The sequence below is a fragment of the Mirounga angustirostris genome, unplaced genomic scaffold, assembly GCF_029215605.1.
Source record: "Mirounga angustirostris isolate CCGP_5_RB_7025 unplaced genomic scaffold, mMirAng1.0.hap1 SCAF_14, whole genome shotgun sequence".
Taxonomy (NCBI): Eukaryota; Metazoa; Chordata; class Mammalia; order Carnivora; family Phocidae; genus Mirounga; species Mirounga angustirostris.
In genome coordinates, this window is record NW_026991722.1 from 43,686,323 (window position 1) to 43,758,411 (window position 72,089).

Consider the following 72,089-nt stretch of genomic DNA (forward strand, 5'->3'; position numbering starts at 1 on the left):
TTATATGGCAAAAGGGACGTTGGCAACTGTGATTAGGTTAAGGATCTTGAGATGAGAAAATTACCCTGAATTATCTGGGTAGGCCCTGTGTAATCACAGGGGTCCTTGTAATAGGGAGGCAGGCCATCAGAGGGATAGGCTACAGGACGATGAAAACAGATTTGAAGATGCCACACGGCTGACTTTGAAAATGGAGAAAGGGGCTGTGAGTCAAGGAATGCAGCTTTATGAGCAGGAAAAGGTGAAGAAAGTTTTTCCCCTTGTTAAAAACAAGACAACAGGCCCCAAATGATGTTGCTTAAGCCAAGTCCCTCAACACCAAACTGAGGCTCAACTTAATTACAATTTCAGTTCTCCCAGAAATGGAATCTTAAACCAGCCAATCAAGAATTGCCTGCTCAGCACTAGTTAGGTAACCGGATAGACCCCTGCCATTCCCTGAAAGGAAAGTAACCTTGAATAACCAGCCCGCTTTTCGCCTAGTGTTCCTGCTCCCTTCTGCCTGTAAAAGTCTTTCATTGTGAGCAGCTCCTTGGAGATCCTTTCTATCTGCTAGACTGGATGCTGCCTGGTTCATGAATCCTTAAATAAAGACAGTAAGATCTTTAAAATGTACTCACTTGAATTTTTTTTTTTAACACCCTAGAGTCTTCTAAGGGAGTGCAGCCCTGCCCACACTGTGGTTTCAGCCCAGTGAACTCCATTTCCGTTTCAGAGCTCTGAGATAATAAAGTTGTGTTGCTTTAAGTAACTAAGTTTGTGGTGATTTGTTTTAGCGGCAATAGGTAGCTAATACTTTGGCATCAACCTGAATACTTACAGCAATTAAAGCCCTTAGATAAGTAGAGGGAGTGAATGTTTCATTTGAAATAGAAAATACTAAGATTTAATATATTCAGGTAACTTAAGATACAAGATTTCTAGTCCTTTTAAGATGAAACCCGTTCTCTCACTTTGGAGCTCTGTTAGGTGATTTGGGATTCTGTTAACTTGAACATGGCTGGACCTGAAGCAGTGTGCCTTTGGAATACCCAAAGGGTGTGGAAAGGACCAAGATAAGGAATGTGCCTGTGTGATTATTCAGAAAATTATGAATAGGTGCTATATAATTAATGGCCTATCATTACTTATCATTCATCAAGTTAGCAATTTTAAATTGTTACTTAAGGTTCATGTTTCTTTAAGTCTTTAAAAAAAATTCCAATAGATCAATACACTAAATCCCTATTTGTTACCTTGTAAAACTAGAGGAGAAATTTCCCAAAAAGGCAGGAACCTGAAACATGAGTTTTGAAGTCAGCAAACACTCAGGTTCAAATCTCAGTTGCTACTATTTACTGACTCTGTGACCTTGGGGAAGAACCAGATTTCTCTGAGCCTTGGTTTTATCCTCTGTAAATTGGGAAGGACACCTTCCTGTAGGTTTATTGTGGAGATCAAATGAGATAAAGAGTGTGTGTAGAGATTGTCTAAAATTGCCAGTAATATGGCATCATCTTTAATATTGAAAAATTTCACATACCCCATCTCAGAAAGTCCTGACAATCCAGAAAGGCTCAGGATTTGACTTGAATCCCCAAACCTACACTAAAGTTTAGAGGAAGAAGACTGATCTGGCTGAGAAAATGTGTTCCTTCTCTGCTGTCGAGAAGTGAAGAATATGAAATCCAGGAATGGACAGCATGAAGGCCAGAAAATCTTTTTTCTCCTTGTGGCATGCATACCTGCTCTTCTTTCTTCTCCTTTTTCTTAATAACACAAGGCTATTGTTGCTATGGAAATCTTCTTGTCTGGAAAGGCGTGGTTTAAAATGATGACAGCTTTAGGAAGCTTGCAAAAGACTGGGATGTCAGACAAAAGAAAATCTCTATGCATCACCATTCCATCCGGAAGGTGGGTTAGAAAGCACAGTAAATCCTATCTGATTATTGTTCCTTGGCTCATTCACACATACCTCTAAATTAGAAAATAATTAGCTAATCATTCACTGATGCTTTTTCTCCTAATCATCAAGAACTAGGAACCAAAAAAGACTTGAATGTAGAATTAGTAGAATTTATCTACTAATTAATGGCATTTGGTTTTCATTGAGCTCATTTTCAGATTGGGTTGGGACAGGTCATTGTGAGAAGAACAACGAACCACAGATGAAGAATCCCAAAATGTAATCTTACTTTCTGCCATTTTATATACATAGAAACTCTGTGTATATAAATCTCTAAGTTTCTTCATTCATAAAATTAACGTAAAGTTACCCCCAATTCAAAATTGCATTTGCAAAAATGCCAAGCATACAATGTATTCACTTTTCAGAGCGTTTTCTTTACTTTTCCTTCTAGAGTGAAGAGTACAGACATTAGTCCACAAACCCAGATATGCAAGAAACATAATGTAGATTTATTAATTTTTCTTGCACTCAGTGTTGAACTACAGAATTTTGAGTTCCTGTTTCCTTAAGGTGGTAGAAATTGCCATGTGAGTCCATCCTTCAGAAGCAATGAAAACAGTTCTCCTGAGAACCAAACTGCCAGAGTTTTGATCCTGGTCCCACCAGCAATTATCTCTAAGACCTTGGGCAAGTTATTTTATTCTTTTGTGCCTTGGCATATTCATTTGTAAAGGGGTTATAACGGCAGTAACTGCATCATAGAGTTTTGTGGAGATCAAGTGAATTAAATCACAGAAAACACATAATGGGGCTGACACACAGCGAGTCCTTTAATAAATGCTAGCTAGTTTTATTTATCAATATTATGTGATTGTTCTAAGTTGGCTGAAAGTTGGGGTGGGGAGGGCATATGCAAGTCTGCGTCTCAGATGCTGAGTCTCCGTAAGGACCCAAATTCTGCTCCTGGATTTTATGAACTCCATCATTCCTCATATTAGGAGACCCACCTCACATCTGGGGTCTGCCTGCTTTCTGCACCTCTCAGACACACCCACACGTAGACCAGAGGGACTCCCTGGGGCTGCCTGGTACCTCGCGTGCCTTGACAAGTCATGCAGCCAGCCCTCCTGCAAGGGCTTCCTATACTTTTAGAGCTCTCTCCAGATTCAGCTAGTGATGTCTATCTTTCCAGATCACCCCAGAGCCAGAGGTCAGAAGGTATTTTCCTATGTTATCTTGAAGAAGCCTTATTATTTGTGCATTTAGACCCTCAGTCAATCTGAAATTGATTTTTGAGTGTACTATGAGGTGGAGGGTAGAGAATAATTTTTTTAAAATATGGATATTGAACTGACTCAGCATCATTTAGGAAAGAAGGCTATCTTCTCCTCACTGCAGTACAAGGTAGTTATTGTACTAACACCAGTAACCGTATACATGTGGGCTTTCTATTTTATTTCTCTTCTGTTAATCTATTTGTCTAAACTTAGACCAATGCCACACTATTTTAATTACTATAGTTGTATAGAAATTCTAATAATCTGGTAGTGTAAATCCTCTAGATTCCTCTTCGATATTCCTGGACCATTCTTAGGCCTTCCTATTTTTCACATATAGTTTAGAATAAACCTGCCAATTTACACTCACACACACACACACACACACACACACACTCACCCCACAAAACTAGTGGGAGTTTGATTAGGATTTTTTGACTCCATAAATTAACCTGAACTATGTCTTTACAATAATGAACCTAATCCATGAACATGATATATCCCTTCATTTACTTGGATCTTTAAAACCTCTGTATAACTTCTGTTGAGTTATAGTGTTTTCATTTGATTTGTTCCTACATACTGTATGTTTTTGGTGTTGTGTAAATGTTAAAATTTTATTTTCTATTGTTTTGCTGCTGGGATATGTAGAAATATAGTTTAATTTTGTATAATACCTTGTATGTAGTGGCTTTGCTAAACCCACTTGTTAATTCGAACAGTTGCCTGTAGATTGCTTTTGTGTTTTCTAGGTACACAATCATGTTATTTGCAATTAACGAGCATTGAATACCCTCCTTTCCAATCTTTGTGCCTTTTATTGCAATTTCTTGCCTTATTGCACTGATTAGGAATGCTAGTACAATGTTAGTAGAAGATATGTTTTGACATCGTCTTCTAGTTCATTAATCTTGTCTTTTGCTATGTCTGCTGCTGTGAAATCATCCAATTAGTTTTAGATTTTTTTTTTTTCAGGCCTGGAATTTCTGTGTGATTTTAAGATTTCAATCCTCTGGTGAAATTATCTTTTCATCTATTTTTCTATCTTTTCCTCTGTTTTCCTGAACATATCAATTATAGTTATTTAAAAATCTTTGTGTAGTAACTTTAATATCTAGGTACTTATGAGCCTCTATTTTTTTTCTTTTGATTATATGGTCCTGTCTTTGGTATTTCTAATATTTGTTTTTATGGAAGAATAGACATTTTATATAAAATAACTGCAGTGGCTACAAACGATATTACCTTTTTCCAAACAGGAATAAAAGATTCCCATTCTCAACAGGTGAGGTTAGGCTGCTAATCACCTTAACTGGTTTGTAGTTTTCATAATAATACATTTACATCTTGTTCAACATTCCTCATAGGTCACAGCCCCCCATAGCTTTCAAATAAGAACATTTCTCGAAGTCCTTCCCACTGACAAGTTCTGAACTCTCACCTTTGTATTGCAAAGACAAGAGTAAGAAAATTCTACTCTGCTTCTCAGAGGTCTGTGGCTTAGCTTTTTTCCCCCCTACACTGTGCACCTTCAGAATTCAGCAAATGACTTGAGGGGGAAACCTGTCAGGGAGTTGGAGGCCACTCAACTCTCCAATTTTCTCACTCCAGCCCCATAAGCTCTTTAAAAGCCCTCATGGCTTCTCTCTCCCCAGGAGGAGGTTTCTACCCAGATAGATCTTAGATCTGTCTCTATCCCACACTCAGAAATGCCAAGTGCCTCCCAAGCAAAACTAACTACAGATTGCAGTTCGCTTTATGAAATTGTAACTCCCCTTATCCTCCTTGCTTAGAGAACTGTCTGACACCTTTCAAAAGATGACTTTTGTATTTTAGATAGCTTTTCTAGTTGTTCTTAGTGTGTGCACTGGCCTGCCACAAACTATCCCATCTAACCAGGAGATAGAAACTTCTATGGATTTTGAGAACTGCTCCTTAGACCTATTTGAGAGAATAGTTCTTTTTCAAAAAAAAGAAGGCTTCGGGCAAGATACACCCTATGGAAGTGTGACAAAGGTGAAATAACCCCAGACTCGAAGAATAAAGAGGACTATCTAACACGAGGCTGGCCACTGTGAATGACTAGGTCTATATCCAGCTGATTTTTATGTGATTCATTTTTAGTGACATATTTCAATGCCTAGGTAAAAAGTCTCTGTGGGGATTAGGCCAAAATCTGCCCTGTTTTCTCCTTTCTCTACTGTCTATTAAGAAAGTGTGGACCTAAAGATGTGCTTCATTGCGATTTAAAATGGCTAATTATTATGGACTACAACCATTTCATCTGGGGCACAGGCCTCAAACTTAGAGAATGTACTAATTAAGATGATCTAATCCTGTTGATCCCACACACATTTTTTTCTAGAAGTCACTTATTATCACACATTTTATCCCATTTTATCACTTCTCCCCCAATTCTTGTCTGGACCAGATTTTGAAGGTCTCAGACAATATGAAGACATATTATGCTATCCTTCCCAATCACAGTCAGTTGAGATAATCTGTTTTTATGCATCAGCCTTTTCTTAACTTTGGCAAATTTTTATTATTATTTTTGTGTCTTCTATGTCCCACCTTTGAGTTATCAAATTCTGACTGGCAGGGACATTGAATGATGCTGACTATACACATAGGCTGGCTGTCCAAAGCAATTCCCATATAATTCTTCCCCATAGCATTATATCTTAGCATAGTGCTAGCAAGTAAAAAGTAGATTTATAATACCTATTAATGTCATTTGAGGAGAGAAGTCAGTGTCTATGCAAATGAGGGATTAATGTTGATCCCGAAATGAAGTGTTGGTGCAGCCAAATGCTGTGACAGCATTGCCTTGCAGCCGATTTAAAAGGCATTTGCATCATGATATGATAAATGGGCCCCACACTGGGCTATGCCACCTCTCTAAAACAGGAGAGGCCATCCATCCAAAAAGATATAGCCATTTGGGAACCCGAAAACATTTTGTTTGGCTTCTAAGAGAAAAATCTCCCCAATCTCGTGTGTATTTTATTTTTATTTATTTTTATTTTTTAAAGATTTTATTTATTTATTTATTTGACAGAGAGAGACACAGCGAGAGAGGGAACACAAGCAGGGGGAGCAGGAGAGGGAGAAGCAGGCTTCCCGCTGAGCAGGGAGCCCGATGCAGGGCTCGATCCCAGGACCCCAAGATCATGACCGGAGCCGAAGGCAGACACTTAACGACTGAGCCACCCAGGCGCCCCATCGTGTATATTTTAAAGGCAGGAGTTTGGCCTCCATCCGTAGCACTGAGATAAGTCAGTGTTTCGTTTCTCTGTGTGTAGGTGACTTTGACAGTGACATGGAATGATATGGAGGGACCATAGCTGTCATGTTCCATGTTGGACAGTAAAGCCTTTGCCACAAGCAGAGCCCCTTGACATTTTTGAAAACATGAAAACACATTGCAGCATACAGGAAATTCACTACTGCAATAAGTAGAGGTAAGCCTCTCTGGCCAGAACATTGTTTAGGAAGTATTGGATTTATATAAACAAGTAGGTCAATATGATTGGCCTCATCAAAGTAGCAAGCCTCATTTTGCATTCATTTTTGTGATAGGTTGTGGTAATTTAGAAGCAAAAAAAAAAATAATAGATTCGTTACTTCAAAGTATCAAATGTAATTATCACTTAGCGATTTTTCACTTTGAAGCGTCACAAAGAATACCTAGGACCTGGAATAATTTGTTCTCATCACAGTTGGCATTTTGCTTTGAGACTCTGCTATGTTTTTATGACTAAATAAAAGGTAACAAATTCATCTCTTCTTCCCGACATCCCACCCTTTGCCTCCTCCATGCTTGCCAAGGATACCTTGTGTAGTCTTTTCTGGTAATCCAAGGCAAATATAGATCTAAGATCCTGCCTCAATTGAGCCTCTAATTATGATGTTTTAGTAGCTCATCAGCTGTCTTTACAACACAAATGAGAAATACAAAGACTTTTCTACATGACCTATATTTAATCTACATTTTTTAATTTATGCATTTTACTTCCAATCTGTGAAGCAGTTATCTGCTATTATAATTTAAATATGAATTAATTCAACCAGAGACCCATACCCTCTCTTAGAAGGCATTGTAACTTAATGAGTAAATATGTATTAACACGTCTTAAAACTGCACATTATTGACCTGGGAGACAAGGGGGAGCTATAACGACTGATTATGTAAATCCTCGGTTGCGGATTGTCACCATACTCCATAATGTCATTAATTTACATTAATGTCACTCTTTCCTTCCCAGGCACCTATTAATTAGCTGTTCCTTGACACATATTCTAATGTAGACTTTTTGTGAGTCATTAAAGTCCTTTGTGTGGAGACCTCCTTGAAGACCTTCTAGTTTGTGTATAACTGGCAAATCAGATGACAGCTTTCGCTGTTGTTCATAGAACTAAAGCCAAGTCACTTGGGTGCTGGATTTATGTTTTGAAACCTTTCCTTTTAATGTTTTTGTAGAGAAAAAGTTTAAATGAAGGTACATTTTATTTATTAGATGGTCTAAAATATGCCCTTTTCTGCAAGGTCAAGTTCAGATGAGTTATCAAACCGAATGCACAATGCTTTTGGAGATTTTATAATCACAGAGCCTTCTCAGAAGCATCCACTACATATGAATTCTCTAAAAAAAAAAAAAAAATCTTATGTTTTAAGATGCTTTTCTAAACTAGCATTTAAAAGTATAGACTTTCATGGGTTTAACACATCATCTAACTGAATGCAGCCTTCTGAACATCCAGTGCCTGGCAACATTGACCCCCTGGAAAAAGGCAACATCATTTGGTTTCAAGGTAGTGCTTACAAACCAAGGGTACTCAGGTCTCAGATTGTCTCAGTTTTGTCTTTGCTCCATTTAAAGTAATTACCGTATTAGTAATCACTGTAATCCATTCATTAATTCCTTGATTCATTCAAAAATATGTGGTAAGCATGAAATCGACACCCAGAACTACTTAGACTGCAGTGAACAAAAGAGACCCCAAAAAAGTCTCTGCTGGCAAGCAGCTAACTTTCTAAGGGGGAAAAGAGCTAGATACTAAGCAAGAAAGTCACATAGAACTTTAGGAGATGATAAAGTAGGGAGTGGAGTAATGAAGAAGTATAGGAAGTGAAATAAAGGCAAGGAACAGGGTGGGATGAGGAGAAGTAATTTTAAATAAGGTGATTAAAGAAGGCATCCTTGAAAATGGGAGTATTGGACAAAGGTTTGAGTGAGAGGAGGGAGATTTGATCATTAAGTTGCTCTTTAAAGGGAGAGATAACTCCCCAGGATGAGTAAGTTGGGGGCCTTCAACTCTACTTTCATTTGTGTCTCTGAATCTATTACTCACAAGATGGTGTGGCTTGTAAAGTAATTTAAAAACATTCACTGAAAGAAAAATTGTGACAAAACAACATTTTTGTTCATTGCCTGTCCAGGATCTTTTCTCATCTTCTTCTCCCCTGACTCTGACTATTTTCTAGGGTGGCATTAGGCCTACCTGAATAACTCAGCTTCCCTACATACCCACCAAGGAACATATAACAGGTCTGTAGAAGTTCCTGGGTGGTACTTGTGGGAAAGCTTGTGAAAGGAGGAACATTCAAATAGCAGGTATCTTTCGGCATTTTGCCCTTTGCCTTTGTCTCCTACTCTTCTATTTGGAAGGGCAGATGCCTGGGGATGGAGCAGACAGCTTGCAACCTGAAAGCTGTTCATTGACGGTGGAGAAGCAGAGAGAGAGAAGGAGTCTGGTTCCTTATGGCATTGTAGACACACCATGCAATACTTGGGCTCTTTACTCTGGCCATCTCATGGTATGAGAAAAATAAACAGCTATTCAGTTAAGACACACCATTTGTGCTCTGTTACATGGAACCAGACAGAATCTTTTTTTTTTTTTTAAAGATTTCATTCATTTATTTGAGAGAGAGAGAGCACATGAGAGGGGGAGGGCCAGAGGGAGAAGCAGACTCCCCGCTGAGCAGGGAGCCCGATGTGGGACTCGATCCTGGGACTCCAGGATCATGACCTGAGCCGAAGGCAGCCGCTTAACCAACTGAGCCACCCAGGCGCCCACCAGACAGAATCTTAATTGTTATAATATTTGCTTCAGTGATATTTTTTTCCCCTCCCCAGCCCTCTACTTGTTATTTCTGTTTCTTTCATTTCCAAAGGTAGAAATCTTGGTCTGGCATTTCTGATGATTGCATTGAAAGTTGTTTTCTAAATCATGATCGTAGATTTTCTTGTCTGTCTTTATTAACCACAGAGGATCCCCTTGTGGATAATGTTAAGATGTCCCCTTGGATTTGAAATAAAAATCAAGGTGACTAGCTTACCTGAGGATTGTGTCCTACATGCTAATTGCATTAGCTCTGTCACTTGACTCTGTGAGATGACTGGCCTGAGATATACTTACTGCTACTTATTCCTTCTACAGTCTCCATATTTATATGAAAATTGTTTGCCATCTATTTGAAGTTGTAAAATGCTATCTAATATGATTTTGAGGGCCAGAATGCAGTTCCATTCAAGTATTTATACTTATAAAATAAAAAATGCATGATTTTTTTAAAAGATTTTTATTTATTTATTTGAGAGGGAAAGAGAGAGAGAGCACGAGCTGGGTAAGGGGCAGAGGGAGAAGCAGACTCCCTGCTGAGCAGGGAGCCCAATGCGGAGCTCCATCCTTGGACTCCGGGTTCATGACCTGAGCCAAAGGCAGACATTTAACCAACTGAGCCACCCAGGTGCCCCAAAAATGTATGATTTTCTAAGTAGATGATAAAAAACCTTTGAATTCATTTTTACTATTCTTGTTTTTATACTGAAAGACATATGTTAAGGAGAAGAAATGATTGAACCATGATGAACTGAACTAAGGTCAACCTCTAAATTTTCAAATTTGGAGAACACTTGGACTCAAACAGCCCTATCAATCCACTTTTGTCCCATGCCATCACCAGAGATTCCCTAGGAATTTGGGTGAGTTTGGAGTTTTTGAGCATTTTGATCCATCTGGGATATAAACTCCTTAGGGACACTATCCTAAAATCATTTTTATAGTCCAAGTGATGAAAAAGAGCTTAGCATCCTTTTTAAATATGTTATTAGTGAAGCACATAATTATTAGGTAATTATTATCAGTGGGCTAAACATCAATCTCTTTCGTGGGTTGTTCTCTGAAATATATGTCAGATTATGTTTCAAATCCTTTTTTGAAAGTATTTGATAATTGAATGCAGTGGGATTGTCCAATTATTAAGTGGAATATTGTGAAGATGAGCATTAGGATCTGTGCATATCACTTAATAATTCTTTTAATCATCTACAGATAATCAAGACTACCCAAAGATAGATTCATCTCTCCTCTTGTTTCCCCAGTGAATCCTCAGTGATTCATCTCTCCTCTTGTTTCCCCATGATCTCCTCTGAGATCATGACCTGAGCCAATATCAAGAATCAGATGCTTAACTGACTGAGCCACCCAGGTGCCCCTCTCATGCACTTATTGTTGATAAATAGTTATACCAACTTTTGTTTGAGAGGGAGGCATTTGTGCTGTCCCTGTATTTGTAGAGAGGTCTGATATGGTCTCTTTATTTAAGGGACTCACAGCTTCATTAAAAGGAGGGATGATTACAATGGTGGTATAGAATGCATGACAAATAAGTGGCACAAAGCCTATCTAGCAAGAAGACATTCTCCATATGGAATCTGAAGTCTAAGATAAGGTGGGACTGAGATGTGATTTGCAGGAAGGATATAAATACACTACTCATAGGTGCAATGGGACTTTAATCATAATGATGATAATGAGAGCTACCACTGATTATTTACCATGGGCCAGACATTATAGTAAGCATTTTTCAAAGATTATCCCATGAAATCTCTATCATGACACTATATTGGAGTAAATTTTAATCTTCACTACCATTTTAGAGAAGAGAATATTGAGGGGTAGAAAGGTATCGGCCCAGGATTACCTAGCTAAAAAATGTTGAAGATGGGATATAAATCCAAGGTAGTATGATCCCCAATCTGTTTCAGCTCTAAACAGGAGGACCTGAAAGACAAATTCTATCTACTTTTGATCCATTTTACCATAATTTAGAATTGTTAGCTCTTAAATTATGCTCAAATTAGTGAACCAATACCCCTGAATTTCAGTATGATGGCTTTAAAATCAAGGCACTCTGTGCTTGGGCTTATTTAATGGGCTGATAAACTGCCAGGACTGTGAATTCATTGTTAAACATTAGCCTGGGAGTGAAAGATAAGAATGCACATGGTTTGTCTACAGATGGAGCAAGTTGTCATTCAAAGCTGCAAAATTTAGCTAAGGAGTTTAAGAACTGAGGGGAACATAAGTTCAAGACCCAGGAGGAGAACATGAGACCAGACAATATGCCAATTAATGGAATTAAACTGAAATGATTTAAAATGAGGTCCCCTCAGGAGACAATGTAAAAGAAAAGGCAGTTAATTCAATAAGGACAAAAGGATAAGTGAGCTAACTATGAGAGGATCAGAATATTTAAAGTTGATAGTGTCTTAAGAATTAAAGAACACTGGCTTGTGATTGCTGTGAATTTATTATGCCCCAGTAGCTCGGTCTAATTTGGCCCCTTCATCCTCTGAACAAATATGCTCATCCTGAGATTCCAGGACAAAAGAAATAATCCTTTTTGTTGCAGTCAAGCTATAAAAGTGATTATGATCAGCAGCCATTCACAGAGGAATAAATAAAGGATCCATCCATCATGCTGGTAAAGTTTTCTGTCCTTCTGTCATGTTGCATTTCAAAGACTATTTCACCACATTTTAGTTGTTTTAAAAGGTGTACTTAAAAAATGCATTTTATACTTGGAAACTCCCCAGTACCCTGAGAGTTTAAATGTACGGAAGTAATTTCTCTTTTGCTAAGCAGGTTTTAGAGTGCCAAAGACATGGTAGGGGGTAGTTAATAGAGTGTAATAAAGTGAATCTGTATGTCTCTGTAGCAAATAACTGAAAATATGACTTTAAGAAATTCTGTTATAGGCCACATTCTCTAGAAAAGCAGTTGCTCAGTGTCATTATTCAATTGTGTATCAACAAATGTGCCTCTAAAGACCAAAGGGTCTAAAGACTACAGAAGGGAGTACGTTTAAAATGCTACACAAAATGCAGAGGCACCAAAATCCCTTAACCAAGCTTTGGCAGGTGCACACTTGGAGGAATGGCGTTGGGAGAATATGTGATTGGCGGAGGCAAATAACGTTATCTGAGATCAGAGGGATATAAACTAAGAAGAACCATTTATGGGGAAGAAAAATTTTTAATCAATGAATATCAATGAGGCTGAAACAGTGCAATTGTATTTAGAAGCTTCCCCATCTGATATTTATACCTGGAGACTATCAGTCTTTATAATTGTTCTGCAGCTGATAAATTGTACCCTTGTATTTTTTATGAAGCCTTGGTCTACACAGATTTCATCATCTGAAAAATTCAAGAGAAAGACCAATAAATTTGATGGTTTTTCTTTTTTTTTGGTGTGAATGATCTAGATTTTCTGGCAAATCAGCCATACACGTACATAATTTTCTTTTGCTCTACTTCACTAAGCCTATATGTACATATAACTAAAATTAGTTCCTTAAATGTGGCAAAAAATGTTGTTAGTTTGTAAAGAAATACAGTAGTGTCTTAAATTCTCTGCTCTAAAACATTTCTTTAAAATATTTAATTCAACTAGAGGTGGAGGATGGAGATTCTTCTTTATTAAACAAAAGTCCTTTCTTGCCTGGTTTTTTGTTCACCATAGAGTTTAAGGGACTCGCCACTCAGGGTATTGATAGAAGTGGGTTATGATAGAACTTCTGATACCCATTAGCTCCCATGAATCTTAGCATTTAACTAAGAATAAAAGGGGACACTCTTGGTTCTATTGGAATCCCTCAGAAGCTTCTGAAGAAGTCTTTTTCAGGACTGAGTCTGACATTACCATAGATCTACTTTCCTGGAATTTTTACTATACTTTTTTATAAGGATTTATAAACTTATCTCCAAAGGTCCAAGAGTAAGAACCTAGAGGTAAACTTGAATAAAATACACCTGAAAGTTGAATGTACACTTGAAACACAGTTCATGTTTGACATTGATCTCTACACTTCAAGGGCACAGCCCACAAGTGGATGCCAATGTTCACGTTACTCAGTAGTTGTTCTATTTCACTGGTGGCATCAGCTGAAGAAACGGGCCTTTGTACAATACTGATCTCTAGGGACATTCAGTTCAACACTTCTCTGTAATCCAGTAGCATAGAGGAACTGGAAGTGCTAGTAAGTGGATAATTAAAATACTCTGCCTATGAAGTGCATGGTACTGTGGTAAGTATAAGGGAAGAAAAAAGCTAAGAGAGAGGATTCTTAACCAGCTAGTATACACACATGTGACAACCTGAGCTCAGTGCCATAGGGTAATGAGGTAGGGAAGGAACTAACAATTTCACAAAGGTTTTTAACCTTAACCCAATGGTCTTTTCTTTTGGCAGGGGAGGGGGCGGCAAAGGGAGGGTAAGTGTTTAGTATGTTTTAGGTGCTGTATGGGAACTTTATGGATTTTAGGTAATTTAATTAATGCTACAAGTAATAGAAGTTCTAGATATTAGGGCTGAAAAGGTAGAGAGTTATTGTGGACTTGATTATCTTGAAAAGGCTTCATGGATAGCTGTAAGACAGGGTAGAGTGAATGGAAGTTGAAAAAATGAAGTTAGTGGTTGTGGAGGAGGAAGGCAATTGAGTCAGAGAATAGTCTAAGTAAGGTAAGGTGGGAGGAATTTGTGAAAAGAATATTTGGGGAATGAGGAATATGACAGTTTCACTGTGCTTATCTTTGTCATTCCAATGGTGCCTCACTGATCCAAAGGCTAGCAATAATTCATCTGACCTGTTTGCTTTGATAGCCACAGAAACAACTGAATGGAGACCTTTTTGTGATTTGAGATTCATGGCATGTAGCAAATGATCATTCAGTGGAGCCATGCCAACTCCTTGTTCTGCAGATTGCAAATGTTTCAGCTGAGTTGTTCCTCCATTGTCTTGGTCAGTGTTGAGAGGTCAATGTTCTCTTCATATACGTAGGGCAGCCAGAGCTGCTTTCGTCCCAGAGAGGGTGTCTGACTCATCTTGCACGGTGATTTGTTCAGTCAGCAAGAAATAATCTTCTAATATAATTGGAAGATTGCTGACTATGAAGTCTGTCCAACTTACATGAAGCCCCCGCTCTTCCGGACAAAGAAAACTCTGTGCCATGAGATCACCCCTTTGAGAAAGTTGCTCATGTCTGAGAATTATCTCCAAGATAATTTGATAAAAATAGAAATCAGAAAATTCAGACAAAGGGAACTGCATCTTTAAGCCACCTCTTTATTTTCTACTGCATTTGGAAATGAGGCTAACACAGCGCCGCATGACATTCCTCAAGGTGGAAGACCCAAACTTCCCAATGAAAATTCAGAATTTACAAACACAATCTAGGTTCCCCAGACACTTGGTCTTCTGGGTTATTTTTTCCTTTTAATATTTCCAAATAAAATCACTCCAGTCACCATTTTGCAGAATTGAACAAATCCCACTCCTTCTCTCTCCAAGAATCTTTAAGAATGCTGAGGGAGTGCTTCACGCAAACTAGGTGTAACTTGTCACCACTCTCTCCACGGTTCACCCGGGCATTTCCTCTCATCTTCTCCTTGCCATGCTCAAGTAGCTTCCTGTGCTGCATTCCTCCCTCTGGTCATACAAATCCCCACCTTTCATTCCCCTAAACACTATTGAACTAGGCTTTGGTGCTTAAAAGCTTCAGGAAAGACTTGAGGCTATCAGAAAGGAATTAGCAAAGGAGCAAAACTCAGAACTCGGCTGCCCTTTTCTTTTGCTCCTACAAGTCTCCTGGACATCCACCATCAAAGATGGAAAGATGCCTTGCCGGGTTCTCTCTCTGAGGATCCTAGCCCACTGGCACATTTTGCAGAGCCCCCCTTTGTCCCTAGAAACACAGCCTTTCTCTTTTGTTCTTTCCTCCGTCCTTGGGGCTACCAGAGAAAACACTGTATCTTTTCACACACCTTAAGAAATCTCTCTTCAGGGGTGCCTTGGTGGCTCAGTCGGTTGGGCGTCTGCCTTCAACTGGGGTCATGATCTCAGGGGTCCTGGGATTGAGCCCCGGGTCGGGCTCTCCGCTCACCGGGGAGTCTTCTTCTCCCTCTCCCTCTGTGTACTTGCTCTGTCTCAAATAAATAAATAAATAAATAAATCATTAAAAAAGAAGAAGAAGAAATCTCTCTACAAAAGTTCAACCCCTATCCTTACCATGAAAAAAAAAAAAACAAAAAAACTTCTGTATTATCTCTAGATATATTCCTTTTAATTATTTCAGTTTCTCTGTCCATACCAAAATCTGGAACCAAAATGGCCCTGAAAGTACATTACTTCTCCCAAAATGTTGCTTTCATGAGCTGAAGTGCAGTAATGGCTATTGGCAACTTTTAGGATATCAGTAATTTTTTTCACTCTGGGTTTCAAGGTAGAGCCAGGGAAGAGGCTAGAAATGAGTAGGAGGGATATAAGGACAGACTGGAACACTGCATCATTTAAATGGAAACCACTCTCAGATTTTAGGACCTTGTAAAGTTGGACCTAAAAGTCAAACATGACTGAGGCTTCTAAGGTCAGCCCAGAGCTCCCCTGAGCTCAAATGTGATAACCTGAGGCCATCTTGTCTGTGTTATAAAAGACATCTGCCAGGGAGGACAAAATCTGGTATGTTCTTAGAGAAACTCCCAAAACCCATCCTACAAATCCATTATCAGTGTTTTTCATCTGCAGATTTGTACCCCTTCTATTAAAATAAGAATCTATTCCTAGCTATTTCTTCAACTGATACCCAAGAAATTTACTAAAAGTCGTCTGCAAAAATAAAGGCCCTTTTAAAATAGGTTTCATTATATTCTATTTTTAAAAGTAGATACATGAGGAGGGCAATTAGGTATATAGAATGAGAAACATTCATCAAAGACATTCCTGCAAATTTCATAGGAATAGTGGGCCATTCATTTTCTGGAAAAATTATATTTTAAACACCTCTGTTATACATATTCAATGAAGTACTCTTTCTAAAAGCCGTTTTACCTTCTATTCTAAAGAGACCTAAAAACAAAGTAAAATATGTATTTAGAAAAGGGCAAAAAAACTTCAATTTTCTGTTTTATTAATACCCATACCATTGTTACTGATTCTTTTCTAAGTTTATTGTCTTCTAACTACATTTGTTACATTTAGTGGTGAACACCATAAAACTTCACACATGGGCATCAAGACAAGTAAATGATGTTATTTTGGTGATCTTGGGAGTAAGAAATCTTCTTTTTTCTCCCTTTTTTATAGCTGACCTTTTCAGAAAGGAATCCCTCCTGAGAAGTCCCACTTTAATTTGTTATATTTTTCAAACCAGACTGTCACATGCGCTTTAATGACCCAGTATTTCTTAACACCTAGAAATAAAGTGGTTTTTAACACTCACGTGGTCTTATACATTAAATCCAGTCTTCATTAGTAATCTAGTATTTTATACATGTTTTCCTTTTGAAGGGCTTATATGCATCAGGATGGATCTCTTGCTGAATAGAATTCAATAACAAGCACCTTGGGAAATGATATTAGATATTACTTGGGTGGAAAAGATCTCCTTGGTCAGGAGGGCTTAATGAGGTTCACAAAGGAGTTCTTTTGTGATTCTTAATGTAGAAGTCAGTGGAGTTAGACTTGTTACTTCATGGGTCACAAGAGAATTTAAGTTAGTGCTGAGCTGATGCATAGAAATAAAAATGTGGGAAGATATATTTTTTCATTTCTTTTGCTTTTGCTTTTTAAAATGGCAGCATCATTCCACACCTGGTAGTAGGGACATCTTGACCTAGTTTTTTTTCTGCCCCCAAACAACTGGCCATCATTAAATAGATCTCTTAATTGTTCTAGCCTTCAGTCTCCACAGTTATAAAAGATGCAGATTATGTTCAACAATGCTTAAAATCCTAATTGCAAATCATATATCTGATAAGAGACTTGTATCCAGAATATATACAGAACCCTTATAACTCAATAATAAATAAATAACCCAATTAAAAATGGGCAAAGGATCTGAATAGACATTTCTTCAAATAAACATATATGAATGATAAATAAGCATCGCTAATGATGCTCAACATTATTAGTCTTTAGGGAAATGCAAATCAAAATCGCAGTGAGCTACCACTTCATATCAACTAGGAAGACTATAACAAAAAAGCCAATAACAAGTGTTATGAGGATAAAGAGAAATTGGAACCCTCATACTTTGCTGGTAAGAATGTAAAATGGTACAGCCAGTTTGGAAATAGTTTTGCAATTTCTCAAAATGTTAAAAATGGAATTATCACATGACCCAGTAATTCAACTTCTAAGTATATACTCAAGGGAATTGAGAACATACCTCCACACAAATACTTGTATATGAATGTTCATAGTAGCATTATTCTCAGTAGCCAAAAGTGAAAACAATCCAATTATCCATCAATTGATGAATAAATGAAATGCAATATATCCATAAAATGAGATATTATTCATATCCAAAGTAATGAAGAGGTCATAACATGAACCTAGAAAATATTGTGCAAAGTGGAAGAAACCAGTTACAATAGACCACATATTACATGATTCCATTTACATGGGAGTCCAGAATAAACAAGTCTATTAGAACAGAAATTATAGTTGTTGCTTGGGTCTGGGGAGAAGAGTAGAAGGATGAGAAAGGGGATTTACTGCTAACAGGTATAGAATTTCTTTCTTGAGTGATGAATATGTTCTAAAATTGAGTGTGGTGATGGCTGGACCACTTTAAATATACTAAAAACCATTGAGTGGTATACTTTAAGTGGGTGAATTATATGATGTGTGAACTATATTGCAACAGAACTATTATAAAAAAATCCCATCTATCTCTAAAACATGATTTTATTATTATTATTAGATATTATTTATGTACTTGTCCTTATGAACTACTTTTATACCATTTTGCTTCCAGTAAAACTGACTCTCCAGGTAAATTGGATATATGCTCATTTTGAAGGTAATCAACATTTTTTTTAAATAAGGATTTTCATAAATTACTATACTGGTATCTCAACACCATTCTTGGTGTCTATATGACACCAGTAAAATTCTTCCTCGAGCAATAGATTTCTATAAACTATGATGCCTCAGAGAGTCTTAGCAATCTCAAAACAATTTTAATTCCTTGTCACAATTCCCATAAGAAAGAACATATCAAAAGTGATGAGTGCAGAAAGCATTCTAAATTTTGTTTTAGTGAAAAAATAATTAAGAAATGGTTTTTCATAGATGCATGGAGGCTGGATGAAAATGGGGAGGACAGCATGGGATGAGTATCAGGTATTAGTCACCATGGAGACTACAGTACGCTGTAGGTCTCAGCTAGGTGCCTTAGATCCAATAGTGATCACTTAGGTTCCAAAGAGGGACTCTGGGCAGAGGCTCAAGGAACTATCTAGAGGTTGCATCACAGCAGATATGCTCTGCTGCCCAGGTGATAAATGTGGCAGAATCAGAAAGAAGGCCATGATTTCATCATAATAAAATATATACTATATCCCTTTTGCACTTAGTTTTGTGTATTTATGGCATTGAACACACCATGTTTGTCAGAGATGTCAACAATCTAATGGAAGACATTAGCAATAATGAGGTGCTCTCCACCAGGGCCATCGAGTGCAGCAGACTTCAATCAGGGGAGCTGGAGAGAGGGAGAAAATAAAACAACTGTTAATGGACACACATGAGAGATCCTCTGGGAATTCTCAAAAACACTTGCTGGATGGGATAGGAAGCTGATAATAACCCACATTCTGCTTGCATAGATGAAATTTAGGAATTACTATTAATATGGAATCAAGAACTATGAAGAGTCTGAAATTTTACTAACCCACTATTCTGCCCATATCCCTATTTTTTTCTAAATTCCAAACTACTAAGAAGTGGAAGCACCTTCAGGATAGAGGTGAGTGTCTCAAATAACGAGGCTCATTACAGCTGAAGATGTAAGTTTTACAATAAATGAGTCAACCTACCAAGTCTTTTGTGTTAATGTGTCTCTGTGGTCAGTGTGGTAACAGCTGTTACAAGAACAATGTCTTGGAATGGTCTTGTCTGAAATTCAATGTTTTGTTTTGTTTTTACAGTCTGTTGACCTTAAGATTTCGCCAGCTTTCCATGCGTTTATATGTGTGTGTATGTAGGTAATTCTATGCAATTTCATCAGTGTCTAGATCTGGGTGCCCACCACCACAGCCAACAGAACATCACCTGGTTTCGGAACAGCACAACGATCCCTCATCCAACCCTTTCATAACCAGTCACCTCACTCCCTACCCCTTCCAAATCCCTGGCTACTCAGCTGTTCTTCATTTCTCTATTTTGTCATTTCAAGAATACTATATAATGGAATTATACAATATATAGCATTTTGAGATTGGCTTTTTATCCCCACTCCTTCAGATTTCCTTGAGATCCATCCAAGTTATGTTTGGATAGCTTGCACCTTTCTCTTGCTGAGTAGTGTTCCATGGTATGGATGCACCACGCTTTGTTTCACACTCACCTTGAAGGGCATTTGGGTTGTTTCCAGTTTGGAGCTATTACACAGAGAGCTGCTATGAATACTCAAGAATATGTGTTTGTGTGAACATAAGTTTCCATTTTTCTGGAATTAATGCCCAAGAATGCAATTGCTAGACTGTGATAAACATTTTAAGCATATGTAGAGCTTTGAAAAAAACTGCCAATTTTTTTCCACCAGAGTGGCCATACCATTTGACATTCCCACTAGCAATGTTTGAGGGAACCAGCTTCTCTGCAACCTCACCAGTATTTGGTGTTATTACTGTTTTCTTTTTTAACGTGAGCCATTCCAATAGCTGTGTATCTATATCTCATTTGGTTTTAATTTGTATTTCTCTGATGGCTAATGATGTTGAACATATTTTCATGGACTTATTTGCCATCTATATATCCTCTTTAGTGAAATGTTTGTGTATGTCTTTTGCCTAGTTTCTAACTATATTTTTTAACTACTGAGTTTTAACAATTATTTGTATATTCTAAATACAATTCTTTTGTCAAAATGGATGGTTTGCAATACTTCTTACCCAGTCTATGGCTTGTCTTTTTATCTGTTTAACAGGGGCTTTTGTAGAACAAAAGCTTTTAATTTTAATGAGATCCACTTTATCAACTTGTCCTTTTATGAATCATTCTTTTGGTGTCAAGTCTAAGAACTCTTTGGCTAGCCCTAATTAATGAAGAATTGCTCCCATGTTTTTTTCTAAAAGTTCTGTGGTTTTATGTTTTACACTTAAGTATGCGAGCCAGTTTGAGTTGATTTTTGTATGAGGCGTGAGGCTCACATGAAAGTTTACTTCTTCTGCTTCTTCATGTCTGACTGCTCCAGAACCATTTGTTGAAAGCGCTGTCCTTTTTCACTGAATTGCTTTTGCCTCGGTGTCAAAAACCGGTTGGGCATATTTGTTAGGGTCTATTTCTAGGTCCTTTATACTGATCCACCGATCCACGTTTCTATGGTTGATATTTGTTACTGTAGCTATACAATAGGCCTTTTCATCAGGTAAATAATATTTACCATTTTATTCTCCTTTTTCAAAATACCTCCAGGTGCCTTTACATATAAATTTTAGAGTAAGTTTGTTGACGTTTAAAAAAAAAAAAAAAAAGCTCTTTTTTTTTTTAATTTATTATGTTATGTTAGTCACCATACAATATGTCAATAGTTTTGATGTGGTGATCCACAATCCATTGTTTTCATATAACACCCAGTGCTCCATGCCCTCCTCAATACCCATCACCGGGCTAACCAATCCCCCCTCCCCCCTCCCCTCTAGAACCCTCAGTTTGTTTCTCAGAGTCCATAGTCTCTCACGGTTCATCTCTCCCTCCGATTTCCGCCCCCTTCATTTTTCCCTTCCTTCTCCTAATGTCCTGCATGCTATTCCTTATGTTCCACAAATAAGTGAAACCATATGATAATTGACTTTCTCTTCTTGACTTATTTCACTTAGCATAATCTCCTCCAGTCCCATCCATGTTGATGTAAAAGTTGGGTATTCATCTTTTTTGATGGCTGAGTAATATCCATTGTATATATGGACCACATCTTCTTTATCCATTCATCTGTTGAAGGGCATCTCGGCTCTTTCCACAGTTTGGCTATTGCGGACATTGGTGCTATGAACATTGGCGTGCATATGGCCCTTCTTTTCACTATATCTGTGTCTTTGGAGTAAATACCCAGGAGTGCAATTGCTGGGTCATAGGGTAGCTGTATTTTTAAATCTTTGAGGCACCTCCACACTGTTTTCCAAAGAGGCTGTACCAACTTTCATTCCCACCAACAGTGTAAGAGGGTTCCCCTTTCTCCACAACCTCTCCAACATTTGTTGTTTCTTTCCCTGTCCATTTTGGCCATTCTAACTGCTGTAAGGTGGTGTCTCAATGTGGTTTTGATTTGGATTTCCCTGATGGCTAATGATGATGAACTTTTTTCATGTGTCTGTTAGCCATTTGTATGTCTTCTTCAGAGAAGTGTCTTTTCATATCTTCTGCCCATTTTTTGACTTGATTATTTGTTTTTTGGGTGTTGAGTTTGAGAAGTTCTTTATAGCTCTTGGATACCAGCCCTTTATCTGTAGTGTCATTTGCAAATATCTTCTCCCATTCTGTGGGTTGCCTCTTTGTTTTGTTGACTGTTTCCTTTGCTGTGCAGAAGGTTTTTACCTTGATGAAGTCCCAAAAGTTCAGTTTTGCTTTTGTTTCACTAGCTTTTGGAGATGTATCTTGAAAGAAGTTGCTGTGGCCGATGTCAAAGAGGTTACTGCCTATGTTCTCCTCTAGGATTTTGATGGATTCCTGTCTCACATTGAGGTCTTTCATCCACTTTGAGTTTATCTTTGTGAATGGTGTTAGAGAATGGTCGAGTTTCATTCTTCTTCATGTGACCGTCCAATTTTCCCAGCACCATTTATTGAAGAGACTGTCTTTTTTCCATTGCATGTTTTTTCCTGCTTTATCGAAAATTATTTGACCATAGAGTTGAGGGTCCATATCTGGGTTCTCTAATCTGTTCCATTGGTCTATATGTCTGTTTTTGTGCCAGTACCATGCTGTCTTGGTGATCACAGCTTTGTAATAGGGCTTGAAATCGGGCAACGTGATGCCCCCAGCTTTGTTTTTCTTTTTCAACATTTCCTTGGCGATTCGGGGTCTTTTCTGATTCCATACAAATTTTAGGATTGTTTGTTCCAGCACTTTGAAAAATGTCCATTGGAATTTTGATCGGGATGACATTGAAGGTATAGATTGCTCTGGGTAGCATAGACATTTTAGCAATGTTTATTCTTCCGATCCATGAGCATGGAATATTTTTCCATCTTTTTGTGTCTTCTTCAATTTCTTTCATGAGTGTTCTGTAGTTCCTAGAGTATAGATCCTTTACCTCTTTGGTTAGGTTTATTCCGAGCTATCTTATGGTTTTTGGTGCTATTGTAAATGGAATCGTTTCTCTAATTTCTCTTTCTACAGTTGCGTTGTTAGTGTATAAGAAAGCAACTGATTTCTGTGCATTGATGTTGTATCCTGCCACATTACTGAATTGCTGTATGAGTTCTAGTAATTTGGGGATGGAGTCTTTTGGGTTTTCCACATAAAGTATCATGTAATCTGCGAAAAGAGAGAGTTTGACTTCTTCTTTGCCAATTTGAATACCTTTTATTTCTTTTTGTTGTCTGATTGCTGTTGCTAGAACTTCTAGTACTATGTTGAACTATAGTGGCGTGAGTGGGCATCCTTGACATGTTCCTGATCTTAAGGGAAAGGTTCTCAGCTTTTCCCCATTGAGGATGATATTCGCTGTGGGTTTTTCATAGATGGATTTTATGAACTTGAGGAATGTTCCCTCTATCCCTATGCTCTGAAGAGTTTTAATCAGGAAAGGATGTTGTATTTTGTCAAATGCTTTTTCTGCATCAATCGAGGGGACCATATGGTTCTTCTCCCTCCTCTTATTAATGTGATCTATCACATTGATTGATTTTCGAATGTTGAACCACCCTTGCATCCTGGGGATAAAACCCACTTGGTCATGGTGGATGATCCTTTTAATGTATTGTTGGATCCTATTAACTAGGATTTTGTTGAGGATTTGGAATCCATATTCATCAGGGATATCAGTCTGAAATTCTCCTCTTTGATGGGGTCTTTGCCTGGTTTGGGGATTAAGGTAATGCTGGCCTCATAGAATGAATTTGGAAGTTCTCCTTCTGTTTCTATTTTTTGAAACAGCTTCAGTAGAATAGGTATTATTTCTTCTTTGAATGTTTGGTAGAATTCTCCAGGGAATCCATCAGGCCCTGGACTCTTGTTTTTTGGGAGGTTTTCGATCACTGCTTCAATCTCGTTACTGGTTATTGGCCTATTCAAGTTGTCAATTTCTTCCTGTTTCAGTCTTGGCAGCTTATAGGTTTCCAGGAAGGCCTCCATTTCATCCAGATTGCTCAGTTTATTGGCATATAGTTGTTGATAATAATTTCTAATAATTGTTTCTATTTCCTTGATGTTAGTCGTGATCTCTCCCCTTTCATTCATAATTTTATTAATTTGTGTCCTTTCTCTTTTCTTTTGGATAAGTCTGGCCAGTGGCTTATCAATCTTATTAATTCTTTCAAAGAACCAACTTCTAGTTTCATTGACCTGATCTACTGTGTTTCTGGTTTCTAATTCATTGATCTCTGCTCGAATCTTAATTATTGCTCTTCTAATGCATGGCTTAGGCATCATTTGTTGCTTTTTCTCTAGTTCTTTAAGGTGTAGAGTTTGTTGGTGAATTCGGGATTTTTCTATTTTTTTGAGTGAGGTTTGGATGGCTATGTATTTCCCCCTTAGGACCGCCTTTGCAGTATCCTATAGGTTTTGGACCAATGTGTTTTTTTCTCATTGATTTCCATGAATTGTTTAAGTTCTTCTTTGATTTCCTGGTTGACCCAAACATTCCTGAGCAGAGTGGTCTTTAGCTTCCAAGTGTTTGAATTTCTGCCAAATTTTTTCTTGTGATTGAGTTCCAGTTTTAAAGCATTGTGGTCTGAGAATATGCAGAGAATAATCCCAATCTTTTGGTATCGGTTGAGACCTGATTTGTAACCCAGTATGTGGTCTATTCTGGAGAAAGTTCCATGTGCATTCAAAAAGAATGAGTATTCTGTTGTTTTAGGGTGGAATGTTCTGTATATGAGGTCCATCTGATCCAGTGTGTCATTCAGAGCTCTTGTTTCTTTGTTGATTTTCTGCTTAGATGATCTGTTTATTGATGAGAGTGGAGTATTGAGGTCTCCTACAATTAACGTATTGTTATTGATAGGAATCTTTATTTTGGTTAACAGTTGGCTTATGTACATGGCTGCTCCCAGGTTGGGGGCATAGATATTTACAATTGTTAGATCTTCTTGTTGGATAGACCCTTTAAGAATGATATAGTGTCCTTCTGTGTCTCTAACTACAGACTTTAGTTTAAAATCTAATTTGTCTGATATAAGAATTGCTACCCCAGCTTTCTTTTGAGGTCCGCTGGCATGGAAGGTGGATCTCCATGCTTTCACTTTCAGTCTGGATGTATCTTTAGGTTCAAAATGAGTCTCTTATAGACAGCATATGGATGGGTCCTGTCTTTTTATCCAATCTGCAACTCTGTGCCATTTTATGGGAGCATTTAGGCCATTCACGTTGGGAGTGATTATTGAAAGATATGAATTAATTGTCATCATGTTGCCTGTGAAGATGTTGTTTTTATAGATTGTCCCTGTAAATTTCTGTTGTAGATCACTCTTGGGGTCTTTCTCCTTTTATAGAACCCCCCTTAATATTTCTTGCAGGGCCGGCTTAGTGGTCACATATTCTTTCAGTTTCTGCCGGTCTTGGAAGCTCTGCATCTCTCCATCCCTTCTAAATGACAGCCTTGCCGGATAAAGTATTTTGGGCTGCATGTTCTTCTCCTTTAGTACCCTGAATATGTCTTGCCAGGCCTTTCGGGCTTGCCAGGTCTCTGTGGATAGGTCTGACATTATTCTGATGTCTCTCCCTCTGTACGTAAGGAATCTCTTCCCACTAACTGCCCTTAAGATGGTTTCCTTGGTTCTAAGATTTGCAAGTTTTACTATTACATGCCAGGGTGTTGGCCTGTTCTCCTTGATCTTGGGAGGAGTCCTCTCTGCCTCTAGGACATGAATGTTTGTTTCATTCCCCAGATTAGGGAAGTTCTCAGCTACGATTTGCTCAAATACGTCTTCTAGTCCTCTCTCTCTCTCCACTCTCTCCAGGATTCCAATTATTCTGACATTAGAATGCTTCATGGTGTCACTTATCTCTCTTATTCTATTTTCATGGATTCTGAGTTGTTTTTCCCTGACCTCCTCTTTTCCCTTTTTATCTATTAAATTGTCTTCCAGATCGCTTATTCGTTCTTCTGCCTCACTTACCTAGCTGTTAGATTATCTAGATTAGATTGGGTCTCCTTGATAGTATTTTTAAGTTCTGCCAATTCAGCTTTCATTTCTGCCCTTAGAGACTCTATATTGCCATTAATTGATTTCTCCATTCTAGCTATTGTCTTCACAATTGCTAGCCTGATTCCATCTCCAACATCTTGGTTATATCTGCATCCATTTGTAAATCTGCAGCATAAGTCATAATCTCTGAGTCTTTTCTATTTGGGGGGTTCCTCCTCCTAGTCATTCTGTTAATGGGTGGTTGATGGAATGTATAGAGTCCAAATTATTGACCAGAATCCAAGCAAGATGCACCTGTTTTCTTGGGACCTTAGGGTTGCTGGCATCTTGTTTTCCCAGCCTGTCTTCTGCGGGAGGGGCCTGCCGCACTGTTATTCAGGCAACCCTGTTTGGGCAGGGGATGGGCTCAGCAAGAATCAGTTTTTGGTGGTTTTCCCTGGTGGCTTTCTACGTCTCTTCTGCGAGTCAGAGCAGAAGAGACCATTTCCAACCCTCTGCCTCAGAGCAGAGAGACCACAGTCTGTTCTTCAGTGAGCTCTCCAGGCCACACTGTCTCCGTTTCCGTCCGTGCTGCTATGAACTGCAGCGTCCTGGGTTGTTGCCCCTCCGCAGCACTCCCAGTCCTGCTTCCAGGTCGGGGCATGTCTCTGCCCTTTGTGCTTCTAAAACTGCCAGCCACTCCCAGTTTGCCCGCGCGACCCCACCGCTCTGGGTTTCCGCCCCGGGGGCTGCCCTAAAGCCTTTTCCCCCGCAGCTACCGGTCTGTGAATCTGTGCCCCGGCCCCAGCACGCGAGGCTGTCGCTTACCGGCAGTGTAGGATCCCCATGGCCAGGCACCCTCCTGCTACCATTTATCCTCCGATATCTGCCCGCATAATCAGGGCTCCCCGCTTCATACCTCAAAACCAACCGCCTGCGATATTCTGTTTGTAGAGATCCAGATCTTCTTACATCTCAGGTTGGTCTCATGCGTGTGCTCAGACTGGTCTGGTAGATATCCAGCTCAATTCCTGGGACCAGTTGGAATAGGGTCCCCTACTCCTCCTCCATCTTTTCTTCTCACCTCAAAAAAAAAAAAGCTCTTGACTATGTTGCATCTTGCAATCCATGAATATTGTATTTGTCTTCATTTATTTTGGTCTTCTTTGATTTCTTTCATGAGTATTTTGTAATTTTTGGAAGTCAGATTTTGTATATGTGTCTTTAGATTTATACTGAAATATTTTATTTTGGGGGGCAATTATAAATCATATTGTGTTTTTAATTTCAGTTTCCAAATATTCATTGTTAGTTTATTGAAATGCTATTGAGGGTTTTTTTTTTTTTTTGTATGTTTATCTAGTATTCTTCACTTTTACTGAGCTCACATTCTAAAAGGTGCTCTGTAGATCATGTAGTCTATAAATAGCAATGGTTTTATTTCTTGCTTTTTTTTTTTTTTATTGGCTTTATTGTGCTGGCCAGAACTTCCAATATTATTTTGAATAAGAATAGTGAGACCAGACTTTCTTGCTTTCTTCCCAGTCTTAGATGGAAACCATTCGGTCTTTCACCATTAAGTTGTGATGTTAACTGTAGCTTTTTTGTATATGCTCTTTTTCCATTTGAGAGCATTCCCCTCTGTTCCTAGTTTTCTGAAAGTTCTGATCATGAATGTGTATTGGATTTTGTCAGCTGCATCTTCTGTATCAACTGATATGATTATATGATTTTTTTCCTTTATCCTGTTGATATGGTGGATTACAGTAATTGATTGTTGAATGTTGGATTAGCCTTGCATATCTGGAATAAATCCCACTTCGTTTTTCTTTTATATATTATGTATATAATATATATATATTTAATATATATATTCCTTTTATATATTGTTGGGCTTGATTTGCTAATACTTAATTGAGAGTTTTTGCCTCTAAATTCCTGAAGGATATTCATCTGTAGCTTTCTTTCTTTTCTTTCTTTTTTTTAAAAAAATATCTTTGTCTGGTTTTAGTATCAGCATAATACTAAAATAAGTTAGGAAGTGTTCCTCTTCTACTACTGGAAAAGATAGTGTGAAATTGGTGTTAATTCTTTAAATGTTTGGTAGAATTATCAAGTGATGCCATCTGGGACTGAAAAAATTTTTGTGGAGAGTTTTAATTTAAAATTTAATTTCTTTAATGATTATAAGACCATTTATGGCATTGATTTCATGTTTTGTTTTTTGTGTTTTGTAAGAAATCAAAAACCATTTTCACAGTGATCATGACATGCATACTTCGGTACTGTCTCTACTCTGCCTCTCAACAGAGGCCTTCTTACCCCTAGACCTAATACAGGATCCAGGATTTCTTTCTTTTTTTTTTTTTTTAAGATTTTACTTATTTATTTGACAGAGAGACACACATTGAGAGAGGGAACACAAGCAGGAGGAGTGGGAGAGGGAGAAGCATGCTTCCCGGGGAGCAGGGATCCTGGTGCAGGGCTCCATCCCAGGGTCCCAGGATGATGACCTGAGCCAAAGGCAGACGCTTAATGACTGAGCCACCCAGGTGCCCCCAGAATCCAGGATTTCTAATTCAGGATTCCCTTGGTCCAGGAGCCCCCTGGGTTTAAAGAAGAGTATTTACACCTGTTTTTTCCTGCCTTTATAGCCCACTGCTGGGCTTGGCTGCTGGAGTTCTTAAGTATCCATATTAGTAGGCAGAGGAGGCCTTCTGAGGCTTCATACTTTTAAAACTCCAGACACCTCAGAAATCTTTTTGTGTAACTTTAATCTGTTAATAACATCAAGAGGGTAGAATATAGTAGACTGGAGAACAAGTAGGGGAGGATATCCTAGGCTGCGATTTTCACTCCTCTTTTAAGAAGCTATTTTCCTTGAATTGAGGGGATCCTAGGAAAACTTATAGCAGATTCATCATGAAAATGTGGACAGTTGCTCTGGCTAATGCAAACATGTGTGTCTTCAAAGATGTTTAAAATGAGAATCTTTTATACTCATGCTCAATTACTGGCAGAGGTCATATTTTTCAATTAATATGTTAAAAGTTTTGTTCTCTGCTGTGTCATGAATAATCAACTCCAGTTGGTTTAGTAATCAGATGTTGACTGCCCTTGATCAGTTAAAAATAGCAACTTTTTCTGACATAAATTAGTGTCAACATAAATCTCAAAAAAAAAAATTTAATGCTCTTCTAGACCATGAAATAAAAATGCACTTTGCTAATTCTCTTGCATGTAATACATGTAAATGTCCAATGTAATAACTCTGCCATAAAGAGAGACTTTCAGGAAAGGATATTACATGTTAACCACAATAAATTGCAAATGATTGATAAACTAAGAAGTACTCTTGCTTGCTTTTTAAGGAGCAAAGCGTCTATTTGGTATAAACCAAAGAAATTTGGGTATAACTGACATTTTAAACACCAGAGAGTAGGATAAGTAGGTCACTGTTTCAGGAAGGGAACTAGTGGTTTGAAATTGTGTGGATGGCTCCCCCACACATGTCAGCTCTAACTCTTCACCAGCTTGAGTGGGTTCTATTGAGTTTGGCACCAGGGTCCTGGCAAAAAAATCAATTTTGCTAAAATCACAACGCAGAGTACTAACCACTATACGATCACGGCCAATTTTGCTAAAATCAAAACACCAAACTAGATGGAATTGAATCCACCAGGAAAATGAGGAGACATAGTTAGAATTTCAGCAAACTAATAGACTGTTTATCACTGCTGCAGTGATTCAAAAATGTTTATGGTGAGGATAGTTCAGTTTTGTCCATTTTGTTGGTATATTACCAAATACAAAGACTTGAGAAAATTGCTTTTGTTTCTACTCCTCAGGCTATGTCCTCTCGCCATGGTTTGAAGAAAGACTTCTTTCTTTGACATTGTTCAGAATTACATTCAGTGTAGGGGAACAAACTACTTGGGTTCTCTTTGTGTGTTAGAGGTTTAGATCTGAAACAACAACATCTAAATGAGCCTCTGATGTGCATATCATTCCCAGGTAACTCCCCAGATCCATACAGAACATTTTTAATGGACCCCTGATTTTTCCTGACAATCAGCCTTCTACAAAGTCAAGATTGTCGCTCGGAGGGCATTTGCATGGCTGTTAGCTGTGGATTCAGCTCCTAGGCACATTTTCAATATGATTCTTGCATTTAGTTGTGCAGCTCTCGACTGGGTGAGTCCCTTCTCTCGAGGCACATAGAGTTCCCATTAATGTCAGTGGGGTTGAAGCTTGTATTTCAAGGGGATCTAAAACCTGCCGACAGTAAGAGGACATTTTAGTTTCTCATGCTTTGATGGAAGCTTCCTGTGGTGATTTTGATATCTCTGATAGGATTTCTTTTCTTTCCTTTTGTTAATAGGTTTTTAGAAAATCGACTGTCTGAAGAACATAAGGCAAACTGGAGTTTCTCTCTCTGTCTCTATCCCTGTCTGTCAGATCATTGCATTTTTATTTGAGATAATTTCCTTCTTGTTTCCTTTTCACTGCTCTTTAGGTCAGTGTCTTCAATGTTTCTTAGCTCTATAACTCATTCCAGACTCTTACTCCCGGAGGAAATATCTCTCTGATCTTCATTTTATTCTTTTTAATTTATTTTGAAATGACTCAATTCTGTCTTCTAATATAACACAGAATTTGTGATTTAAATACTTGGGGGAGGCAATATATTTTAATTATTTAGTCTACCTAAGACTCAAGACTATCAGTTAAATGTTTGGAAAAAGTTTATCTCAATGTTATAAAAAACCTAATTTTTTTTCCGTGACTCATAAGTTAAACTGTAATTTTGACACCATTAAATTCTCATATCTTAGGAAGTCACAACTTTAAATTTAAAACACAGCCAAAAATGCAAGTTCTCTTCTTTCCCAAGTCCCTTAGCTTTTTTCTCAAGACATAAAAGTCACCGGAGCAAGGCTTCTTAACCTAAATTCTATGGACTCCATATGTCTTCATGGGTGCACTTTAAAGGATTTGCAGAATCCCATGAAACTGTTTGTTAATTTTTGCTTATGTGCATTTTTCTAGGGAGAGGGTTCAAATCTTTCAAAGGATTTATTACTTTAAAAAATATTAACCATCCTATTAGAAATGCATTTCGAGTTTCTTATAGGGATAGCCTTAATTCTGATTCTCCTGAAAAGTGGGTAACATCTAAGGAGTTTGATGAGTCTATAAAAGTTCTCACCATCCCACCTCATGCTTTTGCTTCCTGATAAACTATCTCTACAGTCCTTAGCAGAGACCTACCAATTTCTACTCTCCCAAACTACTAGTTCCTAATTAATAAAATTCATTGAAGTGAATTTCAAAGTGTTAAGAATATAACCTCTTGTTCCTCTCTGCCAGACAACTAGAGAGCCCTAGCCCATCCCTGCCCGGTAACAACATGGTCACTGGTCATCGAATCAGTTCACCCTGAATTGCCTGATTCGAGTTCCAAAATTGTGTATATAGGCAAAGTGAGGTTAGCTGACTCTAATTCACATTGTGGATGAACATAGACATTTATATAGTTAAGCATTTATATAGTTAAGTTTATATAGTTATACTAATTATAGTTCTACTGATTCCTCAAAACTTACTGAACCCATACTCTCTGTCCACTAGAGTTTGGTAAGCAGTTAAATTTGGGTTCCTCACCGGTAGTCAGTTTATTAGACAGGGTGCCTAGCACAGTGTTTCAATATTGATTTTCTACGTTTGGATTTGTTGCTTTCTTTTATTACTTTTATTCATTACCAAAAATTTGCAAACTCCATCTGCAGTTGACTCAGTTCATCCCTTGTGAATTCACTTCCTCTTGTACATCTTATCTTTTCCATACTTTTGTAGGCTTTCTTTTCTTGCGCCTTCCACACACCAGCCATTGTTTCCTTTAGTATTTGCTCTCCACCTCTGGGCTGTAAGTCTTTGGAGGGATCCTCCGATGTTGGTTCTCTCTGTCTGTGTCCTTTTCATCGGATCACTGACTTCATACTCGAGGCTGTCATCATTCACACTGGGTGTTGCTCATTCAAGTCACTAGTTTCTATTCTATTTGTAACTGTTGACTGGCTCTGTCTGATGAGAATAGTCTAACTTCTGATCAATGTCATCAAGAATAATCTCCTCAGGCAGGAAAAAAAGAAATCTATGTATCTCCTGCTTCTTTTCTTTTAAATACTCTGAGAGCGAAAAAGTTATCGTATATTTCAGAGATATCTACTATCTCTGTGGTTCCTGTTTGTATGTGTTTGTGTGTTTACTTTTTTCTCCAACAGACATTAATGTGTTAGGCGTTATGTAAGCTCCTGGAGATAGAAGGTCGTCTGTGTTATGGTCTCTGCCCCCAAAGGGCTTACAATCTAAGATGAAAATAATCTTTGCTTTAACCTTTTACTGTTCACTGCACTTGGGTTACATTTGCATATTCCAGCACTAGTGAATCACTTTCTTATTGCGTTTTTTTTTTTTCCGGAGTTTGTCACAGTATTTATATTTAGTATGCCAAGAATTATGTTCCATAAGAAGAATATTATACATGTTATAGAAGAACTTTCTTTTTTTCTTCTATGTTACATTTTTATAGCTACAGCCTTTGACACTCATCTCTATTCCTGCTTTCTCCCCAGAACCTTCTCTTTCCGAGCTTTCTTATTTTATGAGAGTACTGAAAGGCATTCCTCAATCCTTTTCACCTTTTCACCTTCTTTACAGTCAGAGACACCAGCTTGCATTTATAGCACGCAAAATTGATGAGTGCCTCGGAGAGAAAGGGAAACATAAAGCTCAGACTGCATGTTACCTCCATCATTCCGATCCCTTGTGCTCACATCTCCTGGGAAGAAAGGAAAACCACAATTCTTCGTAACTCCCCTCAGAAATTTTCCTATAAATGCCCAAAGCAAGCTGCTTTTGGTGAGACCTGTTTATCTCCGGGCTCCTGGGACCACTGTCTTGAAATCAACCTGGATGCTAGTGTCTATTTCTTTTCATTGTGACTCTATTATTCTATTAAGATGATAGCTTGACTTACTAATTTACATTCTAGGTGTCTGTCTTTTTCAGATACTGGATAGACAAAAACATTTCATTCCAATATTCTAGAAACATTTATTCACCTACCATTTCTGATAATTTTTAAATTGGGAAAATTCACCAAATGCCGTCATGAAACATGGCATGCCACAGCCATGCGCCTGCTAATGTGTCGGACACTGAAATGCAGAGATGGATCAGGCATGGACTGCCTTCCAGAGCCACACAAGAAAAACGAGAAGACAAGTATACAAAGAGGATGTTACGGTAAAAATGTCAAATGTCATCCAAAACAGAATTATATGAGCACAAGAGAAATTATGTTCCCTTAACACTATCCAAGTGTGGGAAGAAACATGATACACGTATCCCCCAGCTTTTCTGAAGTTTGTTCTATGCCACGTTGCTTTCATCTGCAGTTGACCTACACTCGTACTTATTTTTGCTAACAAAAAGAAATCCGAGGAGGATTTCCACTCCGCCCCCCCAAAAAAGTGCAAAGCAAAAGTAGCATTCAGCATTGTTTTACAGGGACTCATTATAGAGGGGGCGGGTCCCTGAACAGCCAGAGTGGCCCCACCAAGCTTCTTCTCCAGCCCCGCTCTCAACTTCTCAGCATCCAGCCCCCACAGCTTTGAAATGTGTCTGTCAACATCTGTGTTTTATCTCCATTTATTTTGTGCATCCCTTAACAAGATGTTTCCTAAGGCATCAGAAAAGCCTAAGAGAAGTGAGTTTTTGGGTCTGGGAACACTCAAAAAATTTTCCATATAGATTAATGGTAATTGCTTCTTTACTTTTTGCCATTTCGGCTTACAAACAGTTTCAAGGGAACGCTGCACTACAGGATAGCAGGAAAAACCTGTATAATGAAAAGCTTTAATATAATGGTAAACTGTGAGGTAAAACAGATCTGGGGTTAAGCCAAACTAAGCTGTTTACTAGCCATAAGATCTCTATAAATCACATCCTCTTAGCCAATTTTTTATCTATACCATAGGGATGAAGAAAAGTACTTCTAGTTGTCAAGATGATTAAATGACCTAGAGGATAGACTGCAAAGCACTCACCTAATATATATAGTAGATGCTCAATTAAATATTTGTTTGAGCAAACAAATGAATTTACGCCATCAATCACAGGGTCTGGTGAGCATGTAAATGTGATATACAGCATAGTGTTTTAATGTCACAATAATCTTGATTTGAATCACTTCTCTCCCATTTCCCAGCTTTGGGACTGTGGATAAACATTCCTGCAATTCTCAGTTAATAAAACTCCACAGATGAATCAGAATGACAGAAAGGTAATATGCCTAAATCAGTTATCATAGTGCCTAGAATACAGTGAGCACTCAACAAATATATTTTTTATAGGATAATATCATTTTTTTTAAGATTTTTTTTTTATTTATTTGAGAGAGAGTGAATGAGAGACAGATAGCAAGAGAGGGAAGAGGGTCAGAGGGAGCAGACCCCCCGCTGAGCAGGGAGCCAGATGTGGGACTTGATCCCGGGACTCCAGGATCATGACCTGAGCCGAAGGCAGTTGCTTAACCAACTGAGCCACCCAGGCGCCTGAGCACTCAACAAATATTAATAATTTTGATACCATATGCATTTTCCTAAGATTTAAAATATGTTTTAATGGCAGTAAGAAACTTTCAAATGGAAAAATAATAACCCACTTACTCATCATCTGTTTTGCATTGCAACGGTTATCCCCAATATACAAGGCTGTAGGTCACACAAATAGAACTTACAATATTTTTTAAGGAAATAGATTATTCCTAGGATTCATTATTCCCACTGCTCCCAACATTGAGTACATGCAATTCTGCCTTCATTTTCATTTGCCCCATGGAATTTGTTCGCATTATTTTGACGAACTACTCAAAAATCAAAAATTTTTTTTGGTTTAGTCTCTTTTTTTTTCAAACTTTTTAAGTTCCAAAATTATATATGAACCTCTCCTGGGTGGTACATATTTTCCCTTTACTCTTGTTTCCCTGGATTGGTATTTGTATGACTTTTCCATTTAAACGATTTTTGTGAGCACTAGGACTCAGTAATGTGAAACCCTCATACGCTTTACCAATCCCCCGCCCGGCACGTGAGACCCATGGCAGGAGGGTGCTGTCATTTACTGATAAAATCCCTCAGCAGCCAGAACAATGCCAGACATATCATAGATGGCTAAAAACACATTGTTGAATAGAAAAAATGAATGTATTTACAGAAAAAGTACATGCATAATCTCCTGGTTTTCTTTTTCAGCCACTTGAAATTACTTAATACATATTTGTGAACTATGGAAGTTTTGCTATGCTTTTATTAAGCATTTCTAATAAATTCTTTACTAAATAAATGATTTGCGTATGGATCAATTATTTAAATAATGGTAACCTAGAGCACTGCTTTTCTTGAGCTACCTTTTCCTGCCATTATACCACTTCCTGGTACACATTTTCCTGTTTCCTGTCACCTGCTGATCTAGAATACTTGGGGTTTTGCAATAGCCTTTTGGCTAAAATATAAATTATAAAGATGTTTGTTAGAAAATAAATAATTAGGCTATGACCCATTCATTTTTTGAATTGTATTACTAGGGATGTATTACAGCAAATGGGTGTTTTAGTAGAAAAGGAACCCCATTCTTATTGATGTGCTTAATGTCAGAAGACAACAGTGTTTATGAGAAAATCCCTCAGTATGGTCATAGGTAATAAGCAAAGCAGTGAATCCCAACTATTTTAAGTGCAAGCATTCCCTTTGATCATCAGGCGGTGTGCTTTTAGAATTCATTCACACAAAATGATAAAATGTATATTAATTTAGGAATGTTAAAAAGTCTTTTATTGATTATAACAGTATCTTCATTTTTGAAATAGTAGTCAATACCAGTCAAGCACATAATTGTTGGAATTTGTACTAGTTTACAGGTCACTCCAAGTGACCCTGCAGGTCAGTGTGCTCCATCCAAATGGATCTCAACCCAGTTTGCTCATGAGAATCATTAGAGAGCTTTTTACAAAGTATGAGTCCTGTGGCCAGGGCTGACTTCATGGGCATGCCATCTCTGCTTTCACAGAGAGCCATGCTTGGAAAAGCTCCTCTCTAGAGTCAATGCTCTGCTGTTGCCCTGTTGACATTTTTAATAATTCTGAACAAGGGTACCATGCATTTTCCCTTTGTACTGGTCCCCCCAAATTACATAGTCAATCCTGGCTATGGCTCCACCCACAACTATCAAATCATAATCTAAGGAAGGGGAGTGGATGAAGGAAGCTGTGGATTCAAGGTTACAATTTTGTTGTTGTTGTTGTTCATTATTCTCTTTTTTATTTATTTTATTTTATTATGTTATGTTAATCCCCATACATTACATCATTAGTTTTAGATGAAGTGTTCCATGATTCATTGTTTGTGCATAACACCCAGTGCTCCATGCAGAACGTGCCCTCCTTAATACCCATCACCAGGCTAACCCATCCCCCACTCCCTTCCCCTCTAGAACAATTTGTTTTTAATGTAAAGGCAGAAAGTCAGAGTGCTAAAAAAAATTTACAGATAATGAAATGCACTAATCTTAAGTGTTTGTCAGTTAAGTATTGACAAATGTTTGCAAATGGCCTTTGTGTGGTGATGTAATCTGTGTTTTTAATTTTAGCTAAATTTTTACCCTCATCTGTGGGTGGTTTTTTATATTTTCTTTGTGGTTTCTTTGAATAAGCAGACTTTTTTTTAATTTCGAAGAAATCAATTTTTTCTTTTCTTTTTTATTTATTTTTTATTTTTTATTATTTAAAAAAAATTTTTTTTTATTTAATTGACAGAGAGACAGCGAGAGGAGAACACAAGCAGGGGGGAGGGGTAGAGGGAGAAGCAGACTCCCTGCTGAGCAGGGACCAGGATGTGGGACTCGATCCCAGGACCCTGGGATATGACCTGAGCCGAAGGCAGATGCTTAACTGACTGAGCCACCAAGGTGCCCTCTTTTTTTTTCTTTTATCGTTAAAGTTTTTGTGTTCTATCTCAGAAAGCTTACCTCAAGTTTGCAAGAATAGTCTATATTTTGCTTTGGAACCTTCGCAGTGTTAACTTTTTGTTGTAGGTGTGTGATCCATTTAATTTTTTTTTTTTTTTTAATGGCACGTGTTGGCAAACCGGAGCTTGCAGACCAAGTCTGGGCCACCAGCTCTTTTTTAAATGAAGTTTTATTATAACACTGGTTCATTTGTGTGGTTACATATTATCTATGGCTACTTTTGCACTACAATGACAGAGTCCAGTAGTTGTAACAAAGATTGTATGGCCCAGCAACTTAAAAATACTTATGTTACTATCATACCTTTTGTAGAAAAGTTTGTCAAACTCTTGTGTATGTTACAAGAAAGAGATCAAGTTTACTTTTCTGTGCACTTAATCCAGTTTTTTATCACTATTTACTGAAAAGATTTTCTTTCCTACATTGAATTGCCTTGGAGCTTTTGCTGAAAATCAATTGGATCTGTTTCTGGACTCTCTGTTTAGTTCTATTAATCTGTCTGCTCTTACCACACTGTCCTGGCTATTTCATTTTTGTAAGTCACAAATCTTCATATCAGGTAGTATAAGCACTCCAACATTATTTTCCTTTTTTATGATTGTATTCTCTGAGTCTTTGTTATTCCCTATATAATTTAGAAGCAGATTCAGAATTCCTTTGAATGATTAGAATTGCATGAATTTATAGATTGATTTGGAGGAAATTTATATCTTAACAATATAGTGTCTCTCCATCCATGAATGTGATGTCTCTCTCCATGTACTCAAGCCTTTATATTTCTCAGCAATATTTTTAGTTTTCAATGATAGAAGTCTTATACCTCTTTTGTTAAATTATCCTGAATTATTTTATTTTTTGAAACTGTGGTGAATATTTTTAATTTTATTTAACTGTATTTTCCAATAATTATTTTCTTAGAATATGGAAATGTATTGATTTTTCACCCCTTGTTGTTGTTTTGTTTTGTTTTGTTTTAAGATTTTATCCATTCATTTGAGATAGAGAGAGCAAGAGAGAGGGAGAGTGAAAGCACAAGCAGGGGCAGAGGGAGAAGGAGAAGCGGGCTCCCCGCTGAGTAGGGAGCCCTCCATGGGACGGGACCCCAGAAACCCAGGATCATGACCTAAGCTGAAGGCAGCCACTTAACCAACTGAGCCACCCAGGTGCCCCAATTTTTCACCCCTTGTATACTGCAACTTTGCTCAGATTACTTATTAATTCTAGTAGATTTTGCAGATTCCTTAGGATTTCCAGTGTAAACAACCTCACCTGCAAATCTAAAAAACAGAACTAATTTTTTCTTTATAATATTTGTGCCCTTTACTTCATTTTCTCACCTTATTTCACTGGCTGGGACATATGATACTATGTTGAGTATAAGTGCTAAGAATAAATGTCCTTAAAGCTGTTTTTTATTTTATGGAAGAAGTGCTATACATTTGACTATTTTTTTAAAAATATTTTATTTATTTATTTATTTGACAGAGAGAGAGAGACAGCAAAAGAGGGAACACGAGCAGGGGGAGTGGGAGAGGGAGAAGCAGGCTTCCCGCTGAGCAGGGAGTCCAATGTGGGGCTCAATCCCAGGACCCTGGGATCATGACCTGAGCTGAAGGCAGACGCTTAACGACTGAGCCACCCAGGCGCCCCTACATATGACAATTTAATGTGATAGTGGCTGTATGTTTTTCATAGACAGTCCTTATCAGATTGACAAATTCACCTCCCATCTTAGCCTGCTGTCCTTTCAGGAACAAATTCTGAATTTTGTCAAATGCTTTCCCTGTATCTATAAAAGTAATTACAAGATTTTTCTCCTTTTCCTGGTAACATGATGAAATATAGTGAAATTTTTTTGAATAACAAACCAGTTTTACATTCTTGTGACAAGCCTCAATTAAACAAAATGAATTATCCTATTTTTGGATATTTTAGGATTCAACTTAAGAATATTTTGTTAATAATTGTTGCATCTATGCTTATGAGTAATATTGGTCTGTAATTACGATGAACTCGTAAAAAGAGTTAGGAACTATTCCCTCCACCTCTGTTCTCTGAAAGATATTTTGCAACATCAATGTTATTTCTGACATAAATACCTGAAAGAACTCACCAGTGAATCCATAAAGGTCTAGAGTTTCTTTCCAATGGGCTTTTTCTTTATTATGATAAATTAAATTTCTTTTATACATAAAAAGAGTTTTTCTGTTTTCCATTTCTGTGTCAGATTTGATAAGTCCATTCTACCTAAATTCTTAAATGTATTGGCAGAAAGTTCTTAATAATAACCCCCTTATTATTTTTAATATCTATATGATCTGTATTGATGTTCACATTGTTAATTAGTATTTTCCCCTATTTTCTTATCAATCTTGCAAATAGTTTATCTATTTTATTTTATTTTATTTTATTTTATTTTTAAAAAGATTTTATTTATTTTTCAACAGAGAGAGACAGCGAGAGAGGGAACACAAGCAGGGGGAGTGGGAGAGGGAGAAGCAGGCCTCCTGCCAAGCAGGGAGCCCGATGTGGGACTCGATCCCTGGACCCCGGGATCACGACCCAAGCTGAAGGCAGACGCCCAATGACTGAGCCACCCAGGCGCCCCTAGTTTATCAATTTTATTAAGCTGTTCGAATAATGAAATTTTGACTTTTAAAACTTTGGGTTTTTTCTTTCTTATTTTTGTTCTCATTATTTTTAACTTCCTTCAGCTTACTTAGGGTTCAGTTTACTTTTTTTTTTTCTAGATTCTCCATGTATAAACTTAGGTTTTGGATTTTTTGTTTGTTTGTTTTTACCTCAAACAATTCTTTTTTTATCATATGCACATTTAGAGCAAATTTCCCTCTAAACAGTCTATTAGTTGGATCCCCCAAATTTAGATATGTTGTGTTTTCATTATCACTCAGTCAAAATATATTCCAATTTGTCTTTTTATTTCTTCTTTTGTTCATGAGTTATTTGGAAGTTTCTTGTTTTGTTTTTTTAAAAAGTAGGTATTTTCTAAATAATGTATTATCATTGTTTTCTAAGATTATTTTGCTTTTGTCAGAGAAAATATTCTGTAGTATTTCAATCATTTGAACTTATTGAGACTTATTATATGACTTATCATAAGTTCTATGCTGAAAACTTTAGAAGAATACATACTCTGTGGTTGTTGGGTGTATCTCTATAAATAGCCTTCAGGTCTAATTGGTTTATTGTGTTGTTTAAATGTTCTATATTCTTACATTTGGGGGGGTAGTCTGATTTCTCTATCACTATAAAAAAGGTTATAAAATTTCCAAACATGATTATGGATTTGTCTATTTCTCCTTTTAGTTCTATCAGGGGTCTCTTGGGCTTCATTTTAGAGCTTTACCTTAGAGCTCTGTACGTGATTAGGTACATACACATTTGGATTGCAATGTCTTTCTAATGAGTTGACCATTTTATCAACATAAAATGACAGTCTTTAGCACTAGTGATACTCTTTTTCTTGAAATCTACTTTATCTGACGTTAAACCAAATACACCAAACTTTCTTATGCTCGCTGTTTACACTTAATGTTCACATTCTATATCTTTTTCTATTTTTACATTTTCAACCTATCAGTGTCATTAAATACATCTCTTGCAGAGAGCATGAGGCTAGGCACTGCTTTTGAATTTGGAGTACTTAGTCCATTTACATTAAATGTAATTGTTGTGCTACGATTGGACTAATTTTACCAAGTTTTTATTTGTTTTCTATTGCCCTATTTCTTTTTGGTTCTTTTGTTCTTCTGCCCTGCTTTCTTTTGTCACTATATATAAGTATATATATATGTGTGTGTATATATATGTTATATATATATAATATGGATATAAGAATATAAAGTATCTATATTTTTTAATTTTTATTTTATATAAATATTTTTATATAAATATTTATATAAATATTTATATAAATTTTATTTATATTTATATAAATATTTATATAAATATTTATATAAATATTTTTATATAAATAAAATTTATATAAATTTATAAAAATTATATTAAAAATTTATATAAATATTTTACTTTGTTTACTCTATTGTGTTTTAGATATATTCCTTTATATACTCTTTAGTGTTATTAGGAATTATAAAACACCTCCTGAACTTCTCATTCTCTACTTAAAATTAATATTGTACAATAAACATATTGTAATATGTTTAAGTAAAATCTAAGAACCTCATAACAATATAAGTTCACGCATGCCCTATCTTCTGTGCTTTTATTGTCCTATACTTTTCTATATGCACACAGTAAATATTATTTTTACTTGAAATTATCTTTTAACTTTTAAAGACATATCATTTACCTACATATTGATCACTTCTCTTCATTCCTCACTTAGTTATAATTCAATTAATTTAATTCCTAACTTAGTTACAAGTTTCTATCTGATAACATTTGCCCTCAGCCTGAAGAATTTTCTTTAGCATTTCCTGTAGCACAGGTATGCGGGCAACTCTTCTAAGCTGTTGTTTAACCGAATATCATTTTATTTCACCCTCATTATTGAAGGAGAGATTTCTGGTTTGACGGTTTTTTCCCCAGCACTTCACACATGCTGTTTCACAGGCTTCTGGCTAATGTCCAGAATTAGACGTTCTGGATGTCTAATGGAAGTTAGCCATCCCTTGTGTCATCGTTCACTTGGAGATGATGTGTGTTCTTTCTCTGGCTACTATTAAGATTTTTTGTGCATCTTTTGTTTTCAGCAGTTTGATTATGATGTGCATAGATGTGGTTTTCTTTGTATGGTGCGAGGGGGGCATTCAGTTGAGCCCCAGGGAGGCCTTTCATGAGAGTGAGGACCGTGCCTTAGAGTGAGAACTGTAATTTAGGACCAAGAAAATAAAACACAATAGACCTAGTTTAGCCAAAGATAAAACCAAACCTGCTAGGTCTGATAGGACACAGTAGTGATCTCACCACCTGCCAGAACACAACTCAGCCCTGGTGTAGTCAGGCCAGCCCAAGAACTTCTCCGAGCAATGTGTGGCCTCGGGGTTCCAAGCAGCTCTGGCTCTGTGAAGAGCCCTGCCAGACCCGAGAGCCGCCCAGCTCCCGCCCCTACACACGCTGGGCTCTTACAGGGACACCTCACGCTGTCTTTTGGGACCGCCACCTGCAGGATCACCTCCTCTTCTGTCCTGCTTCAGCGGACTCCACCTGCACTCCCAGCTCCTCTCCCCGGCTCCGCAAGATAGCTGCTCTCTGCTTGGACTCCACCTGCCTGTTCTCAGGCTGGGAAAGGAGCACCAAGGCAAAAATGGGTCACATCTCTTGTCTTTTCACTCTCTCAAATACACAGTCCTTTGGTTCCGACTGTCCAATGCATAAAAACAGTCATTCTCGTATACTCTGTCTGGTTTTATATTTATTTACAGCAGCAGAGCAAATTCAAGCCAGTTATTCCATTATGGCCAGAAACGGAAGCCCTGTTTTTGTTTTGTGTTGTTTTTCTTTTTCAAAACTCTTCAGGTGATTTTTTGTGGGTAACCTAGACAAAGAACTACTGTCGTAGAGCACCTGGATGGTGTCAGCTGGGCAGTCCCCAGTACTGGGGGCCAGGGCAGGAGGAAGGGTGACCAGAGAGGTGATTCCAAGGGAAAGATACCCAGTTTTCCTTTCCTGGAAGTCCCTTTCCAGGAGATAAACTTCTAAGACAGCATGGTATAGTGGATAATAGTCCCAGAGTAAGAAAACCTGAAAGTTTAGGTCCAACGCAGCCAATAGCTACTGGATGCCCATCAGTATGCCTATTCCTCATCCACAGGAAGACAGTATTGGATACAGGAAACTTACTTTTATCTATCATCTAAAGTCTGAGGACCACAAAATATTATGCTATCTAATAATTTCCATAACCAAGTGACCCACTGGAAGGCATTACAAAATCAGGTTCCTAGAGGCGCCTGGGTGACTCAGTCAGTTAAGCATCAGGCTCTTGGTTCCAGTTCAGGGCATGATCTCAGGGTTGTGGGATCAAGCCCCACACGGGGCTCTGAGCTCAGCACAGAGTCTGTTTGAGATTCTTCCTGCCCCCCGCCCCCACTCTTCCTCCTCCTCTGTCCCTTCCCCAGCTGTGTTCTCTCTCTCTCTAAAATAAATAAATAAATCTTTTTAAAAAATTTAAAAATCAAAAATCAGGTTCTTATTATGAAAAATAAAAACAAAAACTTCATGGAATAAACTCATGTGCTTCTAAGAAAATGATAAGATAGAAGTTAAAATTGCCTGTCAGAGGCTACAGGGATTTTAATGTATTGTCAAGAACTCTTTGCAGAATTTCAAAATTTTCTAAAGCAGAACACCAACTAAATCCCAAGTAATTGAGATGATCAGATATTTTAAAGACATTTTTTACTCTCAAATGTGCTCTATTTTTAAGAGGGCAAGTAAATCAATTCTTACCTGACTATAGCCAAATGAAACCATGGCCAATAAAGAAAAGCGACATGTGCAAAATGACTTTAAAACCTTAAATAAATTAATTATTTTGAAAGCATGGTACAGGAGAAGACTTACCACTTAGCCTGAACTCATCATATCCACATGCTTTTTGCCAAATGTATATGTTGAAATGATAAACTTTTCCCCCTCTTCACATTCCTATTTCTCAAGTTACTTAAGGGCTGATCATTGAATTCCTTCCATTAAGCATTAGAACTGGTTCTTAGGCTCAGCTTTCTGAGAGCTATAATCTGCTACCGAGGATAAAATAGCCTGGAAAAGTCCAGCTAGGTAAAAGTTTTGGCATATGTTGAGTTGGGCAAACAAGACACATTTGTCTTGTAAGGCATGTTTTGATGACAAGACCAGGATTCTAACAGAACGTTGCAGTCTGGGATTCTGTTCATCCTTGTCTCTTAAAAGTCCTGATTCCAAGGCTTCCTTCTAAAATAATTACACACTTGGGGCGCCTGGGTGGCTCAGTCGTTAAGCGTCTGCCTTCGGCTCAGGTCATGACCCAGGGTCCTGGGATCGAGTCCCGCGTCGGGCTCCCCGCTCTGCGGGAGGCCTGCTTCTCCCTTTCCCACTCCCCCTGCTTGTGTTCCTGCTCTCGCTATGTCTCTCTCTGTCAAAAAAATAAATAAAATCTTAAAAAAAAAAAAATAAAATAAAATAATTACACACTTCCCCTCATCTCTGAAACTCTGTGATTTGCCTTTGCTTAGAATGTATTTCCAATATCAGGAAGAAACACATTCAAAATGGTAGGAACAAATTCAGCTGGGTTTTCATATTCTCAAGAAAAAAAAGACAACACAAAAAGATATGCTTATGGAAATTCATTTTGAGACTCATCTCGGTCTATCTTCAGAAAAAGCACTTTGTGTATAAGTAGGGTGAAGGGGGCCTAAATGTGACATAACCTTGGTAAACTCATACACATTTTAAGAAAGGCATAGGTGTTAGGGTTAATGACAATTTCGAATCAGTATCTGGCAGCATGCTATTTCCAATAATAATATATCATGAGAACTTGTAGTTTCATTATAAGAAATGAAAATTGATGTCAGTAGCATATAGAAGCAAATTATGCTCTAATGATTTTCTAATAAAGTAATTTGCTCATAGATCACAGGGGATACAGCAAAAATCTGCTAATACTGAGGCCAAAGTAATTATTTTTCAGCCTTTAAATATTAAGCAACTTGCCAAAGGCTTCTCATGGCATGCTAAATAATACTTCCCTGGCCCACCAAGTTCTTGGGGAGTCTGACAGTTCAAAGGCAGAACTTCAGAGATAATTGAATGCACTTAAAATGCAAATGTTTACCAAGAAGGAGCAGGTTAAGTTTGTTTTTTACCTTGTGGCTAAATTAGTTTTCCACCTGTTGCCTGTGGGACAGATTGAGAGATTTGTGTAGATTCCTGTAAACTTGATGTTTAACCAAGGGGAAGGGATCACTTGGCAGAATCTGTAGAAATTTGACCAAATACAATCCACTAACCACATCCTCAGTGACAACCAGATTTAATCCCTGGGTAGGTAAATATGAAGGTTAAATCAAATGGCGCATATGAAAATGTTTTGTCTATTACAAAATGGTGTACAAAAAAAGTTATTAAGACACATTCGACTGGAAAAGACAAACTGTTTTCACTATCTAATTACATTTCCTTCAGGATTTCTAAAAGTATTATTAAAATAATACTTTGCACTATATTAAAAATGCACTTTAGTATTAAGAAATAGTGAATAATTGTATTTGCATATAGGCAGTAGCATAGAAATTATGTTCCTGTTTGGTGGACTTTCAATCAAGCAAAATAAATTGACAAATTAAAAACACTAGGGATGGACATTTGTGACAGCAAAGCCCTTTGCACATGCTTTTCTTCATTATTTCTCCTTGCCTTACCTTGGGCTGCTTCTAGAGCTTATTTTAAAAGGTTAAAACAAAATTAAGGAAGGAAGCAAAACTAACAAGGCAGATGGCTTGTCAAATCAGAAACAGGAAGCCTTTCCAAAAACAGAATAAAGAACACGGAGAATTATGAGAGCGAAATGTTCATCGTGGGTCTACTGCATTTCCTTTGGATATAAAAATAAAACATTGCTACAGTTCAGCCTTTAATAATTCTTCGCATCCCTTCATTTGTTGGTCCTGCATTTTTAACAGGATCAGTCTTCACAGAGGCGTATCTCTGAATCGTGAAGTTTGTCAGATGCTTATAAGAACCCCCCAAACAAGGCTCTAATTTTTGCCCCTTTGAAATCTGCGATTGCAGACACTGCTTCTGCTAGAGCAACTTTGGATTCAGGATGAGAAGGATCCACCACATGAGGAATAACCAAAGAGGAAAGACCTGGTGTATCTGTTCTCTTCAGCGCCTGGTGCCCCTCCTCTACCCGCTTATCCACCGCACCAGGGGGTGAAGGAGAAGCAGGAAGTTGGAAGCATCACCAAATTTGCGAACACAAAAAAGAGTCAGATTTTCTTTCCATCACAATTACCATCTGATCCTCTTTTTGAGTGTCTGCCTCCACCTCCCTATTGGGGGCCTCTGGCTTTTCCTTCTTCCTCTCTTTCTCTTTTCTTTGATATTCTGTTTCTCCACCAGCCCTTTCCATACTATCTTCTTTCATCTATTCCCCTTTAACAGCTATCCCTTAGTTTGTTCTTTCTTTATAAGCATAATTTTTTAGAAAAAAATCTGCATCTCAATAAACTTTTTCAAATAGAAAATACATCAAACTCTACACTTGTTAGTCTTGGTCCTTCGAGAATCAGGTATCAAAAACAAGATGGCAAGAATTAAACATACAAATGACTTAGAGAAATGCCAGTAGGAGAAAGTGGAGAGGAAGCCTAGGGAGACTAGTAAAGCCGTCAGACCACGTCCGAGGTTGGATCCTGTGAAGAGAGGGAAGCAAGGAAGGTCAGAAGGTAGGGTGGAAGCCCCTAACCTGTGGTGCAGTTCTGAGGAACGTTCAGCAGGGGGAGCTCCTGAGCCAAGGCCACTCAACAAAGGAGCCCTCTGTTTACCAGGAATGGTACTGCGTTAGGATCCAGGCTGTGCTCAGTGGCTCGAAGCAGCTAGTGGGAAGCAGGGCCTCAGTGAGAATGTGCAAATGGGTCTCAGTCTACCGAAGCTTGAGGCCATCAGTAAATTATTCTCTCTGCATCTGGAGATCGGTGAGGTGGATTCTCATGGTCCCCAAACTATCCTTAGAGCTATGGTGGGTGCTTGTGTTATTTATTTATTTATTTATTTATATTTACTTATAAATTACTTATAAAATTTATATTTACTTATAAATATAATTACTTATATTTATGTTTATTTATATTTACTTATTAATGTAGACCTTACTCTTTCACAAAAGGATTTGGAATATATAAGTAAAATAGCCCTGTGGGCTATTTGACAAATCTGACAAATATATAAGTAAAATAGCCCTGTGGGCTATTTGACAAAGGAAAGCTACTTCAAGAAATTACCTTTAGATCCACATTTGCTGAGCTGATGAAAATGAGATCTATTTTTTTCAGCAGGAAAATAAACTATTCAGCAAGCTATTGGTAAGAAGTTCTGTGCAGATTTCAGTAAATGTCAGCAACCACCATGGATGCTCTTACATCTTCATCTAAAGAGACATTTCTCTGATTGTTACATTTCTTTTACACTGTGTATTAGCACAATCACCATAGGAGTGAGAAAGCACAACAGTTGGTAAAAGTTGTCTTTTATGTGAATGGTGGTTGTGAATGTACAGCTGTATAAAAGTCACCTAAGAGAAAAAAGCAAACACTGAGGAATATGTTTAGTCTTGTGGGTTTTGCACCAGACCAAGTAGGATTAAATGTAAAATGTAGTAACTGTTGCTAAATATGATAATTTAAAATAAATGTATTCAGGGGCGCCTGGGTGGCTCAGTCGTTAAGCGTCTGCCTTTGGCTCAGGTCATGATCCCAGGGTCCTGGGATCGAGCCCCGCATCGGGCTCCCTGCTCAGCGGGAAGCCTGCTTCTCCCTCTCCCACTCCCCCTTCTTGTGTTCCCTCTCTCGCTGTATCTCTCTGTCAAATAAATAAATAAAATCTTTAAAAAAATAAATGTATTCTGTACTTTATACCTCCTAAAGACATTAGGCCTGTGGTTATAAAAGGATCACGATAATCAAAAAGACAGAATTATATATTCCAGTCAATATCTACTGCTGAATTATTCTATATCTTGTCATATAGTCAGCACATTTAGCAAGAGAAAAACAAAGAATTCAACACAATACAGAAGGAAGGGGGGAAAGAGAAAAAGTAGACTGATTTAAAGGGACTATAAAAATTTTGATTTCTAAATAAACGTTCACTCTTTTTGATGACATCCCAGATTTTGACCCTTCTCAGTCCCCACTCACATGATAGCCTCCACACATTTGTTTCATGATTTTATCTAAACATACCTACTACTTAAGTCAAAAGCAAGCATGAATAGAAATAATAAATCATTAAGAAAAATATAGACTTTAGATGACTTTAGATAGGTTACAGTAAGGATTGAAAGGTGGGGAGGGTAATACTTGGGGAAGGAATGACAGTCCAGGCAAGGCCAAGGAATTGGTGATAGTGATGGTAGTCTGGAACTTTGGGGGTTGACAAGCTGTATGAGTCAGAGTTCTCCAAAGAAGCAGAACCAGTAGGATGGAGAAATACATACATAATTTATATATGTGTATGTAACATATACATACATAAATTTATATTTACAGATAGAGAAAGAGGAAGGAAGAAAGAATGGAAGGAAAGAAGGAAGGAAATTTACTGTAAGGAATTGGCACTCACAATTATGGATGCTGGATAATCCAAAATCTGCAGGGTGGGCCAGCAGGCTGGAGGCCAGGATAGCTGATGTTCCGGTTCGAGCCTGACAGCTGTCTGCTGTATAACCAGGTAAAGCAGATAAAGTCCAAAGAAAGTCAGCTGCAGCATTTTCTCTTCCTCCAGGGAGATGGTCATTTTATACTAGTCAGGCCTTCAACTGATTGGATGAGGCCCGCCCACATTGTAGAGAGCATTTATTTTACTTGTAGTCCACTGATTTAAGTGTTAATCTCACCCCAGAACACCCTCACAGAAACACTCAGAATAAAGTTTGACCAAATATCTGGGCACCTTGTGACCCAGCCAAGTTAACACATAAAATTAACCATCATACAATCCTTCCAGATTCCCTAGCTCTGGTAATGGGATAGTTAACTGGGTGATGCACCACCCACTCTGATTCTATGCAACCATGAGAACAGGCCCTAAAAGTTGGGTCAACTACCCCATGAAAGGGTTTTGGAAATGGACGCCATCTTCTTAGACTTGCCTTCCTAAGTCGCTGAAATTCACAGTGCATTATTCTACTGGTCTTTCTTTTAGGCAAAATTTTATTGAGATGAAGCATACATGCAATAAATTGTACAAATCTGAGGGGACAACTAAATATCTATATCTCTATATCTCCATGTAACCACCATCCAAAACCATATATACGTCATTTTCAACATTCCAGAAAACTTTCTCATTTTCCTTCCCAGTTAACAGACCCCGGAGAAAAACGCAACTCTGACTTTTAGCACTGCAAGATTTGTTTTGCCTTTTCCTGAATGTCATATAAGTGAAATCACACAAAATCTCCTCTCTTAATGTCTGGCTTCCTTCCTGTTAAGTCTGCAGCTGCGAAAGGACCGTAATACCCTCCCCGTGAGAGAACAAGTTAGCTTGCCATCATTTTACATATACTGACAAACAAAAACAAGATCCTGGGTCAGACACACAGATGGTTTATTACTCATAGCCAAAAGCAGCCGGGACAGCAGCTCGGCCTCTGTTCCCCATGCCCCAGTCTCCAGGAGGTGACAGAATGAGGGTCAGATGTTTACCTGCACATGCACAGGGTTTGCAGCCCAAGAGAGGAACCCTACACAATGAGACTTGGAACTCACATAGGGTGGCTGGCACACCTGCCATTTTTTTGCAACAGAGAGACTCTTACTCTGCAAAGTAAACAGTCTTCTCCAGGGGAAGGGCAGGGTATGAGGACCACCCTGCCTTGTAAGCAAATGTCTCTGGAAGAGTGGAAGGAGACATTACTAACTTGAATGTTTCTGGAGGTTTCTATCTTTGCAGAAATACTGTCTCTAGCTTCTAAGGCATGTTTAAAAAGCGTCCCTTTTACTCAGAACACCTAAACCACGCAGAAACACTAAGCCATCCAGAGGAAATTTCCTGCCAACAGCATCAATCTTTTCTTGACGTTAATACATGTTTTTGCATAAATCAGTGGTTTCTTCTTTCCTTGCTGATATATATGCTATCATGTAGTTTATTTAGAAATTAGCTGTCAAGTACCCACCGTGTGCACAGGCATGACGTTTGGTGCCAGTATACCTTAATGGAAGGACTGATATGATAGGTTCATGATTGTGAATCATGGAATCTAGTGCAGGAGTTTTTAATGTGAGTTCCACAGATCGCTTAGCAGTTTATATTTGGTATTCAGGTGGCTCACGATCCTTTCAAATTCTACTTAGAACTTTGTGTCATGTTACAAGCATTTTTCTGGGAGAAATGGAGCCACTGACTTTATCAGGTATATAAATGTGCAGAGAACTGAAAAGAGTAAGAATTCCTGGTGTGTTAAGTCCATCACCGCTAGATTCCAGCCGACTTTCTTTGGTCTTGCTTCCTCCAGCCTAATCCAGACCCCGAGCCTCTAAGTACCTTAAACTGCTCCCTGTCATCTCCTCCTCCACCAGCAGAATAGCACTGCCAAGAAACATATAAAAAGAATGATTGAAGAAGGTGGTGGGTAAGGGTGGTCAGGCAAAGTAAAAAGAAAAGCACCTTAATGAATAATTTCACAATTTTGTGTGTGTCTCCTTTTTCTACTATCTTGGCCAAGAAAACAGTAATAAAAGGACTCAAGACCAAGGCCTGAGAACCACATGAATGCTGTAGTCTTCCCAGGACTTAATCTAAAAAACTGCTACCATCCTAAAATGCTCAGGTCTGCCCACTAGACTGACACATTTAGAACAAATCTCCCCAAACTTAACATTCACCTGCATGTGTGCAATTTCTTCTCACCTGGCACTGAAAGTAAATTTAAGAAATGGAGGCTCTTCCTCATTTGGATTTTTGCCTTTTTGGAATATTTGTATTTTACCATGGATATGCCGGAAAAATAAGTCTTTGCTCGAGGAAATGTATTACTAATGTTAAAATGTGAGGCCTTTGTTATAGTCTGCTTTTCTGTCACACTGTCACACGGCAGCCCTCCAACCACAGGCTACCATCATCTTCTCACGTAGGCTTCAAAGAATTCCCTACTTTTCTTATTGAACAAGTTGCTCTTTGGAACAAAATGGCTGCCCAGATCGCCTAGCTAGGCTTTCAAGGACATAGTCTAAATCATGGATCTGCCACTCGGTCCAGCATGACCTTGCGCACATTCATAACTCTCCCAGAGACTCCATCTGATTATTGGTTATACTGCATAATAATGGATGTGGTAGGACTTCATGAGCTGCAAGGTGTTTTACAAACTCATGTAATCCTGTGACACGATCATGCCACAGCCAACCCATGCAACCTTCTCTGGGCTGTATCTGCTGGTTATGAGAGCATTTCTTGGAAGTTCAAAACTGCAACAATATCAAGATAAAAGTTTTGAAATGTCGTCCTTTGGGTAATGGTTGGGGGAGGGAAGAAAAGAAGGGGAAAAAGGAGTTGAGAAGAGATGCTTTTCTTGAATGTGCATAGTTGCTATCCTTGGAGGAAACATTACAGTTAGCCAGGTGCCTCTGCAGTGCAGAACTCATAAACATAAAGGTGTGGTGCTCTGTAATAAATAAATAGTGTGTTGCATACCTCTGTAAGAGAGCGTCTCAAGTGTCTCTTCATTAGTCACAAGTGGGAAAGATCAACGATTCAGCCACCAAGACACGTGAAGCCTGTGTCTTCATACCATTAACCTTGTAGGCAGGTTGGTGATTAGCAACTTTGTGGGCTGACAGGTGTGTTTCACGTGATAATCTATATCCTAATACATTTAGGAATGTTAATAGAAAGCAACCACATCCATTGCTTATGGAAAGCAGAGCACAGTATCTCCCTGACATCATTAGTATTGAACAGTTCTTGAGCTATTGGAGTCCTGTTGGTTCCAAATTTACAGTAATGGCTGTGGGAAGGTAGAGAACTATTTTTAAAAAGGAATTACTTATATCCTTTGGCTTAGGACAATGTCAGGTGAGTCAACTGTAGTCACATCTTTATCTAGAGGAACTGCCATTTTAACTGACTACTTCATAGCTGTTCACCTAAAAATTTCACTCAGTGAAAAATGTTTCCCATGTTTCTGGGTGAAGATGAGAACAGTAGCATAATGTCAGCTACTTTTTAGAAAGACAAAACAAACACAGAGTCTGAAAGTGGGCTACCTCAGGGAGGGGATGGGAAAAACAGCATTCTTACATTTTGTCAGAAAGAAGAGTAAACAGGCAATGGGGGAACCTAGCAAACTCTCTTCTCTTTTTCCTTCCATTCCTACCAAATCATACGCAATTTTGGGAAAAAAAAAAAAAAAGGAAAGGAAAAGAGATGCACCATTTTTTATAGTTAATGCCCCATCATGAATGAGCAGCAGTCAGAGAATGTAAGGAAGGTCTTTTGGTTGAGGACCATAAATGGAAGTATAGCTTTTCAGTGCTTTCAAAAAGAATGAACTCTTTAACATCAAGGTTCTTTCCTTGATTTACCAAATCACATCTTTTTTTTTTTTTTGCCCTAAAGTTGATATAGTTGGTTCTTCCAAAAACTTAACATTCTTATAGTTAGGTTTGAAATTGACATGTCAACATCATGAGAAAAGAGAAAAGATTGGAAACCTTAGTATCAAATCATGAAGTCCTTATTAGATAGTTAAAAGGTCAAACAAGACCATTACTCAGCGATTTACTACTCTAAAGGAGGTAGTATGTCAGTTTGCTCTTAGGTATGGTCCAAGAGAGTGTGCATGAGGAATTTGAAAAACTCTAGCTGGTGGACTTTCATATCTACAACCCCTGAAGTTGATTTATAGAGTTTAAAGTAATGACGATACACACATTTTTCCTTGGCTTCTAAGAAATCATTGTTCTAAGGCAAGAAGTAAAAAGTGCCATGGCTCATATGATGTTTTACTAAGACTCCCAAAGAATGTAATGGTACCATTCTATTTTATAGATGTCTTAGCTTCATTTTGTTTGTGGGGCACTGGGGAAAAGATTAGCCTGAAATTCAAGCTGAGCTTACTCTCCTAGCCTCTACTGCTGGAGAGTCAGAAAACCTGTCCACCAGCCCAGTGAATGGTTATACATTTGTGCTTCTTGAGTAATCCCATAGAGCAGGTCAGGTTTCTGAGCCATCTTGGTTGGCGGAATCTAATGTAGAATTTGCAAAACTTACAGAACAAGTCTTGATTTCCTGTTTTAGTTTGTTAGGAAGTTTCCTTTGAGCCCATAATTTTATGGGTTGTCATTTCAAAAAAAAAAGTTATTTAACATAGATATATAGATAGATAGATATAGATATAGATATATATTACGATTTGTCTATTACAGTATCGTTCAAAGAGCTTCTAGAGCATTTGTTTGCAATCTCTGAATCCTCTCTTCAATAAATCATGTAGAAATGTAGAAACTTCATGAACCTCTGAAACTTATTCATAGTCCAATAGACCCATGGTCTACAAGTTAGAAAACCACTGGCATAAAGGAATTGGAATTGTATCAGCTTAAATAGATTAATATCACACCTTACATAGTTCCAGGGACTCAGCAAGCACTTCATAAAACTTCTGGAGGAAAGAGCAGATAGAATATTTTTTCATTCTCTGCTCTGAAATTACATTTTCTGGACCACTCAGAGACCCAGTAAGGTCATCAGTCATCATTGCTGACATTCTTGCTGTTCATTGCTCAACTACAAAATGAGAGGCAGGAGAGTAAAGTCCCTATTTCAGCATTTCATGCATCTGATCATTACATGATCTCAGAAAGTTACATTAGACTCTTCTCTCTTATCTTTTATTTGTCACTGATTTTGCTAATGAATGGGACTAAATGAGCTTTAAAAGGTTTTGTAAAAGGGAGACAAATGTTTCATTTGTTTTCTTTTATTTTTTATTCAATTGCCTTTCTCTGTCTCTCTTTTTCTGCCTGTCTGTCTCTCTCAGCCACAAGAAGTTGTTGGGTGTTACTAAAATTCTGTAATACAGTAACGAAATACTTTGCTCATATGAAGAACAAAGGCTTGGTAATCCAACTGAACAGATAAAATCATCTGAGTTCTATAATATAGTTTGAGCTCCAGATACCACATCAAAATCCACCTGCCTGTTTAACCTCAGCCATTGTAATTTTAATTCCCTTGTTACTTTGTCATTGAACTATTCTGATTTTAAAACAAGTGAAATATATTTTTTAAATGAGAAATTCATTTCTGTAGTTGAAAAGCTATACTACTAATTTCATGTTTTATTGGCCTAATAGTTTTGTCATTAATATAGGAAACAGTAGCTTAACCTAGACAGAAGTAAAGGACATATTATTTTCAGGGTGAAACTTCAACACAATATTAAGAGGTTCTTAGATTATAAGTATGCCACAAGTTTGACTTTTATTAAATAACTTACAAACTGGGATGCCTGGGTGGCTCAGTCGGTTAAGCATCTGCCTTTGGCTCAGGTCATGATCCCAGGGTCCTGGAATCAAGCCCCACATAAGGCTCCCTGCTCAGTGGGCAGCCTGCTTCTCCCTCTGCCTGCCGCTCCCCCTGCTTGTGCTCAAGCTCTTCCTCTCTCTCTCTCTCTCCCCCTCTCTCTGATAAATAAATAAATAAAATCTTAAAAAAATAAAATAACTTACAAACTGAGTCTTTTAAAATTTTGTATTAAGGAAAATTTCAAACACATACAAAAGTAGACAGAATAGTATGATTTTGTAACCAATATTTTAAGGGGAGCAGGACAGAGGGAGAGGAAGAGAGAGAATCCTAAGCAGGCTGCACACCCAGCATGGAACCCAAAGCAGGGCTTTATCTCAAAACCCTGAGATCATGACCTGAGCCAAAATCAAGAGTTGGACACCCAACCGACTGAGCCTCCCAGGTGCCCCTTTGTAACCAATTTTTAAATTGATTTTGAAGTCAGCGATTGAATTATGGTTTTCTAGAACAAGTATGAGGAATTATTACTTTATTCCCTTCCCTCTCTCACTCCCTCTACCACCTTAAAGGAATTGAAGCTAAGTAAATGCCTTTTTATATAAAATTAATAGATGCTTATTTAGAAAAAGTCAAGCAGTTCAGAAAAGTGCAAAAAAAATTTTTTTACCATACCAATTTCTACCACCTCCAAATTACTCAAGCTACTCTTTTGTAAACATCACTTTGTACCTCTTCTAATAGATCAAATAGGTGATAGAGTAAAAGGTATGGTTGTACTATATGTACAATTTAAAATGGAAATTATAGAATTTAGATAAAGAAAAATAAATTGAAGTAAAACTAAAGTAACAATTTCTCTAAGAGATACTCAATCTGTAAAATTTCTTACATTTTAATATATAAAAGGGTTTATTTAAAAATTACATTTCTACTTTAAATAGTATCTATTTTTATTTTGATTAGAAACCATAATTCCCATAGTTCTGTGTTTAAATTGATTGACTATTTACCACAGTCTTTTTTACCATGTTTTCTCCATATCTGAGTTTTTATTTTGCTTCATCCCTTGTCTGCCTGGTAGTCATTCTATTCAAGAGTGTTAAATTATTAACAAAGTTGCTAACTTCATGGGAATGGCTGTGGCCTTTCATTTGAGGACACTGGGCAACATAAACTATTGGATTACTCTCTTGAAAATTTGTAGATATTGCTCACTGTCTTCAGGAATTAAATATTGCTTTGAAGACACCAGTAGCCAATCTGATTTTTACCCCTTGCATGCTCTTTGCCTTTCTTGTCACATGCTCGTATTTTTTTCTGAATTGTTGAAATACAGCAACTTCTATATAATGTGTTGGATAATTCTGTTTGAATTTTTTAAAGATAGAATGTGCCCTTTCGATTTGCAGATTCTAGGTTTTTTTTCTCATTTCTGTGATATTTTCCCCTGTGATACTGCTTTATAATTTTAACTGTCCCATTTGTTTCATCCTCTTCTTCAAAAATTATGGGTGTACCAGATCTCCCTTTCTTCCATGTCTTTAACATACCAACAATAATTGTTCTTTTCCATTTCATTACTACTACTACTATTCCTTACCTGATTTTCATCTTTATCATGGTTTAATTTTCTCTTACATTTTCTCTGTGAGTTGTGCCAGCTCATTTTTTTCTCCAACTGCTATTGTACAATTTCTTCTTTGAATCCTCTATCTACCCTATGAGATCTTTTCAGGAGTTATCAGGCTGTTCACAATTTCTTTGAGACCTAACAAGGTAAATCCTTCTGTGATATTAGCATAGCTATTGTAATATTTGGTAGGTGTATTTATAATTTGAGGTTATAAAAACTTCCTTGTTTCATTGGAGACTAAGAGCTTTTCTAATCTTTTCTTCTTTTTCACTGTTCATTGTGGGTTTTAGGAAAGGAGAGTGGAATTTTAAAAATGGCTTTGCTCAACCATCTTTGACCGAAAAGCCTACAGAGAAGTTTAAATTCAAAGTTTTATACTACTTACTTCATTGCTCTGAAGCCCCTTCATAGTTGGGTGGGCTTCCTTTTCCCAGGAATGAGCACATTCTTAGAACAGACTAGACCGAAGGAACTAAGAACACAGGACTATTTTTCCAATTCTTCCAAACACCTTCACCTCGGAAAGTTGGAGGATAGAATCACTTGCCCCCTCATACCAGAAGTATGACCTTCGGGTAAGACTCCATAGATATTGTTAAAAAGAACCTTTTTTGCCCACACAGAATTGAAATATGGGTGTTAGAGTCAGTAGCTTGAATGTGTACCTGAAACACTGGGCTGGTTTTAGCCATTTTGCACCTTGGATAACTTTTTACTGTGCAGAGGGTTGAGATTTGAGTATCTCACTTCAGAGGTTCTCTTCTCATTGGAAGGGGGAAAAAAAGACTTGAGAGCCTTGCCAGGAGTTTTCATCAGCAATAGCAATAAGTCTAGCTGGAAATACTGACTAGATTATAAGGAAAGCTCTCCTTTCATTTTTCTGATCCTTCAGGGTCTTAAAAAAATGAATTCCTTATATTTCTCCTTCCCGTGTTTCTTCTTGTTCATATAGTATCGTTACAACTACCACAAAGCCAAGCTGCTGCACATCTTCTTTCTGCAGTCAGTCAGAAATTCTTTCTTGACCAAGCATACCACCAAGCCACCCCCTACAGATTCGGAAGCATCTATATTTGTATTGAACTTAAATGAGATAGATTTTGTTTGACTATCAAAGCCCAAGAGGCATATTCATCAGGTAACTTATCAGGATAAGCTATACCACTAATTATTATGTCTTAGTGGCTGTGCCAACTCTGAGCTCTTGGCTTATGGTTTAGACTCTTTGCTCTCTTTCACTATATTTCCTTCCCTGTCTCATATAAGATCAACAACAGTACATAACTCTGAATTTATTCCCAAATGCAGCCAGCTCTGAGATGAAATAATAAAACAAATAGCTGTCCCCTAAACAAATAAGCACTTTAGATTTAGAGAAAAAAGCACTGTATGACTTATTTAAAGTGCGAGAAAATGAGAAAGTTTTTGAAAATAGTTATTCCAAAAGATATGGAAAAAAATCTAAAATAACAAAAAAACCACAAAACCTTTGATGTATCAAATCTCTCTCTAGCAATAAACACTATAGAAAACTTGCACAAGTGCATAGGTAAGTATATATAAATAAGGGTATTAATTGCAGCTTATCTTAGTGACAATTGAAAGTAACAAATACCCATCCATTTGGGAATAATTATAAACTATGACATCCTCTAAAGAAAGGGCATAGCCATTGAATAGTATGAAGTCGATCTCCATGTAGGAAAGTGAACAGAGATCCATGAGGCAGTGTTGAATTTTTTTTAAAAAGCAAGTTGCAAATAGTTAAGTAGAAACATAATCTCATTTTTTATAATTCATGCTTCATACCCAGGAAGGTGTCTGTGGTTTTAAATTATTCAAGAAGGATGAAGATGTTTTATAAATGTAAAGGATTCCTAAAATTCCTTGTGGGTATAATGGTTTGAGCATTTCTTCAACTGCTGATGTACCTGCATAGATTCTGAAGTTTCCTCTAATGGTGGTTATCCTAGGGAAGTGGGAGATTGGGGAAGGGAGAGAGGAGACGTGATTTTTACTTTTAAAACTCTAATCAGCAAATGCATGTAATTTAAATAAAGAATACTATGTAAGAAGCAATAATCTCCAAGCAGAGCTCCATTACCTCCTCTACTGAAGACCCAGTCATTAGTCTCTTCCCACATCACATCTGACTTATGAAAACATACAAGACAAATGCATAGAATGGTCTAGGAGAGATGCTAATAAAATGCATTTATAATTAAATGTATGCATTCGGCAAATTATAGAAGAAATACTGATTTGAATTCTCTGTAGTTACCTTCCACATGTTTGATGGAGATGTGTTGGACATGTGAGATAGCCATATTTCTGGCAGCAATGACTTAGACCCAAGCTCTGTTTGGCCCCAGAAGAGGTGATGTTATCTGTATCAGTTAGAGCCTATCAACATGGTTTAACGACCCTGCATTAAACCATTTCCATAAAGAGCAGCTGTTTCTTCCAATCTGTCTCTCCCCTGTTGTCTCTAAATATGTGCTCATACTCTCATTGGTCCTTGTGTTTTGATACCATTTAAGGTGGACAAAGGTGTTTTATAAATATGAAAGATTATTTTCAAAGGTGGTTTGAAGGCTTACTATGTTAAACATGATTTAAACCGTAGATGCTTAGTGTTTTCAGTGGCTTAATGCAATAAAACCCACCTGTTATTTTTGGCTGCTTTATTTAGACCATCTGCTCCACAAAGAATGAAAAGCTCAACAGTGGATGGAGAATTGTCTACTCCTCGTGTGTCAATAATTTATTTATTCTCTCTATCCAAGCCTTCGGGTCATTGCAAAAGTGTTTATTCATTTTCTAACACAAGGGAAGCCAATATTTGGTGTTTGGCTTTATTAAAAATCATCACAGGAAATTGTATTTTTTGTTAATTCATGGTTTCTTGTTTTCCCTTATGTTAAAACAGCTTGCTGGTGTCCTTTATTTTAAAGACCTGAGTCTCTCTTCCTTCTGTGGCAGGGGGAGTATCTGCTGAAGAGGTATTTTTGGTGATGGTGAGTGAATAATATATCATTCACAGGTCAGGTAGCTATGTGAGCACAGTCTTGCTCCTAAATCAAGAAGGAGTCTCCACCAGAGACAAGAATGATAAAGGTCAGGCGCTTTGGTCACCAACTGCTTCCATTTGAATGGAATGGTTTTATAGTCTTCATCCTCAGTTTATTGCAACATAGACCACTGAAGATCACCTTACTCTGATTTTTCTCCTTCCATTGGTGACTATGACTTCATTCTCTCTAGGGTTCACTGTCACGTCCTTGACCATCTCGAATAAGAACAGCTTGTATTTGCTGAGTGCTTAATAGGTTTTAAATGCTGTACTAACCACACCTCAAATCTACTGCTCATCTTTATTCAGCTCCCCTTTTTTTCTCATCTTAGGCTTTCCCTAAAACTTACTCAAGGGTCTTTTCTTCTACTTAATCATTTATCTCCTCAATGAGAACATTTCCCATATCGTTCGAAATACCACCTTTTTGTGGATGGTGTCTAACTGCATTTCCAGCCTGTCTTAGTTCGTCCTGGCAGCAATAATAAAAATAGCATAAATTAGGTGCCTTATGAACAACAGAAATTTATTTCTCACAGTTCTGGAGCTGGGAAGTCCATGATCATGGTGCAGGAGAGGACCTGCTTCCTCCTCGACGGCCATTGAACCTCACATGGCAAAGCGGGGAGAGGGAGGTCTCTCCTGGACCTTTTATTAGGGCACTAATTCCATTTATGAAGACTTGGCTCTCATGACCTAATCCACTGTCAAATGTCTCACCTCAAAGTACCATCACGTTAGGGATTAGGACTTCAGCATTTGAATTGGGGGAGGATACAAACATTCAGACCATAATATAGCCACTAAACTTAAACCTGACTTCTGGTTTCCAGCTGCCTCTAGGATATTTTAGGATTAATTAAGTGGAATGAGGAGCTAATGTTTCTTGAGTGCGTACGAATTGCCTGGCACTTATTCAACACTGTACATGTTATCTTGTTTAAGTCTCACATAAACAACTTTAATCTCATTTCAGATTCAGGGAAATTTAAGTATGAATGGTTTAATAATTTTCCTCAGGTCACACTGTTGATAAGAGGCAAGCTGGAATAAAAACCCAAGTGTAACTCTAAAACCTATGACTTTACAGCATTTTCTGTGGTAAGTTTGGGATGTAATATTTTCTCCATATCATCAACTGGTGTGTGAGATTATCACCCACGTATTCCCAAACCTTACTTTCAACGTTTCTCTGTTTATCTCTTGCTCACCCCCCTGCTCTGACCCTCACTCATGTCCTCAGTACTTCAACTTGAGATCATTCTAGTTGCCTCCCTCCCCACTTTTCATGTCCAACCCATGCTGCACAAAACTACCCAATTTATTTTCCCGTGGCACTGTTCTCCTACTGTCATCTCTTGGCTAAAGAATCTTTAATGTCCCCCATGATCTATCCATCAGGGACAAATTATAGATTCAGAGTTTTCCTTTAAGTTCTTCTGAACTACCTGTCCAAAAATGATCCTTATTTATTAGTTCACTTCAGTCACAACAGTCATTTCACTGGGCTCTTCACTAACTGTGCTCTTTGCCATTTCTTTTCTACTGCCACGAATCTTGCCTCCTCTTCTTGGCTGATGCAATCTTACCGTGGTTCAAAGTTTCCAACCAAGTTCTTTTCTTCCAGGGAAGCCATCTTGCCTGGCTATAGCCTGCTAACATCTTTTCATCTTGGAATTCCTGCAGTTTTTATAGTATGCTCCATGCCTTTATCTAGTGCCTCTTATTTGCCTTTCTTCATTTGAGTCTCCAGGTATTAGACAGTAAACTTTTGAGGACAGAGGTGCTCTGTGCTACTTTTTGGAACTTGGCATACGACGTTGGCACATAGCATGTGTGCAATTCCTTCTTTTAGATTAGTAGACTGGCATAAACTGTGTACTTAGAAATGACAACCATTCTGCAACATAGAGCTTATAGCTTCCCTGATAACCTTTATTACAGCCTGTTTCTCCTAGAGATGTTTGGAATTTCTCACCTTTGATATCATATATGCATAATAGGAGACAACAAACAATATTTATTTAGTTCTTACATGTGTTTCATATCCAGTACAATCTCCCATGCAAAAAGATAATCATACTTACATGCTGCCATCCTTCAGAACCTACCTATGGTAACTCTGAAAATGCAATGTCTATCATTTAATGAGAGAAGATGAGATAAACCATAGTATATCACTAGGCTTCTTATCTATAGTCATGATTCTCTCTTCTTTCCAAAGGATATGCTTATGAAGTATTGGACGAAGAATTTAAAATGTCCCCTCTGTCCTTGAAATGTAATCTCTTATGAAATAGCCTAAAAAGATTCCAAAGAGAAAAAAACATATGACTTACTTTGAGTTCTTTCAGGGAGGAAACTAACATTTTAACTATCTCCAACATAGTGACCTCTGCAGAGATATTTATTGCACCTTGATGAAGACGAATGGTGTGACAATAAATAAGGTAAGTGACTGGGAATTTAGAGCTCAGATATCCTGATGACTCTTGAGATGCAAGCCTGGTACCTCAATTCTCTGTAATATGAGAACAAAGGACAGTACCTCCTAGGAGATTTAGCTTCTCAGCAAGAGAATACATTGTGTGCAGAAGCAGCGGTTTGCCTTTCCAATATTTTAAAATACACTGGCATCATTAGTGCAGGGCCATTTAGAGGTCGAAAGAATTCCAATAGAAAAATCAATGATCAGTATAGGATAACACTAAGGTCACACACACACACACACACACACACACAGGGTATGAAATGGTCAGCTAATTCCCAGTGATTTGCTATGTGATACCCAATGGAGCATCTGCTGGAAGAGTGATTAAGTAGACTTAAAAACCATCAACAATACCTCTGCTGTGTTTGTACATTAAAAATGAATCTAGGGCGCCTGGGTGGCTCAGTTGGTTAAGCGACTGCCTTTGGCTCAGGTCATGATCCTGGAGTCCTGGGATCGAGTCCCGCATCGGGCTCCCTGCTCAGCAGGGAGTCTGCTTCTCCCTCTGACCCTCCCCCCTCTCATGCTCTCTCTCTCTCATTCTCTCTCTCAAATAAATAAATAAAATCTTAAAAAAAAAGAATCTATATTTTTGGTACGCCAAAAATATAATCTAAATTGCATGATGATGTGGAAACATAAGAACACAGATTATATCCCCAAATAGAAAATGTTACCAATTTAGGTATTGTATCTTGTTTAATCCACTGACCAATTCTGCGATGTTGATATTTGTATCCTAATTTTACAGATGAATATATTAAACCTTAGAAAGATTAAATAACTCACTCAAGGTCAAAGTTAGTAAGAGGTAGAGTTAGGATTCAAATCAGTCTAAAAGTTAATTCACCTTCTCCACTCTCTTATTCAGAGTTTTGAGAAATCCTGGAGTAAGTAAGTCCATTTCACATTGTTTAGAGCAAGCTCTGCCCTAGTCATTTGACCAGCAAACCTTTTTTCTATGAGAAGCTTTCTAAAACCCAAGACACTAATGTTCTTTAGCACATACTTTGGAGAATCCTACACTGGGAAGACGAGTAGCTTGGCAGAGATATCAGATCTCACACAATTGAAAAGAACTGCCGAGGTAGCTGATTATAATCCAGTCTATGGCCAAAGTGCATGTGTTGGTGCTATGGGTTCAAAACAGGGGCAATTCCCTCTTAACTTTTAAAATCAGAAGTGCACACAGCCATCTGCTCCAAAGTAACCCTGAAGGAATGATCAACAAAGTCAACAAATCAGTCATTGGCCTCACACAGGATTCTGATCAAATCAAGCAAGAGAAACCATGGTGGATGCCTTGCTTCTCCAAGGATGCTCTAGATCTAAAGTAGTTTCTCCCATGAACTTTTTCAATGCTAGGTATTTGCAAAGGTAAGCAATGGCACTCTACCTCCAGTAGCTGGAAACCACTACTCTAAATAAGCTCTCCTGGATAATCCAGATGACCCATTTGGAAGCCGCTTACTTCTACTGAAACCTGTGACTCTGAAGAGGCCAAGAGGTCTCCATGCAGACAATTTGATGCAGTCATTCAGGTGAAACAACTATTTTTACATGGCCTGAAAAATTAGCTGTGAGATTTTAAGCTTTTAACATGAAAAATGAGAGTTTCTCCTCCCATCTTTGGCCCCATCCCTTTTCTAATCCATGAGTATGAAGGAGCGAGGAGTGGGAAGAAGTTAAGAAATGAGGTAAGGTTTGATTTAAATATTTTTGCTGCTTTAGAATAATTACTTTGTATTTCAACACAGCTCCATGACAAAATATCCTTCAAGACAAAATTCTCTTGGGAAAAAGGGTAAGTCAAATTAGCCAAAATAATTTGACCTCTCTTGAGGCAATGACTATGTCTTATTTGTTTTATGTTCCGAGGACCTAGTGCAGTATTTCACACTAATTAAGAGCAACAAGGAAAACCACTGCCACACTCAGTCCAATCAAACTCAGATGGTAAAACCTAACCATGGATAAAGACTATGAAAGGGGAAATAGAAACTTGCAGTCCCCACTCTAGCCCTCTGACTGCACCGTTGCCTTGAGGACTCCTCACTCTTTCTACCCTCAACCCTCTTCTGGCCTCTGGGAGCTCCATTTCTTCCAGTACATTGATTTTGTAGCAAAATTGAAAAAAGGTTGGATATTTAAAGAAGACTCTTACTTAAAGTCTTATTGATAAGAATGTGGTATGAGCCCCAGAGTTAAATGTATAACTAGATACGAAATACGGCTTACTCATTTTCACCTTAGGAACACCTGCAGAGATTCTTTTTTTTTTTTTTTTAAGATTTTATTTATTTGAGAGAGAAAGAGCATAAGTAGGGGGAGGGGCAGAGGCAGAGGGAGAAGCAGGCTCCCTGCTGAGCAGGGAGCCTGATGTGATGTAGGACTCGATCCCAGGACCCTGGAATCATGGCCTGAGCCAAAGGCAGACATTTAACTGACTGAGCCATCCAGGCGCCCAAGATTCTTTTTTTCTTAACATGCATCCATAATATAGATATCATCTTCCCTTACCATGACAAGTTAAAAACCTCAATTCTAGATTCCTTGTGACCCCAGAAAAAGAAATTAAAGTTCTTCTCAGCTAGAGCTGCCCTACCCTGGTTTTGACAGCTGTAGGAAATACTGTTTCATTGCCCAAAGACCCTAAAGAACATACTGTAAACAATAAGTGCTCAATACAGTGGCTGGCTGACTCACAAATAGCCTTGGGTTAAACCACAAAAACCTGAAGGCAGCAAAGTAGCTGGACAATGCATCTGACCTGGAGCTCAGGGTCAGGAATGCTGGCTCCTGGCCTGCCTGCAGCAAATGTGTCCACCTGAGTATTTCCACCTCACTGTAATATTCTGTCACCACTCTGCCAAGAAGCTCACTACAGTGGGGTTGGCAGATTCTGAACTTGAGGTTGTTTCAACATGTAAGATTTTTTAGGGGTGGTTTGTAGAGCTGATTTAGCAGGAGGTGTGAGTAAACAATTTATGGGAAGATTTTTCTGTCTCCTACATCTGATAATTTTAAGGAAATACTTGGCTTTGGGGTTATAGATCCCATAGATCTAGTGTACAAGAATATTGTGCTTTTTCAAAGGGCCATGTAATAAATAATAGCTGAGGATATTTTAATTAACTCTTTCATCGTATTCATTCTTTTTCATATTAAAAAGAGGTTTTTGGGGACTCCTGGGTGGCTCAGTCAGTTGAGTATCTGGCTTTGGCTGAGGTCATGGTCTCAGGGTCCTGGGATCAAGCCCCAGGTCAGGCTCCCTGCTCAGCAGGGAGTCTGCTTGTTCCTCTCCCTCCACCCCTCCCCCTGCTCATGCTCTCTCTCTCTCTTTCTCAAATAAATAAATAAAATCTTTTTTAAAAAGAGGGTTTTTAAATAATTCTTGTCCCTCGACCTATGCCTTTTCAATTTTTCAAAAAATTAATCTTTCAAAATGTATATGTACAATGAGGATTTTTTCTGTCATTAGAGTGCATATTTTGCATATATACAATTATATAAACAGCTAAAATATCCCATAATTTCCTTTTTAGAATATTGATAGGTATGCTATGTTTAATTACAAATAGCTCTTAAAACACACACACATACACATACACACACAAAAACCAAATAGTTCTTTACCGTTCAAAAAATATCTTTTTGCAGGGCCCCCGGGTAACTCAGTCGGTTAAGTGTCCAACTCTTGATTTTGGCTCAGGTCATGACCTCAGGGTGGTGGGATCGAGTCCCACATAGGGCTCCTCATTCAGGGGGGAGTCTGCTTGTCCCTCTCCCTCTGCTCCTCCCTGCTCTCTCTCTCAAATAAATAAATAAAATCTTAAATAAATAAATAAATAATCTTAATATACCTTTTTGCACACTTCTGAGAAGGATTTGAAGGAACAAACGGATGCAGTTTCTCGGGTGAAGAAGTGAGGTTCCTTCAAGGAGGAGGCTCATCGAAAAAGGGTAGAAAATTGTTAAGCAGTTCTGCCAAGGTCAGTGTCAGCTTCCATTACTGGCTTCATATTTTACAGTAAACACTGCTCAAGTCACAGTTGCTCATGATGGGTTAAATGGAGGCACTGCGTTATCCCCTGTCCTGGTTCACTTGGTAGGGATACCACGAGAGAAGGCTCTGGGTGTAGTCTGGTTCATTCCCCTTTTGGTTTCTCTCATGCTCTTTATTTCCTCTTCAGATTTATATCTGAAAACTGAGTCTGTCGAAATTATATTTGTGAGCCACAATGAAGCCCCAAACTCCACCTTGCTCCTGCCTCATTCATGTGTCTCTCACTCACCCAATTTTGGGTAGGGGACCTTCCTTCCTGGGCTATCCTGGGGGCCATTCTCTTGCGGTTTGCTTCTCATTTATTGATTTAGGCTGCGTGTGACAAGACAACTTTATGGTGGGTACAGATGTTCTCAGGCTATCAGAGGTCCACTGTCTGACCCTGAGCAGTCCTGGAGGACTTGGGGAGCCTTGCCCAGCCATTTCTCTTTCCAGGAATCCAGTTCCCTGAGCGCAACCTGCGAGGAAGTGCTCGCTGTTTATCTAAGTGTCCCACACTGAAGAGTTATAAATCAGGTGTTTCTTTAGAAGTTACTTTAGGTTCCCTAGCAGAAGCCTAGGGTCACAGCATTCACTGGTGGGTCAGGGAAGAGGGAGGCTGATTGTTGAACAGCAGTTTGATTCATGTAATGGGACAAGTAATTGCCAGGAAAAGGAAGGGGGTGGCTATTGGCTCTGCTTCTCTGCCCCCTTGGTAATTCCTAAGAAATATGTGTGTCCCAAGCTGCTTAGTATCTGGCCAGGTCGTATTTCAGGGATAACTGATGGATAATGATCAACTTATTTTGAGGACTTCTGTATTCTTTAATCACTGGCTTAGCAGGCAGCTCTTTTATCACTGGTTTTCTCTGGTTTTCTAATCTCTCCCTGAGTCGAGTGTCTGGGCTGATTTTTGCAGAGATTACAGGACCTGAAGTCACAGGGTCTGGCCCTTCACACTCACCTCCTTTCTTTTTTGCTCCCTTCGTTTAGTTAAAAAAATCTTCATTTCTCTTTATGGATTCTTGGCCACTAAGACATTGCTTTCAGTGGTGATCTAAGGTAAGAAAGAGGTCCTTCTACCACCACCCCAGTGGTTCTGGAACACTGTAGCTCGCCACTAGTGATTCTGTCTGCAGGCTGATCCCTCCCAGGGAGGACCATCATGGTCTAACCATTGGTAACACTCCACTCTGACTACTGACACTTTTGTGTGTTACTCTAAGTAAGGGCATTTTCTCAGCTTGAAAATATCACAATGGCCACTAGAGTGGCGGTCGATAGAAATGTGGCTCGAATAACTATGGGTACAAGTTCAAGTCAAGTGCCTGGTCAGGATACAGGAATCTTGGCTTTTCTATGAACAGCTATGCGTTCATTTTGCAGCTGCATTACTATTGTACTTTCTTAGTTTTCCATCACTCCTCAAATATTACCTTAGCTATGTGGATCACAGGAGGATCAATATCTTATGAAAAGATTAACAAAGGGAAAAATACAAATTCTTTGTCTATATAGATCACAGACAGATTGACATTTTGTGCGGGGAATACCAAAGAAAACACATATGGCAGGGAGTTTTTTTGTTTGTTTTTTGTTTTTTATCACCTACGTATAGAAAAATACAGAGTGATTAATAAGGCTATGTAGTTATTGACCTATGAACACTTGGCTAAAGAGAATGCTCCTCTGATAAACCTACAAAAAGAGCCAAAAGCCACAAATAAGAGAACAAGCAAAATAACCCATCTAGTTCCATCCGTGTATGTGAGGAGCTCAAAGGTGGGTGGGGAACATGGGTGTCCTGGCAGCCTGCCCTCCCCGGGATGTCTGCCTACCTGTTCATGCTTTCGGTCCGTCAGTCACCTGGTAATAGAGAGTCAGTCTGCAGCTCCAGGATCCTGAGTTATTTTATAAACAGCTGAGAGTTTTGCCACTATCAGGAGTAGTGAAAACTCAGCCCTGAGAATGGGGCGTGGGGAGGATTCCAAGTAGTGGCCACGACCTGAGCTCATTTATACTAGGCAGCTCTTCTGGCCAACCTCATGAGCTCCTTTTCTCTCTCAGAGAGGGTTACAAGGCTTTGCTCCCTGGTAACCAGAGTATTTCTCCTCCTCCACATCCCCACTAAAGCCCATTCTGATCATCCAGCTCAGGATTGCCTTGAACTTGGTGGAGTACATGAGAAGTCTATAAAATGTTTCTTTAAGTTCTATAATGGACTCAATATAATTGACAGGCTATTTTTACCCAGAAGGAATTTACAATTTAGTAAGTTGCCATATGTTTATTTTAGCTATTGTCCCTTGGAGTTATTAGTGATCAAATTCTCTGTGTGCTTGCACCCTGTGTTAGTGGGAGGAGTTAGTCTCAGATTGTCAATGAGTCTGTGCTGCTAACTAGCAGGTGTGATTTGGAAACACACCACATGACTACGTTCTGAGGTGGCGCTAAGGAGAACAAGAAATATGTAACCAAAAATCAATCCTTGAAGGTTTTCTACAGGCAGTAAGTTCTGAATCAGGTTTTAGAAAAAGATAATTTATCCTTTTGCTTAAAGGCATAGCCCACTACAATGTGCAGGAGACCAATTCAAACACTATTAGGCAGAGATTGAATAGAAATAGATAAATAAGAGTTTTTCAATCTTAGTTTTAAAAATGATTTTCAAATGTTTTTAAATTAGTTATGTTAGAATAAAACTGAATGAGCTCTTAGTAGGAAGGTATAAGCTGCAAATTAAAAGACAGGAAAGATCTGAAATTGGCAATGTCGTCTTTTTGATTAAATACCTGTTTTATGTTTTTGGAAGAGGAAGAATAATGTAATATTTGATTTAATGCAAATGATTTCTTTGAAATATAACTAGCACTTGATACAGAATACACATTTGCAATGAGAGAGAAAATAACATAATGTAGTGGTTCAGAACAAGTAAAAGTAGATTTCTATCTATATTATAATTTAATCTGTCATATCCATACCAAGTCTTTAACATAGGAGAAAATGGTCAGGTGTTGGGACGGCATAAAATTCATGTCCCAGATAATAATACTGTAAGTTATAAAAAGGGTACTCAGTCTCCCGGAAACACTAAATATGCAAAAGAACCATCACTGAATAACTGATATAAGTAGAAATTTGTTTTTAAACCAAGTATTTCCATATACCAAGGATGGACTCAAACTACAGCATATGACTCTCATCTCAACTTTAAATTTTCCTATTAAGTGTGATCTAGAATTTGTTATGAAATGTTGCAGTAACCATTCACTGCATTCAGAATAAAATCCAAAGGCTTGATCCTGTCCCTCAAAAGTCTTCCCAATATATGCCTTATATAAACATTCAGCTTAATCTTCCATTACAACCATAACACCCCAATGCTTCAATTAGACATGCTGGCTTCGTGTTCCCTAACCTGAACCCTATGTCCCCCACATCCAGGCCTTGGTTTGGTTGGTTTGGTCTGCTCAGCCAACTTCATCCTTGCCTTCAATGTCTCTTCTTAAAAGTTTTCCCTTAATACCTGGCCAAATTCAAACTCCCCCTGGCCTAAATAGCCCTTGCAGACCTTCTTAGAAGAAATTCCCCCTTTTCTCCTCTTCCCCTAGGGGATTATTAGCTACCCTCTTTGGCAACTACCACATCCAATCAAACTCCAAGTGCTGGGAATTTTACCTTCTAAGGCAGAGGTTGGTACATAGTAGGTGTATATTAATATTTGTTGGCTGACTGGCTCTGTACTTCTCAAGTTATGCTTTCTTCCCCAAAACTGCCATCACTGACCCAGTCACTTCCCGATCTTATTTGACCTAATCACAGATCTAGATATTCTGCCTCTTGTCCTGCCCTCCTCCACACAGCTGCCATAAAGATCTCTCCAAAAGTGCCATGCTATTTTAAAAACTGCAATTATCTCTCTCTCACTCAGAGGTTGAATTGCACAGGCTTTATATGACCATGAAGCCCCACAGTGTGTCCTCTTTCTCAGAGAATTGTCTACAACTGCCAATCAGACACTTTACATCCCAGCACCCCTGGAGAGTTGCATGCTATCCAAGAGCTGAATTTCTGAAGACCTCTGAAATTTAAAATTTAAGTCTTATGTAATAAAAAATTTCCCAGGTGAATAAATGTAAACTTGAGGCAGTGTCTGGGAGCAGGGATAGTTTAACTCTTGTAGGATATGTCCCCTTCCATGGTCCTCTGCTCAGCAATGCCTCTGGTATGGTTTCACAACATCCCTTTTTTTTTTTTAAAGATTTTATTTACTTAGTTGACAAAGACCGCGACAGCGAGAGAGGGAACACAAGCGGGGGAGTGGGAGAGGGAGAAGCAGGCTCCTGGCTGAGCAGGGAGCCCGATGTGGGGCTCGATCCCAGGACCCTGGGATCATGACCTGAGCCGAAGGCAGACGCTTAACGACTGAGCCACCCAGCCGCCCCTGACAACATTCTTTCTGTTAAAGTCACAGAACCCACGGTAGTGGATTTGAGAACTTCTTGGTGACATCTTATTGCATTTAAATCCTGTTTCAAAGTGACAGATTTTCAAGCATTATTTCAGGCCTGACTTTTAGCCTTAGTCCTAGCACTGTTTAATGAGGATTTCAGTTCTATTATTCTAGGGTAGAAGGAGATCATTTAAATTATAAAGTAGTGAATGCTAAAATTACAGGGCAAAAGTCACAGAAAGCCTTCCCAGGAGTCTGAATGCCGGGAAACAAGAGCGGTCACACATAGGACAAGAAGCATTGCGTTCACTAGCTGAGAAACTGTTCTCTTCATATGTTGCCTTATTCATCTTATTTTCCCTGTGTGCCTTTCAAAGCTACACCCCTGAAGTTTGCCCAAGCCATATTCTGAAGTTGTGTGGAATTCAGTTTAAGGGCACATCACAAGGCACTGCCATTCTTTACAAGCTTGATCCTACCACCTTCCTTCCTGAACTGTGACCACCCGCCTCTAAATCATTGATTTCATTTTCCTTTCCTGGAATGGAGCGTCTGTCCGTGAACTTGCTCTTTGCTCTTTATCTTTTCTCTTTTCCTTAAAGAAGTTCGTATAAACCTTTTCAATGATACACTCTAATTTCTCATCCAGTTCCAGCCCATATAGCTTCTTTATATTCTTTCTAGCTGTCACCTCTGAACCTCAGTTGGTGTTTTATAAAATCTAAGATGTTATCTCTCCAACTTAAGGTTGCATAAGAATCATCCAGGGAATGGCGGTGAGGGGCGGGGGGGGCAGGGACTTGATAAAACATACAGATCACCAATATTCTGATTCGGTAGGTTTAAGGTAGGGTTCAGGAATGTTCATTTTAACAAACGTGGCAGGAGATTCTGATGCCAGTCTCCGTGGTCTGCACACCTCGGTCTGAGATGCATTACCCGACTGTGCTCTTGAGCAGAGTTCACCTTAGCTCCTCTCCTTCATCCGTGATCTACTCTACATAAAACTGCCTCCTCTGCTTGGTGCTGTTCATTATTTAGCTTTCTTTTTTTTTCACATTTACTCTCAATTCTGTCTGAAGTTGGAAATGTCTCTCAAAATATTTAATTTTGTTCTTCCACTTTAAAATAATCTCCATATTATTGTCTGAAGGCCAACCACTGATATTTCGAAAGTGACTTGATTAATATTTTTATTATGTTTTGCATGTCATCCCATTCTGTAAACAAATTGGTCATATCACAGTCTAATTTCTCAGCATTCAAAAACCGAATTTGAGATAACCTCATGATCAGAAAAGATGGTAACTTTCAATTTACATGTCACAAATTTCAAGTTTTCTTGTATGTAAATCGCCTGGTATTTTCAGGGCCATTTCTCTTCATTAAGTGTATTCAGAACCATTAGTATGTACATGCAAATCAGTGCCCTTCAATCCTGATAATTTTGCAGGGTGGTTGTAAATATTTGTCCTCAGAGAGTACACTTCCGCAATTGAAAATCCTGTCTATTCAACATCTTTATTGTTATACTAAGAAAAGTGGTCAAATTCTGAATTTCTTTTTTTAGTTTATTGGTGGGAATGGAGCAGAGAATAAACAGGATGTAAAATTATGTTCTGAATCAATATCCTTGATCATACATCATTTAACACAGATCTCAATCTTGGCTTCCTTTTCCCATATAGATGCCACTGGGATCCTAGCATCTTTGGGGGGCAGTTGTCATGATTTCCTTCTTAATTCTTAATTCTAGTGGTTCCTCTGTCCCAAGTTTTGTGACATTCTTCCAAAATTTGTGCATCTTTTCCTGACAGTGGTTATGCGTAATTCCGTTGGAACAGGAAGCAGTTTTACATCCTTACCCTCTGAACTATAAACCCGGTTTCTGAATCCAGTTCATGATAACCTGCCAAGGCTTCCGGACTCAGAGCACAGCCAGAGCAGGGAACTCTGAGACACAGGCCCACACTACATTTATTGCTCACTTTTTACATACATATGCTCTACATGCCTAAGAACTATTTGAAATCAGTGACATGTAAGCCTCCATTTGTGTTGCCTCAAGTAGTATCCACATCTGGAAAGGAATCCATCAAGCCTCAAAAAATGTTTTACTGTCTTAGATAAAATAAGTACCTCTATGCATTTGTATACTCGTCTCCCATTGCGAATCCACTTGATCCTCACACCAGCCTTGCTTGAATACCTGAATAAAATTGCTACCGGAATTTTTTTAAGATGTAAGACTCTTGGGTTAAG